Source organism: Ochotona curzoniae, unplaced genomic scaffold, assembly GCF_017591425.1.
Source record: "Ochotona curzoniae isolate NIBS_2020 unplaced genomic scaffold, NIBS_Ocur_1.0 scaffold_2476, whole genome shotgun sequence".
Taxonomy (NCBI): domain Eukaryota; kingdom Metazoa; phylum Chordata; class Mammalia; order Lagomorpha; family Ochotonidae; genus Ochotona; species Ochotona curzoniae.
The window spans coordinates 4,610,564-4,682,652 of record NW_024467095.1 but is presented as its reverse complement, the minus strand read 5'-3'; the positions used below and the strand labels follow the sequence as shown (position 1 = coordinate 4,682,652).

The window sequence follows — 72,089 nt, the reverse complement described above, 5'->3', positions numbered from 1 at the left end:
GGATTTTACTACATTACACAAGTGTATAACCATCATGACAATGTAACTTTAGAACAATTTCCTCACCCCAAGGAAGAAATACAGCAGTCACTCTGCCCATCCTGCCCATCTTGTGTCTTCTAAAACACTGATCTGTCCTTAAAGATTTGCTTGTTCCAGATGTTTCGTATAAATCAACTCATACACTCCATGGTCTTTGGGAGCTAGCATCTTTCACTTAGCATTACGATATTTTAATCTACAACTTCAGTTCAGAATTAAATTGACTAACACAGGAAAGACACCAATACATTTTTGATAAAATGAAAAAGAAAGTAAGGCACTTTGGTGTTTCTGGGAGTTAGAAATTGTGCTCAAAATAGAGCTTATCTCCAAGGCTTTGTGAAAACATTATGCTAGAAATAGCACCATTGTGTCCTGAAACTTCTTTAGAATATAATGCCTATTGCGCCCTGAAGACTGAAGTACTCTTCCTAATGGGAGATGGGGCCTCAATGGGCAAGCTTAGGGAGCTGTTAACACCAGATGAGGGGTCCCAAGCTCGCAGTTCATGCAACAATACAAGGAGGCACCATCCCTCTGTATCTTGGCAGGTGCAAATGATCTTGCCCTCCTGTCTTTATCATAACAGTAAAGGGTTTGGAGAAGTGATGCTCAGTTCTGAGCAAATAAGCACATCTCTTGCTTATGTCTCAAACTCACATCTCAAGTCACACAAAAGCAATCAAGTACTAAGAGAGGGTAAATGAAGATACCTTTTGCTGTGGAATTTCAGGTGTTAGCTAGGCAGAAATGAAGCTGTCGGGGGGGGAAAGCTTATGCCAGAGATTATGCCCTTCCCATCCCAAGAATAGAGGAGCCAGGAGAAAATAGAGGGATAGCCCAATTCAGACATGTCATCTATGGACCCTGAAGTGTGTGGGAGGATGCCCGAGCAGGCCCTGTCCTTCCAGCATGCAAAGCAACAGGGCATGGCCTCTGATAGGAAGAAACACTCCTCTAAGCTTTATCTACTATACTATTGCAGATGCAATATTAATGCAGCATTTAAAAATCATTTCATGTCATAAATCTCCTTTTAATTTTACGTATAATAAGTGCTTACAGATGCAAATCATGTTTAACTAGAAGGACATAATGGTTAAAAGAAGTATGGCCCATATTGTAGTAATTTTGTGAACAGCTGTTTCAAGTTAACGTGTGTGTATTCTCAGTCTTGTGTATATGAGATACAAGTCAATGTCAACAGTACATTAACAATGCAACTGCATTTAATTACGGAGCTGAAAGTGCGTTGGGTGGAGAGATCACATTTTCGCCACGAAGCCCAGGTAGGGAGACATGTGTTTCTGATGAGTTTCAAATAGGCACTTGCAACTTTAACACTCATCAATTCTGCCGTTGTTTTTGCAAGAGTGGATCAATGAAAACATAGCATATCTTTCACAGAACAAGAGGGCTGATACACTTTTCAGAAATTTAATTTTGTGAGTGGCATTAGAGATGCTAATTATATGGGACTCACAAAGAGGATGGCAAGATGAAGATGAGAGCCACACTTTTGCACAAAACTGTGTCTGCCACTGAAAGCAAAAGGTTAGCTTCCTTGCTTGGCTTTCAGTGACCCCACCCCCGCTGTGCCCACGAGTCTTTATTTTATTGGATTCTACCGTTGGAAATCCTTTCAATTAGCAAAATCACTTAAATTAACCTCCCATGTCTCTTAATATGCGAACATCTTTGGGAATGTTGACATAATTAGACATTCGAATCGAGAATCAATTTAATCATGCTGTTCTTGTCCTAATTGCTGACTAAATCCAGTGCCCTCAGAAAACAAGAGATTTTGCTGCATTGGGAAGAAGATTCCTCTGGAGTGTAGAGAGACAAAAAGGACACTGACCACCAGTAAGCCACGGTGCTTGGGGCAAACTGTGCCACCTTCAGCTCTGGATGCTGAGTCATAAAATCACTAACTCTTGAACAATGGACCTGTCCAATAACTGACGTAGTAAAGGCTCAGAGTTGAGTGGTGGAGCTGCTCTCACTACTCATTGTTGTGGATTTGTCACCTCGGCACAGCCAGACACCTGTTAGGCAACAACCCACTATCTCCATTTGCTGCTCTTCACCACCACGTAAAGCAACACAAGCCACTGTTATTACACTGCAGTTTCTGTCTTTCTTTCTTCTTCTTCTTGTTTTAAATTTGTTTATCTTTATTGGAAAGGCAGAATTACAGAGAGGACAGACAGAAAGATTTATCCACTGGTTCAGTCCCCAAATGGCTGCGAAGGTGGGAGCCATGCTGATCCAAAACCAGGAGCTTCATCTGGGTCTCTTGCACAGGTACAGGGTATCAAGGTTTCAGGGCAGTCTTCTGCTGCTTTCCCAGGCCATATGCAGGGAGCTGGATGGGAAGTGGCAAGGCAAGGACACAAACCAGCACCCATATGGATCCCAGAATTTGCAGGGGGAGGATTAGCCAATTTAACCATTGCACTAACCACTATTACACTGCACTTTCACGTTCACAGTATCTTAAAGCAGACCTCTGAGAGGACTGACAAGGATGTGAAACATGGTAAACACAAAGATTATCAATGGGAAGACAGGTTCATATTTACCCTGTGCTGCTGCTCCAAGGACTGGAATATCAGTGTGACCTGACTAAGTCACCAACTAGATGATCTTCAGAGTCACTGTGGCTGCTCCAGGAAGCAAAGTAGCTCCGATTTCCCTTCTCTTTGAGTCCCTTGCAGGTAGCTTTTGACAAATAAAAAATAATTATTCAATCTTGTATGTAACAGCCATGCTCATCTCCCTGAACCTCTACAACAAACTATTATGGATTATTTATACAGCAACATCTGCTACACAAGTTTTTAAGACATGGATGTCTAGGTGTAAATAGTGACAACGGCTTTATGGTAAAGGATGTACTTGTGACATTCTATCTTCTAAGGATATTTAAATTGTCACTAGAGGTGCCCATTGTCTTTAGGTTCCAAAGAAGGCGACAGCTCAGTGAGAGAAAGATAAACTGCATTTCTGTCCTTCAGTCCCTCTCAGGCAAGTAAGAATACATAGCTTCGGGCCTAGCGGCTAAAGAATACAAGAATACGTAACTTTGAGCCAGTGTTACGGTACAATGGGTTAAGCCACTGCCTGTGATACCAGCATGCATTATGACACTGTTTTAATGCCCAGTTCTTCCACTTTTAATCCAACTCCCTGCTAATATACCTAGGCAAGCAACAGAAGATGGCCCCAAGTGCTTGGGTCCCTGCCTCCATGTAGGAGACCCAGCTCCTGTCTTCAGCCTGGTTAATTAAGGTTTGGCCGTTGTGAACATTTAGGAAGTGAACAAGTGAACTTAAGGCATCTCTCTCTCTTATTCTCTCTTTATCCTCTCTAATGTTTTTCAAATAAATAAATACTGCCCTAAGCAAAAAAAAAAAGCAAAAACAATTATGGAAATAGAATCTGTCCTCACTTTGTCTGTCAGGTCTATTTCTATGTCACAGTAAGATTACTGCTGCCAAACATTTTCTTGGAGACTAAAATTCAGACACTGAATGTGCCAACTTCTATGGTTGCAGGAGGATGTTTTCTATTTTTGTTGGTTTAGAGCACCAGAAATGATGTTTAGCCAGTATTGCCCATCAGGCTGCAGGAAGTGAAAGGAGGGAGGGAAAAGGAAGCCAGAGAATGAGAACTATAAAAGGAGAAGATAAGAGCAAGAAGAATTAAAGAGGAGAAAAACGAGATTGGGGTCTGGTATTGTGGTGTAGCAGATAAAGCCATTACTGCCTGTGACACGTGTAGTGCCGGCAGCCCAAGTGGACACCAGTTCACGCCACAGCTGCTCCACTTTGATCCAGCTCCCTGCTAATGACCTGGGGAAAAAAACTGGGGGTGTTCCAATGGTTTGGGCCCCTGTCACCCACGTGAGAATCCTCGATAGAGCTCTGCACTCCGAGCTTCAGCCTGATCCTGCCCCAGCCTCTGCCGCCAACTGGAGCAAAGAACCAGTAAATGAAAGAGCTCTATCTCTCCTTTTCTCTCTCTCTTCCTTGCTCTCTGCAGCTCTTTCAAATAAATGTATGTATTCTTTTAAAATCAGCCACAGTAGTCTAGCATTTAACCATGCACCCAGCAAGTGGATCTCAGAGGCTATGCCACAAACTGGCCTCACAACCTCCAACCTAACATTTACAATTGTCTTCTGAGATGAAGATGATGCAAGATGCTGCACAACTAATCTCCTACATGGTGTCAGACTGAATGATTACCATGTAGCTGTGGGAAAGTGCAAAATTGCAGGTGGTGGATGAGTACCCCTAGGTAGACTGGGTGGTGTTTGAAGGACTTTGGACAAGGGAAGCTTAAATAAGGGAAGCAGTATCCCAGCAAGAGTTAAGAAAAATTCTATGAAGTATTTACTACTAAACAACGATGGCATGTTTTGTGAACCAAGGCATCATCATATAGAATATTGACATAACTGAATGAGATGGTTTACCACATATCTAGGCTGTATGAATAATCTAACAAGTTCACAGAAAATAGAACTAAAATATGTTTATTTGGCTGCAAAACAATTTTGAAATCTGTACATAGTTTTCTCATAATATACATTATTCATAAACTTCTTCAACAACTCCCATGTACATGAATTTCATTTTTTTGCCCCAAAATAAATGTATGTTTTAATTCCGTAGTCCACAATCTTTTTTAAATTCCCACATGCTGCTGTATGTGCAGTCCACCATTTCCATCGTTGCTAAGCACATGACTACATAAACTTGCCAAAGAAATGTGCATGATCAAACAAAAAAACTGTATTTGTTGGATTCTTGCTGAAGGCTAAATCCTTTTAGTGGAGAGATGATAGGAGGTTTACAAGAATAGTTCAGTTCAAAATGTTTAGATCAAGGACTTCCAAAATATTGTACCCATCTGTTCATGTAGCCACAAAATCGAATGAAATAATCAACAGAAAACAGTTGTTTTGATATTTTGAATGAAAAAAATGTAAATTATCAAAGCAGTATGTATAACTTGAAATTTTTGTGGGTCCAACATAGTGGCAAAGCTAGTGGTGCTGTGGACTTTGATGCCAGTACACTATTTGGGCACCAATTCTTGCCCCGGGTGCTACCCTTCTGCTCCAGCTCCCTGCTAATGGTCTGGGAAAGCAGCTGAAGACGGTCCACACATCAGAGATCTGCATGAGATTCCTGGCTCCCAGCTTCGGCCTGATCCAGCACCTGCTGTTGTGGCTTTCTGGGATCTGGGAGTGAATCATCAAATAGAGAAGTCTCTCTTCTCTCTCTCTTTCAATTTCTCTCTGTCTCTCTTTCCTGCTCTCTCTCTTCATAATTTTTTCAAAATTAAAAAAAATAATAAAGCTTTTTAAAATTTTTGGAATAAAGTAAACACATTCAAAGACAGAAATCAGGAGAATGTACACTAAAACTTAAAAGCTCTTTCGGTCATGAAAACACATGTAATTTTTCTACTTGCCTATTTGAGTCATATAAACTGTATCCTAAATGTGTATTGATATGACTAAAATTATAAGAATAATCAATACACTTTTAGCCATCAGAATTGATAGTAAATCGATGTAAATTAAAATGCTTAATAGAAAACTAAGACATGACCCAAGATTTCCTGACACTGACTGAGCCTTGCCAATAACTAGGGTAAGTCTAATACATATGTTTTTATTATGGAATTTCTGGTTAGACATAGAAGAATACACATAAATATTCACTTTGGCTCTTTTTGAAAAGTCCATTATGCCTATATTAAATTGAGTTTTTAACAGGATATACACAAAAGACCAAGAACGGTGAAAGAAAGGAAGTTATACATGTGGAAAACAGCACAGCAGATGCCTCACTCGTGTGTGAATTATCAGATGAGAACATGTGGGATCCTGGGCCTTTAGAGAAGGCCAAAGGCAATCTGCTTGACATCAGAGAATTTCCAAAAGTCTCAGGGACTGGGATCCCACTACTCCCGGAAGTTAAAAGAAGGGCTGCAAACAAGAGTCAGCCGACAGACTGGAAAACATTTATCCCCTAGGTTACTTTCCCTGCTGAAGAGAAGCTCTTCAATGCCAGTAGACTCTACAAAAAGACAACAGATATTTTTTTTTTATGAAAATAAGATTCAGGGTGTTTGAGGAATGACATGGGGAAAATGAGGACGCAATTATCATAGCAATGAAAACTTTCAGCTCGCGAATACTCAGACTTCTCAAGCCCGCATCGCCTACTGAAATGAACATTAGCCAACATCATCAAAATTGAAGACTGGAATATTCTCTGCAGAAACTAACCAGACTGAGAGACAAAAACATAAATATGATGACACTGAAGATTTGCCAATAAAATAACCATCAAGATCGTCCTAAAATAAAAGCCAGAGTCAACAAGCTCCACCCACATACTCAGAGTGTCTGACTGACTTGTAAGTGCTTTATTCGTAATCATAATCAAGGATTAACCAGACACCCCAGGCAAGTTTCTAAAACAGTAGATGGAAAACAAACAAAAAAGAATTGGAAGAAGCAGGGGAAAGAAAATGTCAAAAAATATCTTTAATATAGTATACTGGAATGGCACAGTCATTCTCCCCAGTAAAATCTCATCCTTACTGTTCTCCTTGCTTCCTCCATAACAGCATTCACAAAAAGATAGTTAGAAATAGTAAGAATGGATTGTTCTGGCATTATGGGAACCAGCAGTCTAAATCAAGATGCTGGCAGGACTGCATTGTTCTGGAGTCATAGGGGAGGTTATTTTCTGGCCACCTCCAGTCTTCAAGGATCCCAGATGTTGCTGTGGTGTCACTCCAGTTCTGGCCTTAGTCTTACCATGCCCTTGTCCTCCATCTCTGTGTCTGTCTTATCCTCTATGCTCTCCAAAAAGATATTTCACTTTGGTTGAGGGCTCTCCTCGATAGTCCAGTCTGATTGCATTAGAAGGTTCTTAGGTTATTGCCATCTGCAAAAACCTTCTTTCCAAATAAGACGACATTCATAGATTCTGGATATTAGGATGTCAATCAATCTTTCAGAGGGTTACACTCCCCAGACAAGGTTTCTTGGGGACTCTCCAATTATACCATTGTTAAGTTCAAAGCCCAGACTCATGGAAAAATCACAAGATATTTGGTCCAACTTTTGAGGAAAAATATCAGAGTGGGCCTGCTCAGTTACTGTTGCCTGTGCAATAGAGAACAAATCCATGTATACATAAAAGACATAAGAGCCAGCTCATCTAAGCCAGCAGGAGATGTCAAGAACCTCATCCAAAAATGGAAAGCAGAACAGATTAAACAACTCTCTGGATCAGTCTTTGCAGCAAATGTCCAGGTCCTTCGATACACTGAAGCAGACCTGGTCAACCAAGAGACTTCAAAAATATTTTATCATCTGTAGTAGTGCATCGAAACTCATAACATCTCAAAACTGTCAAGTAGCATACCTGGAACATTCTTTCCCACATCAGCATCTCTAAGGTGATGTGAAATAACCATCTCTATCACTGGGTGCTGGTGTGGTTTGACAGCACAGAGCAGGTCCTCCTTTCCCCTTACCCTGTGGACACAGGAGGAAGCAGAAAACAAGATCTGACACATTTATCTCACTCACCTTCCTTGACATCTCAACAAGCCTGCCCAAATCAGAGCCAACATAAGCATATCTCTCTCAACTACGTAACAATAGTAAAAATTTTTTTAAAGGAACTGGAAGAGAGCAGAAGAGCTCTTACAAGTCAGATGTGCATATACGCCCATGCATAGCCATATGCTTATCCAAATGTGCATGAATATTAGCAAAGTAAAAAGCTTATTAGATACAAGTAACAATACAAATGCAACTTAAGGAAAATATATACAAAACAAAGTGTAAAATACTTATAAAATCTAGAGAATCAGAATGTTGGGGCAACATTCATAAGCTAGGAGATCTAGAAAGAAGAAAGAAAGGGAGTAGATTCAACAGGATGACCTGCTAGTATGAGTGAGTAGCCAAGAAAATATACCCACATCCTGCCACATTATCATGAAATGCCCAAACATAACAAAGAAAGAGAAGAAAGAGAGGATTCAAAAAGATACCACATGTAACAGGTCTGGAATTAAGTGGCTTTTCAGAAGTTCCTGTAGTAACATGGAAAGCTTGAAAACAACATAAAAATGTCCTTTATACATTTTGAAATAAACTATCTAACAAATAATCCAGTATCAAGGCAAACTAAATGAAAGCTAATTTTGATTTTTTTTAATTTATGAATTATATATCTGAGAAGCAGAGAGAAACAGAGAGTGCTCATCAGCTGATTCATCCCCTCAAACACCCACAGTTGCTGTGGACGAGCCAGGTCAAAGCTGAGAGCAGGAAGTTCAGATCGGGGTCTCACACAGGTGGCAGAAATTTCAACACTTGAGCTGTCTCCTGCTGGTTCTCACCTTAGCAGGAAGCTGCACTAGAGAGCACAGCCTGGCCTCAAACCCATGTGCTGTGATATGAATTGCAGAAACCCAACCAACGTCTTAACTGCTGTGCCAAATAGCCACCCCAGACAAACCTAAAGTTTATAATAATGTCCATTTCAATATTATTGGGAGTAAATATCAAATTGTCTCAGCACTAAACAATGGTAAGTATTTGTATTGTGTAAATCAATATGCTTTAATCATTCTGCATTGTGTATATCTAAATAATTTTTATGAATCTAATAGCATTACTTGGATACTCCAAAGGTCTAGAACTAGAAACTATTCATTTATAGTAAAAGAAAAGAAGCAAGTAGGGATAAGTCAAGTGAGAAAAAGAAGAACGATAGTACATGATACCCCTTAGCACGAGTAGCATTGTGCGTCGTAATAACAGCAGAACTCACTGCTGCTAAGTGGACATTCGACGCACCCGTATGTGAGGAGAAAGGATGAGAATGTGTACATTGCTCAACCGAGGCTGGTGAAAGGTACAGGTAATGCCTAGAATGCTTAAATCAAGGAATAATGGTATGTGCATCTTATTTAACAAATCAAGGGAGAGATACCAAAAACATTAGTGAAAAAGGGCTGAAAGTTCTCACTTCTCGGGAGGGGAAGGAGGTAAAACAGCAGTGGGAAAGTCAGAAACTGCTGTTTTTCATTCTAAGAATTGTATAATGAGGGTGAGCTTTCGGTGTAGCGCTTCAGACTGCACTCGGGATGCCTGCATCCCACATCAAAGTGCCTGGGTTCCACATCAGGATCTGTTTTCAATTCCAGCTTCCTACTAATGCACATCCCGGAAGGTAACAGGTGATGGCTCAAGCACTTGGCTCCGTGCCATCCACGTGGGAGGCCTGGGTGGAGGTCCAGGATTCTGACTTCAGCTTGGCCTACTGCAAGCTCTTCAAGCATTGGCAGAGTGAACCAATGCAGAAGAGATCTCTCTCTTCTTTTAAATACATAAAAGTGGTTTAGAAAACAGCATTATTTGTTTAGCAATAAAAAAGAAACAATCTTGAAGGAGCTTAACCCTTCTACATAGTTTTTTTTCCCAGCTGTAAAATAAATCTATGAATCTCAATCTCATTCGTTCACTCATGTTTTAATTCCAAACAAGATACACTTTTAAGGCAAGCAATTACCAAAAACAGCCCTCCTTTATGTGTGTTATCAAGTGACTTTAGCTATCCTGAAAAAAAAGTAGGTTCCTCCTGCTTTAACATGTTTTGTCTAGCCTGAAATCTACCGTCAAATAATTATGAATACGAAATTAATCAAACCATTTCTTCAGTGTTTCCACGAACATTTACATACATAAATATTCTATTTGTCAAAATTAGTCTTCTGACTTTAAGCTCCCAGTTGACTATTCTAGCCTGTGATTTCACATCTCTTAATTTTCCAATTTCATACTGATTAGGCGATATCTACTAAGTCTCTGTGCCACTTCCTGGGATGACATTGTGAGAGGACAGTGATTTAGTTTAATGTTATCAAAAGCAAATGCAAGCAGAAAAAACTAAATAAGGATTTCCCAAGGTTTGAACAGTAGAGGAGGGCATTCTTTACAAGTATGATGAGTTGTGGTCAGATCACAGTCCGCTCTTCTGAGTTAACCTGTAGAGTGTGAGGGGTGGTTGACGAGAAGGTCTCAGCATGTCCACCAGTGGAAGTGGCTAGCGCACCAGTGCGCATCGACGGGCCACATACAATCCGCTACTTACACTGTTGTAATGATCATTGCACAACGTTCCTTTTGTCAGAATACAAAAAAATTCATTTGCATCATCAGGGCTCCTGCCCAAAGCTTTCACGAAGGTTGTTGTATTGCCTCCTGCCCATTTATTATGATGGCTTGCAACACTACATTATTAATAGGTAGCAAAACTGGCTAGCTTGCTCTCTCTGCTCAAGAAAGTGAGGAGTGCCTTTGACAACTCTGGACTATTCTTTCTTCCTGCTGTGGTGATGAATCTGTACGCTATTTCACTCCTCATTGATCATCCCTATGGAGAAAAAGTCCATCGGTTTTTACCAACCGTGGCTGCCTCACAAGCAGGGTGGTGCCACACTGTGTCTTCATAGACCATAGCGGCTAAAGGTAGAGGAAGCTCACCTCTCCACTTCTTGCCTCACCCTCCTTTCTTTACTCAGAATTGAACCTAAGATCATTGCAGGAGCTGCTGTTTGATCTTTGACGTTCAGCTTCTCAAGCTGAGACTGGGTGGCCAGCCTTGCTGTCTTCAGTTCAAGGAACAGGAAACTGCACTTTGCATAATCTAGCAAGACCGGGAAGGCTTAAAAGTTAATAAAGCCGATACTTTGCCCAAACTGGTTCATTTCTCTCGGTGCATGCTTTATTCATCCCAACCCCTGGGGCAGACGGGGTGGAGTATGAAGGGTAAGATTCCAGCGCTGAACCCCACCCTGGACTGCCAACAATTACTGTAAGATTAAGATATGCTCAAAGCCAAATCAGTTCCTGAAGGAAAACTCCTTCCAGCCAAAGTCTGTCCTAACTCAGTTAACCTATAAGGCAAATATTAGTTCTCTCCCCAAAACAGCATTAAAAAATGGCTCCACAGCATTTGTCTGCTGCTTGTTTCATGAGTGTGCCTTGGGGATTTCAGACAATACGCTGGTGCTAAAGTAGCAACTGGAATCTTTTACTCAGCCGGCTGGACTCAGACTCTGTTCTGGCATCTGGCCCAGTATATCAAAATTGTGGTTTTCAGCCCATTTGGGAAGCTGCCTCACTCAGCCATGTGACAACCCCAAAAGTCGGTCTGGCACCAGAAGACTTCATCAGATTGCGAACTTGAGAGCCCTCACGTTGATTGTTTTTGTATTGATGCCCCCGTTCCCGTAATCATTAACAGAAGGTGAGAGGGCTGCAGTTGGAACACACCTCACACCTATTACACAGTTTGTGTTGATGTCTCTGAACCCTCGTAAATCTCCTGGGCTCCAAGCACTTGCCTACGCAAATAAATGCACTCTCTGGGGAAAACTCCTCTAGGAGTTGGAGTTATTAACCTCGCTCAACAAACTTACCTGGAAGCAGCCCATGGCATAGCTACAGATTTGTCAGAAAGATTTAAGAGGATCCGTTTATTTACTGATTTTAGCACTAGCAGAAACTGAAGCTGTGAATACTCTAGACACAGCCATCTGGTGGTCCCCTTGGAGCCTGTGCAAATCATGTAGCACATACTAATGAAATGTAATAGGTACAAGACATGGCAAATTTCCAATTGGAAAGTGGCAAGTTAGTAGATTATGTCAATGTTGACAGCTCTCAGCTTAATGCTTCATTGATTCCCCTGTTCTTGTGAGAGATTCCTTGTCTGTTAAAATCATAATCACACAGCCATTACTGAATGCCTACAATACGCTCAGTCCTGCAATAAGCAATGGACATTGAAAAAGAATTACTTATACTCCTTAATTTAAGGATGTTTTCAGGATAATTGATGAATGACAATTAAGGCACATTAGATTATTACAAAGCGAAAGTAAACAAAGCAAAAAATTGTGCAGTAAGGACCCAGTACATGAGGATTATATACTGCGTTTATACTGTGTAGGGATTATATACTGTAGTTATAGGGATTAGATAGAGAGGGGTACAACTATGCTAACTTCTGGGATGTTACAAACTAGAGGATGGGGAAATTGGTTTGCTTGAGTCAATAATTTGAAACATAAATATACAGGCTCTGCTTAACAGAAAATGGAAAAGGAAATTTGACTGACCAGAGAAAATGAATGTAAGGAAATAGAGCAATTTTTTTTTAATTGATTGTGGAGGCTGCCATTGGCTGCAGAAGGTTAAGCCAATACAAACATCCCATGAGTGCTGGTTCACTTTCTGACTTTTCTGTGTCAATACATCTCCTTGCTAATACACCTGGGAAAGCAGCAGCAGATGGCCCAAGCACTAGGGCCCTTGCCATTCATTTGGGAGACCCAGCGGGAGATTCAGAATCCTGGCTTCCCATGCGGGCATTCGGGGAGTGAACCAGTCGATGGAAGATCTTGAAGACACCTCTCTCCCTTTTTCTGTCATTGTGCCTTTCAAATAAATAAAAAACTGTTAAAAATTCTGAGTGAAAGATTTCCAAAGGGACATCAGACCGATGGCAGGATGGTGAGGACATGACCCTTGGGTAGAATGCCTACACATCACGTCAGCAGGCTTGGGTTCGAGTCCTGGATGCACTTCTTCCAGATTCCTGCTAGTGCTCCCATGTGGATACAGCAGATGATGGTTTAAGTAAATGGGTCCCTACCATCCATCTGGGAAGTCCAAACTGAGTTCTAGTCCTTTGGCTGTGACCTTGCCTGACTGGATATTGGGGCAGAGAACAAGTTGTATGCACAATCTCTTTTTTCTTTTCTCTCTCTTTACCTTCAAGTAAAATTAAAATAGATAAGCATTTATAAAAGCGATATGTTAGAAATTTTAAAAACTGATGTAGGAATAAATAAGAAGTCACTAAAGGTTTCTGCCACAAAAAATCAAACTATTTAGGTTAACCTTAAATGCAATAAATAAAAGAATGAAGTTCTACCATTTTCAACAAAATGATCCCAACTGGAGACCATCATGTTCAGTGAATCAGGCCAATTTCCAAAGGACCGATATCACATGTCCCCTCTGATATAAGGCAACCTTCGTGTAAACTACACAACCAACGGGTACATAAGTGTGCAAGTACATACATATACTCTCATAGATGATGGAGACCAGCATACCGGGAAGTGAAGATACATTGCAGAACACATCTCTACTACCAAACAGAAGGACGACTCCCACTGAAACAGTCAAATACTAAGCTGAAAAGAATAGATACTACACTTGATCTTGCCAAAAGGTGGAGAAGCAATACAACTGCTAAATATACCTTGACAATACAAAACTACACTTTTTATCTTTGTCTTTACCCACAGTGCCAAGCAAGATGCACTTAAATAGCAGAATATTAAACTTGTAATGTTACTAAAGAACGATATTATTGTAATAATATGAAGGAAAATAGTGGGAGGGGAATATGAAGGGAGAGAAGAAAGGAAAGGGAGAGAACCCCCAAACCTATGCAATTGTATCATGGAAAATAATGGAAAAATAACATAAAAGATAAATAAATACCTGTAATTGACCTCCATGTAAAGATTGATATATGAGTAAATGCCAAATACTATTTGTTGTTTAACCAACCTTGGGAAACTTCACATTAACTTGCACTTCACTGGTAATGTGGACAGTGACCAAAAGTTACACATGTGCACAACCATATTGAGTACCAAAGCAGTGCCAGCAATTGCTGCTCTGGATGGGCATTTGTTGCCAGAAGGACATTTGTGGCATGATGATGCTAAGTGTAATCACGTAGACCAGTCACTAGAAAAGGGCAGCCACAATCGATCCAAAAGGATCGATTTCCTCTCGGAGTTGTGATTTTCTATTGGAGGCAGTCAGTCCAACAGTCACTCCACAAACATGACTCTCAAAAAGTAAGTGCTGGGTTTTTAAAAGCAGTTTTCTTGATAGCTAAGTTGCTTTATTTTGAAAAATCCAACAGAATTTGTTTGAAAGGATCTATTAAAAACTCATCCCTCTCAATTTATTTCAATTTTTCGTATTTTTCTCTGATCTCTGGGCAGCAGTTACCTAACTTCTTGGTTGTCCAGAGAGCTGTTGGGTTCAAACTGTCACCATGAAAATAGTGTATAATGCATGATTATGCTGCCAGAGACCTTCTTTCTTCAAGGTGCTTATTTTTTTAAAGAAAAAAAATTATCTTAAATTTTTTTAAGAGTTGGGTGGGTAGGGATTGGAGAGACATGGTCAAGAGGCAAGGTACTCTCTTCCAATCCTTTATGAGATTTCTTAAGCTTCCATTTCTAGCATAAGTAAACAAAAACATAATCTTTAACTTTCATAGTCACAGAAAAGCAAACAGCAAAGCGTCACCATCGCTTTCCAATCCTTGCCCTCTCTCCTGGGATAATCATTGGTGTCTTCCCTGCTCCTCCGAATATCTCATGGCTGAAGGATTTTCAGGCCAGCAAAGGACAGCAGGGCATCCAGAATGCCATTCTCCAACCTGTCCTGGGAGCCAGGGGTCACAAGCTGTGCCCTGTTCCACACTTGTAGCATCCAGGTGGAATTTAAAATAGAATGGATGGGGACCCAGTTATGCAAGAAGTCACCTCTGCTCTTCTGTTCCATCGCAGGAGTTAAGACCAGCTGGGGTGTCTGTGGTGTCAGTTTCCAGTGCATAAGTCTCTGTGATCTGCAGCAGAAATTCTTACAACAGGGCCCTTAGAAGTCTCGTCCTCTGATGGGCTGCCAGAGGCAGAGTCCAAGGCATATCTGTGCGGCCTGACTTTTTTTTTTTTTTTTTTGCTGTTTCCCAGGGACTGAGAGAAAACTACCAAAGGGAACAGGCTGCCTGGGTTCTACCAAGAGTTATCTACAACTGTCTTGTCTGGAAGATGGGATTTTTTTCTTTTTGCTAGCCAGCATATCTGCTCCAGTTGGCTCAGTGGGTCAGAAGCAACCACAGTTGCAGACTCAGTCTCTTAGGAGAGCTGGTTTGAGTTCAGTGTATCTGCTTGAAATCTGGTTCTTCTCCTCCTAAGTCCCCTTCCAAGAATAGAGCTCAGAACACCTCACCCCCTGCTAGGAAAACAAGTTGAAGTATACACCCTCTTTGTAGGATCAAGTAACTGGATGTTTTGGTTAATCAATGCAAACTTGAAGTTGCAAGATGCTATTTTCTGGGGTTTTTTTTCTACTTTTAAAAACATTTACTTATTTGAAAGTCAGAGTTGAGAAAGAGAGAGGGCGAGAGAGAGAGAGAGAGAGAGAGAGAGAGAGAGAGAGAGAGAGAGAGACTTTCATCTGTAGATTCACTCCCCAGAAGGCTGAAAAGGCCAGAACTAGACCAGGAGTTTCTCAGGCCTCCCACATGGGTGGCAAGGTCAAAAACACTTAGTCATTTCTACTGCGTTTGTCAGGCCATTCATTAGCAGAGAACTGATTGCAAGCAGAGCAGTGGCTCATGAATCAGGACTATATAGGATTCTGGGGTCTCAGTAAGCAGCTATATCCGCTATGCCACAATTCTGGCCCCACACAGTGTTATTCTTAACATCACTAACCAACTTTTAGCCTGGGCTCAGATCATAATATTTGTTCCCATTTCCTGGGGAAACAATACTTTGATCTTTACAACATTTTACAGATATGGGTACCAGAAGCTTAGAAAGCTTGCATAGCACTAGGCATATTTTATTGGTTAGTTAACTTTTTATTCTCTCCTTCAAATTATAAAACCAAGAATCATAAAAAAGCAAATGATGAGCCTGCTTGCTGCTAAAGAAACTATTTGAAGTATGTAGTTAAGTACATGATTGAATTTAATCCTTTTTTTCCCCTCTATGCCTTGAATCTAAATAGAACCCTTTAGCACGCATTAATGACAAAACTGAACTACTTTATATTAACAAACACAAAACAGATTGTGCACTCATCATTTTTTTTATTCCAGGATAAATAAAATATCTGGAATTTCCTCTTTAAAAAGAGTTTCACTTGAAGAGATTATTGCCTGTCTTAAAACTTAATTTGGAAAGATTTCTACAGGAGTGGGTTATGGGACAGCAGACTTGGGAAACCTGCTAAGTATATCATAGCAAAATACCCGGGACCCAGTCCTACCTCTCCTTGTGATCCAGCTGCTTTCTAACACACTTAACAGGTGACAGATGACGACCCAAGTACTTGGGCTGCTACTTAGAAGACTGGGCTGTAGTTCTGGCTACTGGCTTTGTTAGCCTCACTGTGGCTATTGTCAGCATTTGGACACTGAATCAGCAGACGGAAGATCTTTCTCATTCCTGTCTCTCCTTCTGTCTCCATAACTTTCCTTTCAAATAAATAAAAGTTTAAAACAAAACAAAAAAAACTTTTAAAATAAGAGAATACTACAAATATAAATGCTTCATGTTCCACAATATCCAAAATAAAATCATGGCACAATAGACAAGATGTGGACCAAAATCCCAGCCTGTGATCTCTCTTGGGGACACATGGACTCATCTTTCAGGTCAACAAGTTCAATGGCAAAGGCTGTTTCTTTCTAAAATCTGTGGAAAAATGCAGTTCTCAGGGGCTTGCAACATGATGTAGTAAGCTGTGTCTCTGCCTTTAGTGCAAGTATCCCATAAAAGCATTGGTTCGAATCCCGGCTGTTCCACTTCCCATCCAATTCCCTGCTTCTAAGGAAGATAGTTTTGTTTGTTTGTTTGTTTGTTTGTTTGTTTGTTTGTTTTGTAGAAGACAGCTCAAGTCCTCGGACCCTTGCACCCACATGGGAGACCCAGAACAAACTCTTGGTTCCTGGCTTCTGATGGGCTCAGCTCTTCCAATTGAGGAGTGAACCAACGGATAGACAACCTTTTTCTCTCCTTCTCTTTGTAAAATTTGCCTTTTAAATATGAATAAATAAATATTTTTTTAAAATAAAAGAAAATGGAGTGTGTGCTTGCTCTCTCTCTTTCTCTCTTTCTCTCTTCCTCTCCCTCCTTCTCTCTCTCTCCCTCTCTCACATACACACACACATACACCTGTCTCTTTCTTCTAGTCCTAGGAAATATCCAGAAACTGACTCAAACCAGAAAGAGAGTTTTCCATAACTCTGTAGGTTAGCATAGCAGGGCTCCAGGTTGAGTGAGTTGCTACTCAATAGAATCACCATTAACTAGCTCCCTCGTTGCCCAATCACACCAGTGCTCCTTCTGTCGCTCTTTGTTGCTCAAAAAACCCACAGACAGCAAAGAAAAAGCACTCAGAAAGGCAGGCCTTCAGTCTGCCACCCACCCAGAGGGACCTGCTTCCTGAGGCCTCCTTGGGCCACTTACCAGGGAATGCTTTGTTTATGTTCAGAGAACAGAGCAGCTTTCACATGGGACACTCCGGGAAGTGTGATGTAAGGAACTACAGCAAAGAAGTGAGAAATGTAGACCCCAAGGTGCAGTGTTTTGGTATGTGGTCAGGAAAAACTTAAGTAATGATTTTGAACTAGGTTATGCACCAGTACGTGGTGATGGAAAGAAGAGATATCCAAAAACAAGACTTGTTTTCTAATTCTACTTCCCACTAGCTGAGTGAGTGACCTTGGAGTAAACTTCCTAATTTCTCCAAATCACTCTTCTTATCTGCAAAATCTGTATCAGCGGTTGAGGTGCTGATATTCTGTGTATGTGGAGTGAGAGGGGATGGGATGACCCCTAAGGTCATAGACCACACCAAAGACTGCTCACTGAATCCTGTCTTGGATGTACAAGTACTTGTCTCAGGGTTCTTAAACTCTAAGAATGGCCATTCTCTGCATGCTTCCTTACAGCCCGGTTCTGTCTGCCTGGACCGTGACGTGCCCAAAGGATTGATGCAATGACACGCGCATGGCTCCTCCATCAGCCCTCATGTAACTCTCACGGTATACACTGTACTGAGATGCCTGCTCATTTTTCTGCTATGTCAAGTAGACTGTGAACGCCGCAGTCTTTAGATTCAGTGCTAACCCCACTTTTTAATTTGGAACAGATTTTAATCCATGTATTTGAATGAGGGGTTAAAAAACCCCCTTTTCTTAAAACATCTAGCACTGTTAGCCTTCAAGCCACCTTCAAGTGTTGCTGTTCTGCAGCTCTCTTCCTTATCCCAAGAATTCCACACCCATCTCCTCCCCCGCCAGCAGCAATTCCCCTCCAAAGGAATTAACTGCTTCAGTAGCAGTATTTAGACCACTAGATGTCTGTGAAGGATGCTCTTCATGCTCTTATTCTACTTTGTCAATTGTGTTCAAAACCAGGAACTGCTGTGCTAGGTCCGGTAGGGGTGCAGCAATGGACATGCCGTGGTTCTGCTCGGAGACGTTCATAAAACAGCTTCGATGAAGGCTCTGATTGGCAGAGAGATCACTAGCCATTAGCCAAAATATTTCTGGATGAGTAACTATACCCTATCATCAACTTGACTCAAAAAAATTATAATGTGGCTTTGGGACCTGGTACATTGTGTGCACGCAATACATATTTGTTGGACAAAGGAATGAATAGAAGAGGATAAGAATTTCAATGAGCTTTTATTGCTGGGATGACAAAGATGGACAACAAAAGATATCAAAGCTTTTATTTAAGTCAGTCGATTAACCCACTGACTGTTATGCCTACTTGGAGAATTGATTAACTTTTCGGTTCTTTTGAGGAGCTTCTCACATTTCTTATATCTAACCAGGAGAGGCAGGGCTTTCTGACAGTCTAGCTAAGCCTGTTCCTGGACCTTCAGAACTCTCCAGGAGACCATCTGATTAACAAGCCTTCCTGACCAACCATCTGTCCCAAGATCTCCTGCTTGGAAACTGTCAAGTCCCGCAGCCCTTGGGGACAAATGGATGCGGAAAACACTTTTGCTTAAATGTCATCTTCGTGGAGAAGATCTGTCCAAGGTCTCTTGGAAAGCCAATAGGTGGGACAGGAAGGAAGGGACATAAAAGCACTGAACAATTCCAGGGGAGGCAACGAGCTCTCACGTGATCTGCGCTCCACGGTCTGCTGAGGACTGCGTGGCTCAGGCCTGCAGAGTCACAAAGGCAAGGAACCGGAAATCAGGGACACAATTTAAAGAGGATGGATTTAGCACTAGGCTAAAACATAAACGAGTACGTTGATGACAAGTAACAAAATCCAAACAGTGTCTCACTCATCCTTTTAAATTCTGGGGCAACTAAGACTTCAAACAATTGTTTAGGACCAAAAAAAATGTGATTCTCCCATTAGGTGCAAAACAGAAGGAAAAGACAGCCAAGAAATGTCTGCCATTCCATCCAGATGTGCCTGAGGAGGCTGGGACTCCAACGTCTCCCAGCAAAACCACGCTTCCCACTCCCACCACTCCCCGCCCCCATACCCGGAGAACCTGAAGGCAGGGCCATCCCCTTCCTTCTCGGCGTGAAATCCGTTCCACACCCACCCGCTCCCTAGAGACTGTGATAGGCGGAAAGGTCATGGCACACCCATAGGTCGGGACCGACCGTCTGGGAGGCGCGAGCCCGCGGCGCCCCCTGAAAAACTCGGTCACAGCCAATGGGAGCCTGAGGTCCCGGCACAATAAGATTCGGGACTTCCATTGGGCCAATCAGGGGCCAGGCACGGCCAGGGGGAGGAGATGGGAGGAGAGGCCAGGGGCGATGGAGACAGCTGTACAAGTTTCCCACCTTGGAGTGCTAGGGACGCTGGCGCATCTCCGGCAACTCCCAACTCCAAGCAGCAAGTAGGCTCGCAAGCTCCTTGCTCCCTTCTCCACTCTTAGACGCTTCCCGGCAAACCAGAGGGAGGTTGCTGAGGGACCCTTGTCATAGCTTCTTTTTATGCTGTATGCAAGGAGAAGCAGGGCGAGGGACAATTTGGTGCTCTAGGACTGACCACCAGCTGTGTCCAAAGGAGTGGCTGGTGCTGGGGGACTCCATGCGGGGACCATGGACCGAGCGATGCTCCTGGGACTGCCCCGCCTGTGCGCGCTGTGGGCAGCCCTGCTTACACTGTTTCCCTGTGGAGCTCAAGGAAGCTGGATGTGAGTATCTGGGCTTAGGCACGACGCGCGGTATAAGGGGTGACCCCCAGCTCGAAGCAACTTTCAACTAAGGCTGGGGGGTAGGGGAGGAGGAGCGACGCGGACACTTAGGGCGGGGGACCCGATTTTCATGAAAGCCTCTGAGATTGAGGAAGAGCAAGGAGCGGCTTACGCTGGAGGAGGCTGTGTCTCTCACAGGTGGTTGGGCATCGCCTCCTTTGGCGTCCCGGAGAAGCTGGGCTGCGCCAACTTGCCGCTGAGCAGCCGCCAGAAGGAGCTGTGCAAGAGGAAACCGTACCTGCTGCCGAGCATCCGCGAGGGCGCGCGCCTGGGCATCCAGGAGTGCAGGAGCCAGTTCCGCCACGAGCGCTGGAACTGCAGGGTCGCCGCCCCGGCCGCTGCGCCGCTCGACCAGGGCCCCCTCTTCGGCTACGAGCTGAGCAGTGGTGAGTCCTCTGACCTTCTGGGTCCGCGGGGTTGGAAAGCGAACAAGCCTCCGCCCAAAAAGGTAGCGCCGGGGAGGCCCCCAGCTGAAACTCCTAAAGAGGCTTTTGCGAGCGGGGGAAACCCGGGGGCCCTCGGCCAGACGCTGGGGCGCAGGTGCGGTCTGGAGGCGGGGTGGAGAGAGATGGCTCCCCAGGTTTGGAACAGGACGGAAGGAGACTGTGGTTCTTCCTCCTTCCCCCGGCGCCTGGCCCCGACGACCCCCTCGAACCCCGGAGCGCCCCCCTATGTGAGTGACCAGCTGGAGAAACATGAAGCAGGCCGAGAGGAATGCTGCAGCCGCATCTGCTTTGATTTAGCCGGTTCCGCTGCGCACTGAGCCCTGGACCAGGGGCCCCTGGCAGCCGAGCTCCACGTGCACTGGCTGCTCTGAGCACCGGGTTCGCGAGATCGGGGTGGCTTTCAAGGCACTGTCCCGGAGAACCCATTGCCGCGTAGGGCGAGCGCGGCTCCTGGAAATTCCATCCCTTCCTCCTGGTCCGAGCCTCGGACATGCCGCGGTGCGCGAGCTGCAGTCAAACTAAGTTCTGCCTCCACGTGCGTGGTAGCCAGGTCGGGACAAAAGGTTGCAGGGAACCACCGTCGATCCAATGAAATCGGCAGGTCCGGAGTACTCGCTTTGCACTCCACGCACTGTGAGCTCCTATTCCACTTGGCTTTCCTCTCTCCCCTGCCTCTGATCCTGCCCCGCTTAGTTCCCAACCCACTGAGCTGCCTTAGCAGAATCTGACCGCGCAGGCTCCCCAAGGATCCCTGGCTCCCAAAGCGAAAAAGAAAAAGGAGAAAGAAAGTGTTGCTTGTCGCAGTTGCTGAAACGCAGAAGCATCAGCTGTCGAAGGGTTTATTGGGCAACGGGCGTCACGTTGTTTCTATTCCAATCTAAACATCAGCAAATGGAAAAAAAGCTGCCTGCGGAGTCCCTTCTAGTCCACTGCATTCATGTTTCCCTGGAACCTTCAGTCGTAAAGACCTCAGCGCAAACGCTACTGCAGGTGTGGCCAATCCATCTGTTTCGATATTAGACACTTTCTTGGTAATGACATTTGAGTCGTATTATCTTTCATTGCCTTTAAGGCTCTTAGAGGATTAGCTAGTACTGTATAAAGTATTTAACTCTCACACAATGCCAGTGGTTGTTATTCACGGTGCTCTTTTAAAAATAATTACTCATTAATGTGAAAGTAAACTAACGGTTATTAGCTAACTGCTCTAGTCGATGCTTAATTTTAATTTACCTTCTGATCCGTATTGTTTATGTACGCATACACCAAATCGTAAGCTGTCCGGCTGTGTGTTGCGGGGGTACATGTTACATCTAACAGGGATGGCAGCCGGCTTTGCTTTGGATGCTGTACTGCCATTCATTATTCGTCCATGCAAAGGATTTTAAAGTCGTCCTGTTTTGTTGACTTGGGGCTGCCTGTTAAGCTCTGCCTAGGTGCCGACATTTCACACTTAGAGAGCACACCGATAATTTTAAAGTATGAAGACAACATAAGACATACGACTTCTGGCCAAGCTCTCAGGCAGGATACTGTAATTAGTGTTGCTTTCCTAAAGGCTGGAGCAGTAGGAACTGTTTTCTTCTAAACATGCACTTGTTAAAGCATCTCCTGTCAGAGAATGAAAAATTGCTTGCCCGGTAAGAGGATGAACAGGGGTCTTTGTTTTGAAGTACATGGACAGTGTCAGCGCCCTAATTAACAACCTGTGTTTTATTCTAGGCACCAAGGAGACAGCGTTTATTTACGCCGTGATGGCTGCGGGCCTGGTGCACGCCGTGACCAGGTCCTGCAGCGCAGGCAACATGACAGAGTGCTCCTGCGACAGCACCTTGCAGAACGGAGGGTCGGCAAGTGAGGGCTGGCACTGGGGGGGCTGCTCGGATGATGTGCAGTATGGCATGTGGTTCAGCAGGAGGTTCCTGGACTTCCCCATCGGAAACACCACGTCAAAGGACGACAAGGTCCTCCTTGCCATGAACCTGCACAACAACGAAGCCGGGAGGCAGGTATGTGTGAGCAAACAGAAACCAAATCTAGTCTGTAGGTAAATAACACTCAAATTATGTTCTGCATCGATCTGTCAAAAGTTGAGCACTGGCAGCCTGTCTCTCAAACACACTCACACACACACACGCACGGCTGCTTCAAAAAGTTTGTGGAAAAAATAATTAAAAGACATTTATTTTGTATCAAAAAGGAAATCCATGCAATACAAGAAGTACTCAAAAATAAAAAGGCAGATTACAAAAAAGCATAAATTCCACTTATGGAAATAAGGTAAAATTGTCTTCTCATTTTGAAAGAATATTTTGAAGTCCAACGTCTATCAGTGGATATGCGTCTCTTCATGAGCACGTGCAGAACACATGGCTTTAGTTCAGAGTCTCCACCTGGGGCAGGGTGCATCACATCATAAAATACGCATATGCTGTGGCTCTTGTATGTGAATTCTAGCACAGTTGATACGCAAGTGCCTGTTGGATTGCTTGGTTCTGCTCTCTTAGCTAGTTAGTGGAAAAAAACAGACAAAAGCCACAATATGTGACATTCCAGTGAATCTTCGTTAAATTTTTATTTATCCAAATCTGGATTTTGATTCTGTGGTCATAGTGGGCAAAGGCCCCTGTCAGTTTTTCTTTACTTGCTCCAACAACTATTTTTCAGGAAAATACAATCTTTAACTAATATTTTGTAAAACAATGTTTTTTAAAAGAGGAAAATTATTATTCTGTTATAAAGCAAATATAAGTTAATGTTAAAATTCATAAATTACAGATAAGTATAACTGTACACATACTAAATAAATGGGAATTATAAATAACAACATTTTAAAGATTAAGTAGAGGTGAATTTGAAGAACCACCCATAATTAATCTCTTTTATGAATTCCAATTTTTTACACTGCCTTTTGAAAATAAGTGTATATATTACTCTATTTAATTTTTCCATATTTACATTAATGAACACTGACTTAGTTGAATATGCATTCTACAACATAGCTCGATTTTTCAGTAATCCACGGTAACTTTCCTAAAACAGTAGAAACTTTTGATGAATATATACTTTCTATGTTGTCATAAAATTACGGGATAATCATTTCAGCACATCTGATATATTGTTGTTAATAGCCATAAACCAGAAATATCCCAATATGGTAACTGAAATTTGCCACACTCTTCTGCACTAAAGTAAAATAAGGTGCCATATGTCTTAGGAATATTTAAAATGTATGTCGCCTTTGACTTATATTTTTACAAAGTACATACATGGAACTCAATGAGAAAAATTGCAAGTTTTAGCCAGTTTTCTTTCCTTAACTATCTTGGTTTAAGCAAATAAAATAAAGTAAAATAAATAAAATAAAATAACCTCTGTAAGTACATCACTGTAGGCCATTCAAGCTGAATTTTTAGTTCTTTTGAATGTTCAATTCAGAATAGCAAAATGACACAGGAACTCAGTTAAATACTTGTATAACTTTTTTGTATTTTTGTTTGGAAATATCAAAAATTTCTTTTATCTCACTAAAATAAGTCTTGCCTAACACACAGTTATATCTATGTCTCTTCTTGTTAAAAATTTTACATTAAAAATGAATGAATAAACCAGGTGTTGCCTCAATTATCATTTATCCAATTAATGAACTTTTATTATTTATATTATTATTTATGTTATGATATTATTATTTATGATATATTAAAATAAGAGGCAAACTGCAACTAATATGTGTTCTTTAAAATAAACCAAAGGAAAGCCATCAGGTCAAATTTCTACATTAAAGAAAAACAAATAAATCCACTCTTTTTATTAGCATAGATCTGAAATCTTCTTTAGGCATCCTTTAAAAAATTATTTGAGATTAAAAAATAAGAGAGAATCAAAACTTAAAATTTCAGATTATTTCTCTTCAACGAAGTGATCACTAAAGTTATGGGAAGTCCTGAAGCATTTTAAATATATTTCTGTAAGTAGCATCAGAGTTTTTAGCTTTTTAGATTAGGCAGTGACGTTTGTCCATCGTTGTTAATGTTCATCTCTTTTTTTTATAGTCCAAGTGTGTTTAAAAAAATATACAGCTCTTCAGCAACAACTTTAATTCGCTTATTGTTTGGGGAGAAAGAAAAAGAACAATTTCTTCACATTACCCAGATTCCTACTGTAATCCTAATTAGGCAGAAAATAATTCACATCATGAATAATACAACTTTTCCATCAAGTTCAGCTTGCTGCACTGAATTTTTTTCCCCACATTGTTCTAAATGGAATTTTAAAATATTGCAAAATATTTACCTGGTTATTTTGGGAGCAACACTACCCTGGTATTTTTGTTGGTCTTTTTCATGCAGTATTATAATTCAAAACATTTTTGTACTTTTTTTCCTCTTTGGTGGGCAAAAAAAAAAAATAAACCCCAGATTTCTAAGTTATCATCTGACAACGAACAGCAATCTACTTCATTCTTAACATTGACAATTGGAACCTTGATTGGCATATTCTTGTAAGTAAAGTTCAAGAGCTGCGTTCAATTGAGTTGATTCTCCTGGTCTCAAAATCCCAAATGCAAAATGCAGGAACGCAGTCAGAGAAGTGTGGGTACTGGCGCTTAGTGGTGCTGGGAGTAGAGCCTATGACTTTCTAACCGCTGACCTTAAATACTCCGATTCCCACTTGGTTTCTGACACCATTCCTTAAGTTATGACTCCAAGAATAATGTTGCCGGTTGGTGATTGGCTAACAGAATGATGTGATGTCTTCCAGGGGCAGAACTTCTGGGAATAATGTGACTTGGAATATTTATGGGTATTTCTTTTGGTGTGCTTAAAATATTTCCATTCTTACCAGGTCCACCTCATAAACTTTTAAGTTTTCCTACCCCATAATTTGTTTTATGATGAGTAACTCAACAAAGTAGGAAAGGCTGACCCAAAATTTTCATTGACCTGTTGGAAGAATATTTATAAATAGTTGTTCAACACATACGTGTCTTGCTTTGCAGCAGGTTCAAATATATTTTTTTGGACAGAATGGGACAAAATAGGCCAGGGGAATAGGAACCCTACATATACACAGCCAAGCTTATGTCACAATTTTCATGAAAACTTAAATCGTTTGATCGTTGGCAAAATGAAATGTTAGTCACAAAATATTCCACAACAATTTTCTGTCTATTTCTGCAAAGTTTGGATAAAGCCATATACTGGAAAATAATCACTGCCTGCTGTATTACCTCCGAGTCCGAACGGTAAGATTAACCAGTTCTTAAACCACTGCTTAAGCAGTTTCTCTTTTTACATCAAGTATTAGTAATACATCTTTCCTATTGCGTTTCATTAGAAATGTATCAAACCAAAACTTACACACAAAGCCCAGTACATTAAATACTACCCTCCTAATTGCTCTCGCCTAGTTCAGAAATATTCTACCAAAATGCGCACATCTGTTTGCAATAGTTAACAAAACATTCCTCTGTTAATATCGTTATAAACCTTAACTCAACTAGAGTAGAGAAAGGAATTTTCTCATAACCACACACGATTTATATGGTTGCTATTCTCTTACTTTTCTATGAGTGGAGGGTGCATCCCTGCATCTCGTAACGGCTTTTTAACTTCGATTAGCAACCCTGGCAGAAAAGCTCGGGCTGCGGGAGGACCAGTCCTCCTCTGCCTTTCTTCTTGAGTGTTCATGCAATTTCCTTAAATATACTTGCATTTTCCACTTTCATTTTTCCCTGTTCTGCTAAAATTACCCTGCTGTATGTAAAGATCTTATATCATATATCACCCACTTTCCTATGTAAGACAAGTGTCTTAACCACACTGTTTATTTTTCTGTAAAATTGGAATCTTAAGTAAGTTCTTGTTCACTATGTACTATGTACATGGCATTTCTTCCTAAACGTTAAACTGCATAAAACAACTGCGAAAATTTGCTCAGAGATGTACTAAATTTTATATAACTTAAAGTGAGGGGAGGGAATGGGAGAGAGAGAACTGCCCTTGAACTTTGTTTTTCGTGAACTTATCTTAAGGGTGATTACATGGGCGATCATTTTATTTCCTAATTGTTCATTCTCTTTCCCTTGGAGAATTCTGGGGACGTAATATAAATGGTGAAACTGTGTGTCAAGAATCTGAATTCTTTTCCTTGAAGTTCGTTATTTTTCCTTTCCGGTCTAAATCAAAATTATATCTATAATACGTAATATTATTGCTGTGTGTGTTGGTTAGGGCCACTTATAATTTATAGACCTAGAATAAGCCTTCAAAAATATCGTCATTGGTAAATTCTGAATGCTATGTATTTTTTTTAAAGGGTTGTTTTTTCCAGACTTAGTGAAATCTTCCCACAGTTCTGGTACAAATTCAGTAGGCAGTACAATTGCACTTGAAAATCAGCTCTCTCCCCTTTAAGCCTGTGAAGCTGTGTGTCACTTTTGTGGACTGCATTGCTGAGTCTGGGCTGAGGCGGTGGAATGCACGCACTTCTGGCTGCCGCAGGGTCTCCCAGCGCATTGACCCTCTGTCAGTCACTTTTTAAAAGGTGATTTTTACCACTTCTTCTCGATCGAGTGACCAACAAAGACTGAGTTAAAACCGTTAGGGTGAATTGGACTAATTATTGAATAAACACTCCTTCAGCATCTACTCTGTCCTCCAGGCTTGGCAAATAGGCAACACATGAGTGATGTCCAAACTAGGAAAGAAGAAGTCGGCTTCTCAGTCATGATCCAGAAAAACAGGCGACTTTAAATCACTAATTGGTGACAGAAAGATCTTTGACACATTTAAACACATTAAATTTAAACATGAGCAAGCAATCCTTTATTTCGGCTTTTTATAAGCTTTTTTTTAGACTATCTTACTTATTATCGTCTGATTGTGCCATCTTTGTTTTGTTCTTTAGGAAACTTAAAATCTGAACAAAACTAGGCAGGTTGCGTAGTGTGAATATTTATTTGCCCAGAACCATTCTGAAGAATTGAGTGACTATCAAATGCAGTAAATGCAACCAACCAGCCTTTATGCCTTGCTTTGTGAATTGTTCTGTGGTCCTTGGCTGGTACCGTTTGCCTTGAATTAACGAGAAATAGATACATGAATTAGCTTCTCAGCTTTGTGAATTTAGAAAGAGCCTGTGTGCCGTAATTTATAAAGGACAAGGTTTTGATATCCTGTTTATTATTTTAAACATCACTAAGAAGTAACAGACATTGCCTGACTCAATACCCTCTGCTCTCATTTAAGACTACAAATATTATCAATTGTTCGAGGTATTCCATCTCAATAGAAATTTCATACAATTTTGTGAATTCATTAGAAATGTAATATGTGGCAAGCATGTCAATGTCCGGATCGGTAAGAAGTTGAATAGGTTCTTGTCACTTTACAGCTTTGATAAGAATTGTAAGTGGAATTCAAGCTGGAAGCTTTCCCTTTCTTTGGTGAGATTACACACATAATTTCCAAGTTATTGAATGCATGGATCCATTTTTCATTTTCCCCAGCATGTTGACAGAATGTCAGCTCTCCGGCTAGCCCTGACGATTGATGAATCGCCTCTTCCCGAGCGGGGGCTTGAAGGAAGCCATGCTGGCTAGCCTAGCATGTAAGAGATTAAGCCTGAAGCTTTTCACATCTCGGTGTGGTTTCTGGGCTGTTTGCTCCCTTGGAAATCTTTTAGCCCGTACAATATGTTCGCCTTCAGACAAAGAGGGTATTTTAGACCTTCCTAGGTGCTAGATATCTGACTATTACAAATGTATGTAATCTCATTTAATTCCTCAGTCCGTAAAAACTAAATTCAGCACTTATCCTCTGTGTTAGAATAGTGCCACTGATGAATCCAAAACAGGGCATATGTTTTGAATTCATTTTCCAGAAGAGGGGAAGATTTTTCTGACAGCAACCACAATCTCCAGCTCTCTCTCCTTTTGACTAACTTTCCTTGATTGGTGAGGGTTTCTCATTTGCCCAAACTCCATCAATCAAATTGATTTTTCTCGTCATCAAACTTGCCAGCTTTCTGTCAGATCAGCAAGTGTCTTTCTTGGATGCCATTAGACTCATCTGAGTGTTTTGGTGAAAGTCACCATTGCCTAGACCCCATCCCAGCCAATCAAGGCCAATCTCAGGGCTTGGGATCTCGTGTATCTGTTAAGTTCCACGGATGCTCCCACATACTAAGAGAGACAAAACGAGCTGTTCTTTGAGTGCTTCTCAAATTGTCAGGTGTGTAAATGTCACACTGAGGTCTGAATGATGCTATTGAAGATGCATGCCTGTGATGGGGTTTCCGTGTCTATATTTCTCACAAGGTACACCAGTGTTGCTAGTTAATGAACCCTATGTTGAGTGGCAAGGTGTGTCTCAGGAAGACACAGGAACCCAGGAGCATCCATCTACATCCAAAAGGAAATGAGGAATCAGAAAAATAATTCTTGTTAACACAAACCATCTCTGATTAACAGTTTGCCAAACATATTACATTAAATGCAGCCCAGAGAAAGTTTCATCTGCAGGGTTTTGATGTGTGAAGAGAACATTTGGGACAAAGCCAAAGCACAACAGCTAAACACAACACCATCCCCTAAATCCTTTGTGTCCATTGGAGGAAACACACCCAGGAAGTTGAGTGGTTAGGTTAACTGTGTCCATCACTGAATCAAATACGTGGTGAATGATATTTGAACCCAATTACTGTTGGTTTCAGGCTGTTGCCAAGTTGATGTCAGTAGACTGCCGCTGCCACGGAGTTTCTGGCTCCTGCGCTGTGAAAACATGCTGGAAAACCATGTCTTCTTTTGAAAAGATTGGTCATTTGTTGAAGGATAAATATGAAAACAGCATCCAGATCTCAGAGAAAATAAAGAAGAAAATGCGCCGGAGAGAAAAAGATCAGAGGAAAATACCGACTCACAAGGAAGATCTACTCTACATCAATAAGTCTCCCAACTACTGTGTGGAGGACAAGAAGCTGGGCATCCCAGGAACTCAAGGCAGAGAATGCAACCGCACCTCGGAGGGTGCAGATGGCTGCAAGCTCTTATGCTGTGGCCGAGGCTACAACACCCATGTGGTTAGACACGTGGAGAGGTGTGAGTGTAAGTTTATCTGGTGCTGCTACGTCCGCTGCAGGAGGTGCGAAAGCATGACTGATGTCCACACTTGTAAGTAACCTTCCTTTCATCCTTGGGCAGAACTCAGCCACATTAGATGGACTGCAAACCAGTGAGTACCTCGCACTGGGCAGGGCTGCCGGAGTGGACGCGTGCATTGGAATCCCCTCGCCCTTGACGGATCAACATCTAATCACACATCGATCATGTGAATTTCTTGGGATTCTAAAGTTGAAAAGATTTGTGTCCATCTTTTGATGGTTTGGGAGTAGGTTCTGACGTGCAAGCCAAAACCCTTGGGTTGATGCTTCAGTCCATTTCCAGCCCAAGAGCCACAACTGTGGAATTCAGGGGATGGAACTTACTAACGATGGGTATACAGTAGTCATGCGATAAAGACACTTCTAGCAGAAAATGAAACTCATTTATTCTCTCAGTATTTTAATTAAAGAACTCGTGCTTGTTTGTGCATAGATAGAAGATATTGAAGAGTGTCTCCTTATGTATACGTGTGCAGACGCTCTCCCTAAATGACACAATGTCCCTCAAAAGTGTGTTGGAGGTGTTTTATGGCACACCAAAAGGATCAAAATGTAAAGTGTACATTATTAAGTGCCTTTAGCTCAGAGAATTTGTCTAGAAAAATCTGCATAAGTTGTACAGCCATTTTTGCTCTTCGAAATAGTTTATTGTTGACCAGCTTTGACTGTTAAGAACTCAGCTTTGAGATGCTGGGGGAAGCCGAGATCCTGCACACAGGGGAAAAGCCGAGAGGAGAATACAAAGGACTCCCATTCGTTGTAAAGAAAAGCACCATTTAAATGTGTAAAGACAGTATTTTGTATAGAGTTTTGGCTAAAAGAAATTATATTTTATAAGTATTATATTTAAGTTATAGGATATATATTAAAATTCAGACACTTACTACCAAAGCCCCAAAGCTAAAACTGTAAGATTATTTTGGAAATTAGATTAGCTTCCGTTTCTTTCATCACATTCTTTCTTAACTTTGTAATAGAAGGCAATTGGACACCTAGTCAGAGGAATGTGTATTTCTTGCCAAACGACTGCTTTACATAAGCTAAAATATGCTGCAAAACATTGAGAATTAAAGTCACATTAGTTCTACTTAACTCCTAAGGTTTCTATAATAAGTTATATAGAAAAGGTCTTACCTGGAAAATGAGTGGAAATCAGAATAATGATCAATTTGTGACTTTGATATCCTGGATATTTATTGTTTATAAAGCTACATTTCCATTTAAATGTTTGATGATCTTTCTAATTTTAATAGTCATGCATGCATATTCATTATTTGTACAAATGTCCTGGTGAAAATGTCAGGGCTGTATTTAAGGTAAATGTTTATGACTTTAGGAACTGTTAAATTTTTCACTATTATGTAGAAAAATAGATTTTCCAAATTCAAAACAGACAAAGAAAGATTCTTTCTCTAGCTAAGATAGAAGTGGTGCCCTGACTCCAGGTTTCCTATCTGCTTTTAATTTTATTTATGGAAACAGAATGATAATTTGCAAAAAAAAAAAAAAAAAAAAGAACAAAATTGTAGAAAACTTCTCAGATCTAACATTAAAATCCAGACAGCATTTAATTGTGGCCCTTTCATTTGTCTATTTACTACAGGACTCAAAAATGGAAATATATCAAGCATAGTGCTTCTTTCAAGAGAAGTTTTTCCCATTCTTTAACCTGGAAACACTATACTCACGTCTCCTTTGCTAAGTAAATCGACGCTCTCTTAATTGAAAACAAGCACCTGTATTTAAAAAGTGGAAGACTGCACCTTTCCTGAAGGGCTGGTGTCTTCTTTAACTAGCAGACTTTCAATCACCTTATGAACTGGTTGTAAGACCCCTGTAACCTTAAATTCCCGGATACCTGGGCACCACTGAACTCCTGCGGTAGAACAGGGATGCTCATTGAGGCCGTCTTTGGAATGCCTGAACAAGAACCAATGGGTACCATGGTTGGCTTGTTCTTCTCGCCACTACTGTCCCTTGCTATCCCTTGCTTTCTCCTCTACCTGTCTGGTGGCAGACACCTGGCTTTGAGTCAGTGCTGTTGCACTTGTGGGCATGGGATAGCACTATGTGGAGCCATTTCATCTACCTTTGAGGGCTGCGGATGCAAGAAGCACCGTGAGCCTCAACCTAGACTGAAACATGAAAGGAAACGTGTTGGCTCAATAACTGACCTCTCCAGAGCCATGGATGCAGCTTCTCCCACGAACTAGCAACGAAGCTGCATCCATGGCTCTCTCCGCGTCCCTTTGTCTCACGCTTCTCTGTCTTTTCGGGCCGTCTGCCAGCACTGTCTCCCCTCAGAATCCACAGAGGGCTATGCTCCACAAATGTCACGCTGGGTGCATCTCACTTTCTGCTAGCAGCCTCATACGAAAAGCAAACGGTTCTCTCTGGTTGCTCCAGAAGAGGGAGGACAATGTTTCATTCCCAGAAGGCCCAGCAAAGGGCATGTGAGTCTCATTGGATCTGATTGGTGCAATGTGCCTGCCTCTGAACCAATCACGATGACGGAGAGTTGAGGGTGGCACACCGATGGCCAGCCATACCTTGAGGTCTCAGTAGACCAGGGAAGTGGAGATGGTGCTGGCTAAAAGCACCGTTGGCAGACAGGAAGAGAATAGGTCCGCAGAGAAGAACCAGGGTATGATGTTACTGATGAAGGGTACCTGGTCAGCAAAGCCATCAGCTGTCTGAGTCCCTAGTGATTATTTAGGAGCCACAAGCTCAGCAATGCACGGACCATCATGGAGTGAGTACAAAGCACCTTCATGGAAACAGTGCCCTTTGTAGTGTTGAAAGGATAAGTGAGGTGCCCTAACATGTTGCTAGTTTTAAATTGTGACCCGAGTTTACGATCATACTCGTTTGAAAATAATAGGAGCAATGATAAAGAGACAGTGATGCATTTGGAAACATCTTTAACTTCTGGATCAATCACTTGACTAATTAAAGCAGCCCTGATGTTATGACATTCCTAGCACATTCTTTTGACTATAAACAACAGCCTTAGTTTCTTATTCACAAAATGGGTGACAACTGTTAGGTTTGTGTTTCAGGATACTATGACGGCTACACTGAGGATAACAATGGAATTTGAACCCTTCATGCTTACATGCCATATGGTCAATGTATTTGCAGCTTTGGTACTACGTGATAGCCACAGTGAATGTTCTAGAAGCACTTTAACTTGAGTACCAAGAGGATTTTTTTTTTTGATTCAGTTTGAAATAGAGAAGCAGAAAAGCTTCTCATCAGAATATTTATTTACAAGCAATTGGGCGAGTTGCTGATACTTTTTTGCATCACTGCCCAAAAAGTCATCAAAGACCAAGAAATAAAACCAAACACTTGGAGCCTTCCGTTATCCAGACAGACCACAGAGATCCATTTGGCTGACTTCAGGGAAGAAAAAAAATCAAATCAAATCCCATCTCCAAGAACCATAAATAGTTCCCAAAGCAGGCCCTTCTCAAGGAAAGTTAGCTAAGATGGATGGATTTTCTCTCTTGCTGTTTCAGTTTTAATGTAGAGGATAAGTGGCCAGTCCATAACATTTCCTAGCAGAAATGTTCTTTGAAAGAGAAAATATTATTAGCAAACACTTCAGTGTTTATTATGCCAGGAAGTGTTCTGGGAAATCTTATTGTATGCACGTATGCATGTCTATGATGTATGCGCATCTGAGCTATACACATATACGTGTCTGAATACTTGATCCTTAGAACAACCCAAAGCAGCTTCCATAATTGTGGCCATCACATTACGGATGAGGAAACTGAAACAGAAGAACGGAGTAATTGCCCAAGAATGTCACACAGGAGGGAGTGGCTTCAGCAACTGTGCCCTCAACCACATTGTCATTGCGCCTCTCACAGTATCAGAACTGTCAGGAGACTGTTTACAAGATGCCATTTAAACAGTTTGGGGGATTTACAAGTACAGCCAAAATGACAGGATGTGCCTTCCGCATCTGGTTATATCGGTTGAGAAGTAGGAGCTGAAGGGATGAGAGAACTTGGATCTCACTATTTTGCCATGAAATATCATTACAATTCTCTCTGATTTCTAAGCTCAACATGATTTAAGTTGACTTCTATTTTAGGTTCTAGTGGGGCTTACAGTGGGACTATGCCAGGATTTACCAATGATTCGTGTCTAAGGGTCAAGATCAACCTAACTTGGTGCGACAGAAAATAAATACTTACATCCTTTTCGTCGTTGTGCTTGTAGCCAGTTGTTATATAAGCATTTTTTTAATGGAGAAATATAATTTACCATTTGTACTGGTTTAGACTCACATCCAAAGGAAAGAAAATGCCCTGGAGGTGATTTGTCCCACAGGAAATCCTTCTGAAATGTCCCTGCTAGGAAGTGCAGCCTCTGCTGCGTGGCGGTGAACACAAAGTCCCACCACCCTGGGCCAGGACAACACAGACTCAAGCTGTAATCTGCAGAATGTGCGTGAAAACCCCTGATCGTCATGAAAAGTGGGAAAGCAAGGAGGGTGGTTGATGCAAGGTTTTCTAGGGCCCGGCTGTCCAAGCCCCAAGGGTGACACTCCCACAGAAGCCCCCTAGCACTCCCTCTGCGCTTGGTGGGAACCAATTGCCACTAGGCTCACACCCACAAGGCCCTGTTTAGCCAAAAAGCAGAGTGTGGTTGCTGTCTCTAATTTCTCTTTGATGAGAGAGGAATATTATGAAATTTAACCACTTAGATACAGTTCACTTTTTTTTAATTAACCAAGGAAAAATACAATATGTAATGCCACTCAACAATTACCTATTTATTCTTTGTGCATAAGACTTTTTATTGGTTCTATGTTACAGACTCCAAAACTCAAACTTGTCCCTTGGCTAGGGTGATCGGTTTGGCTTGGACAGGCCGTTGGTGGCTTCAGCGACCACACCCACCCACTACTTGCTACTTACTGGTTCCTGTATTTGTGTGCCTCCTGAAATTGCCTTGTAACCATAACTTGTAGGGTTAGGATATAAAAATAAGGAAAGACCAAGGAAATGGAATAGGGCTTGACTCCTGGGACAAGAGTCTAGTCAAGCCCATATGCACAAATAAATGTCCTTGCCTCTTGGAAGCCTCAAGTGCTGCTGGGTTTCTTCAGTCCCAGGGCAGTAACACTGTCCACTCCTTCATGTCAAACTTCCTGCAAGTGACTTGTCTGTGGCCTTCAGAGTGCTCCAAGTGAGAGTAACAGCCCATGGTTAAGACAAAATGGGAAAACAAGGCGAGAGTGGGAAGCGTCTGCTCCACCCCAGCCCCTCTTTGATGGACAGAACACCTGGACAGGCTGAAAGTTTTGGTCTGAAAGGAATTTTCAGGTACATACTGGGCTCTTAGCTATAACAAGACTCTCAGGGTAAGTACCACTGTCCCTGGCTTCCAGAGATGCCCCTGTGGGCCACACACCAGGTGCATCCCCAAACACCTGACGAGGAATGTACTGGGCCTGGACCGAGTGTGTTCCTTCCAGAGCAGCAGCAGTGCAGAAAGCAGGGCTGCACCTGAACACACATATCGCATTGTCTGGAAGTCAAAGGCGTACATTTCAATAAATGTTAGTGATGAAGTTTCGATCTCAGCAAAGCTGCTCTACAATTCCCCCAGAATGGCCTAGAACCTTCTCAGGCTCTCAGCCTGTGCAGCAGCCCTCTGCACTTCCTTTGCTCTTTAGGACGCTGGTGACAAGGACAGGGATCAAGGCCTGTGCTCCAGCGTGGCTACTGCCACACGAAGGAGCAAGTCCCCAGGTCCCTCCTCCCGCCCTCGGCCACCACCTTTGAAAACACACTCTCCTTTAAGGGCAGTCAGCAGACAGGACTACTCTAGGTGACCATTTGGAGACAAAAGCTGGAATTCTGCACAGGTGGGGGGATTTACTGTCAAGGTGTAAGGCTGGAGCAGTAAGCCATCACCGGAAGCAGAGCTCTGGACCCCCAAATGAGCAGCTGTACTGCATCATCTCCCCGAGTTCACTGCCCAAGGCTCGTGCCTAAGGTCTCTCTCTCTTGCATAGTAGGATGGGGGTAGACTGCTAGTAGCTGCTGGCTTCTTAACTTTCTTCTTGAGCTAAATTATTATTAGCCTGCAAGACATGGTTGGTAAAGACAGCAGTATCTGAAGTTGCATTGGACTGAGTGCTTTGTGCCAAGTGCTTCGTCAGGCACTGCAAACATACTGTTCCTGTTTGATGGTGACAGAATCGACTTTTCTTCTGAGTCCTCATATCCCTAACGGCAGAGCACAGATGCATCCCCTAAGTCGGTACTCTTGGTCAACCTGTCTCCTTACTACATTCTCTCCCTTCAGCTATTACGTGAAACAGGTATGGGTTGAATATATGGGAACATTAAGGGCTTACAGGCTCATAAATTCTTCCATAAAAGAGTGACAAGTTAGCAACAATTGATTCTGGCAATATTGAATACACTCCAGTGATTAGCACAGAGCACGCAAGCACTGAGCACAGCTGAGCATTGAGTTTAGCAAGTCACAGTGGGAAGACTGCCTTCCCCATGCTAAGACTGAGACTAAGCTGCCTAAAATGTCTCTTCAGCCTGAGAGCTGAGCACCTGTGACAACATTAAAATGCTCAGGATGGCTGCTCTCAGTTCACCCCCTCTGCTGGACTGAAAGATGCCGATGGTGGGAGAGGTTCCCCTTTGCTGCCTGTATGACTCATGCTATATCCAGGAACAACACACTGCTGCTCCATGCCTAGTGATGCCAGTGATGCATTTCATCCCGTTGGCTTTGCCCAGCGGGACCCTCAGCCATCAGAGGACTGCTGCAGTGGTCATCTGGCACAGAGATCCACTCATGATCAAGTTCAGGCTTGGTCCTCTCTCCAGCTTCCTGGTAGTTCTCTGGCAGGGTCCTTTCCACCAGCCCAGGAGATCCTGGATGAGTCCTGGTGTCCTGGCTTTGGCTTGGCTCAGTCCTGGCTGTTACAGACATTTGCGGGGAATGAACAAGCAGATGGAAACTCTCCCTTTCTCTTACATAAAAATTTAATAAGGGGGAGGGAGATTGCAATAATTAGCAAGCAACAGATTAGAAAAAGCAAAAAGGAAGGTACGAATCTAGTCAACGTGAGGGGGCGCTGGATCTGGTGTTCACTGGTGGCGTGTCAGTCCTGGCATTCCACATCAAATGCCATTTCTGTTCCATCCCCCTGCTAAGGTGCCTGGGAAAGCAGCAGCAGATGGAGTCCCTGGCTGCGGCTCTGGCGGAACTCGGCCTCAGCTCACGTCCAGCTGGGCAGTGAATTATCAGAAAGCTTCTCTGGCCTTCCCGCTGTTCATTTGACTTTCAAAGAAATAGGTTTATAAAAAATTTAAAGGAGCTCCGAAGGGAAGGACACACGGCAATCAGAACACAAGGGCGTGACGGAAAAACCATCGTGGCCTCTTCTTGCATCGTCACTTCAATAAGCCTTCCAAACCCGTGTCTACTTTAACTCTAACTGAACACATTTCTCATTCTTCTCACTTAACACGTGGATTGACAAGCAAATAAAATAAAATACATTGTTTCTGGTCCAGCTAGTCATAACGTTTATAAACTGCAAGTTACAATATGGGCCTAGTGGACTGGGTTTTTATATTCTAAAATTATTTTTTAAAATTACCTGATTCATTTAAGAAGAAATAGAAAGAACCATGATAAATTTCACTTTAGTTAAAGTCAGGGATATGAAGACTAGATGAATTTTCTCTTTAATTTCTCAAGTGTCACTTATTTTCCTCATTTTTTGCCAATTTTAGCATTCATACTGTGATACACTTATATTGGAAAGCATAAGTAATTACAAATACAATTTATGCACCAATGAGTCCTTAAGTATCCTTTAAAATTCCAAAGTGGCAAGGTCAAATTTCTGATTTTAATAGAGAAAATTCTTAACATCAAATGAGTATTTACAATGCTGATTTTAAAGAGAACTGGAAATGAAATGCAGGAAAATTCTTGCTTCCGGAGTGGAGTTGGCATAATCTGTACAAAAGTACTGAGGGAAAAAACAAAGCAAGCGTCCAGGAGTTGCAGCATCACTGCGTCCCGCCTTCTGAGCTCTCCCACACTTACACACCATTTCACAGGCTTTATGAGCAAAGGGACATATTTAAATTCCATACATGCTAAGATAAACCCAGAAGCTATTGACTGTGTTTCATCACAGCAAAGACTGAATTTTTGGCAGGTCAAGTGGCACAATTCTTGAAAAACTTTAATATGACATTTTATATTACTTTGTCAGATAATACAAAAAAAGACAATGCAAAATGAATATTTATTGTCATTATTATAAAAAAGCACATTTATTTCACAATCCAAGAACTGTAAAATAGCTACTCTTTTAATTTACAGAAATGTGGAGATTTTTCTAAATGTCAAAATATACATGTTGGATGTGATTTCGCAATATAAGCACCAAAAATCCGGAAAATATACAAACATTATTTAAATGCATAAATAATTGCATTTATTCATGACCTACATTCACTTTGAGGAAAGAACAATACCAGATATCTCATGAACACTCAAAAACAAATCTATGAAAAGCTCCTAACTTGGTTTACAGTGAAATAACAAATACTGTGTTTAGGTTTTACCATAAGTCATCTAAAAGTCAGGCTCAAAATTTAACTACTGCCTTATGTTGCTAACGGTATTTTGATCAGTCAATTTGTTCATGTTCCAGTTTAGGAGATTTACAAACAACAGGTATTTAATGCCCTAAAAGACCGAAGAGAGAGACAATGAAAGAATAAAAGGGAAAAAAAAAAACTCATTTAGTGAACATCTAAAGTTAAAAAAGAAAAACACCACCAAAAGGATAGATCTCCTATATTTCTATGTGGAATTGGGCAGAAGGTCATTCTGGGTCAATAAAGTTATTTTTTAAATGCTATCAGTCCATTCAGTAATTAGAACTTTTCTAAATATACCACTATAGCTTAGGGCAATAACTGCTATTATGAAGTTACACAATGGAGAATTAACTTGTCAGTTATGAATCAAAACTATTGTGCTACTAAAAAATGCCTCTTTGCATGTCCCAAATCTAACCGATCTCCATTTGGTAAATGCTGACAACTGAATCATGAAAACCCATGCCAGCACGGCTCTGCAGAGGTCCCGGCCCAAGTGTGCCCCCGCCACCTGAGGCTGGGCAGGTGCTGTGGCTCAGGCGCCCTGTGCCACCTCAGCGCTGCCAGCTTACATACAGGGCACTTCAAAAACAGGGGAAACTACAACCAAAGGTATGTTTATTTCGATGCCAAAAAAAAAAAAAAAAAAAAGAAATCCACGTACTTTTTCATAAGAGTTTTCCACAAACGTTCTGAAGATCCCATGCATGCACGCTGTGCTTTACATCTAGCTAAACCCTATATTTTAATTACACTTCCCATGAATTCTTGAGGTGCTCCTGCATAGAATCAAGTTATTCATATTGAGAAGTGAATGCCAGTTTACATTTATATATTTACTTTTGAACGAATATATTTTAAAAAGATTCATTGTGCTTTTCACGTTTCTGATGTAAGTTTTCATATCAAATGTGTTACTCCCTTATTGGGAAGGAAGAAAAACAACAAACAAAAAGTTACATCAGGAGGGCTGGACTGTAAAGTAACATTACACAATGAGCCAAATCTCAATTGAAAAGATATGGTCATCATAAAGGATATTCAAAAATACTTACATACATACAAACATATGATTTATATAAAAGAAAACCAAGTCTCTTCTCTAAGATCTGGTACTATCCCATGACATATTTTCACAGCAACCAGTATACATGTCAGTACAGTTTCAACAATCTGGCTTTCTGTCCGCCTGTTTCCAGAGTTACAACGTATTGCCCCCTTAGCAGTCTGCACACTCTTCTCGCAGGGAGACCCACTCAGGAACCAGCGACCCGCTTGCTGGGGTTGACTATTTACAAAGATATCCATTTACGTTAGTAATAAATACTCCTGATAGCAAAAGAAAGAATGCTCATGCGGACACCAAGACTGTGGCATGCTCCTAAAATATTTACACGTGGTTTCTCCTTTCGAGCTCAGCCAACAGCGGTCAAAGTGGCTGCCTTCCGGGTCCCATGCTTCCTCTTTAGTCCTGCTTCTGCGGGATGCAGCCTTCCATCTCCACAACTTCAGGCCATCCCTCGTATTTGTTGGTATCCTTGTTGTTCTTTATGTGCTGTGGAAACATGGAGTAGTGCACGTTAAAACACCTTTGGGGACTGCTGACTGATCAGTACCACGCCTGACCTACTTTGATTTCAGGAGCGCTCGTGGTCAAGGACAAGTTCATATACATCACTGCTCAAGCCACTGAACAAGTAACCCTTAGGACCTAACACAACATGGCAGATCTCCAAGTAGCAGCTGAAAGAAAATTCCATCTTGTTCTTAACAGGTCATTTGTTAGTCAACAAGCAGAATTCATGCTCCAAGTCCCTAAGCAGCTCCAACCCTGATTATGAGTGAAAACCATTAAAGTCCTTAGTAGCTTAATGCTGCCCCAAAAGGCATGAGATAAAAGCAATTTCCACGCAGAATTATTAAGTTTTGCATTTTAAAAGGTGTCATGATTATTTCAGATACCTAGAGTACCAAGAGTTTATGAGTAATACATGAACACATGAAGACGCTTCAAAAGTTCACAGAAAAATGGAACTCATTCTGTTTAAAAAAGTGGTAGTATCTTGCAGGGTTTTTTTTCCCCCGTAACATGCCTTTTTATGGGCTTTTAAAACATATCCTTGTATTACGTTTTATTTAATATTCAACTGACTAAAATGGGAACAAGTACTCAAAGGTTCTGCTCAATTTGCTGCTGTCGATAAGAATCTGAGCTACTAACCTGTTCGAAAGGGCTTTTTGTCTTAATGCCCTTCCCACCACAGAAGACCCAGTTGTCTCTGAAGCCCAAATTAGTGATCGAAGAACTGCCCAGCTCTGCAATGAGCCGCCGTGCCTCCTCATTGAGTCTACAGGACGGAAAGAAAAGGCCACCACAATCAACGCAGGCCAGTACGTGATCCCACACACACCAGTTCTCCCAGGACATTTGTGTCCCGGGACAGGAAATGAGAACCTGGGAGCTTAAACAAGGGAACATAAAATAATCAGAGCAAGTTTTTTTAGACTAACATTCCCACTGTTAGAATTCTTTAGTAACATATAAACATACATGGTTTCAGCAAATATCATTTAGATGACTTTACTTATCTTCACCAATGATTTCAGTATGTCCATCAAATGAATAAGGGACACCATGCAGATTTTGCATAGCCAGTATCTTTGTAAAACTAGTGACCACTGATTCCTTTCTAAATTACAGTCCAACAGAAGAAAGTTAAATCCTGCCTGAAATTTAGCTGCATCTAACCCTATGCTTAGAACTGAAAACAGCACATTCTATTCCAGCAGTGATTGCTAAGGGGTTAATTAAAAAAAGGAAATGTTCAGCACAAAGCAGCTACACATACACTGCAGAGGGAAAGGCAGGTGAACTACCTGGCAGTGTTAACTGCAAACGCCGTGACGATCTTATGTAAGGGAGCGCATCTGACCTAGTGGCCGAGAGGCCAGCTGAGCTGTGTCCCATATTAGCGTGTCTCGGTTCAACTCCCGGCTCTCGCGCCACTTCCCAGAGGCAGCAGACAATGGCTCATCAGCAAGTGCCACTCGCGTGAGGCACCCATCTCGCATTCCAGGCTTCCAGCTCCAGCCTGGCCCATGCGTGGCTACAGTATTGTGGAGAATCAACTAGTGAAAAGGAACTCGCTGTAGTAACTTTTTCTTTAATTGTGGAGTTTATTTGAGGGACTCCTTAATATACTGCTTGGAAGGCTGGGATCCCATCTCGGAGTGTCTGGCTTCAAGTCCTGGTTCTATCTCTCATCTCCGCTCCCCAGTAACACGCACTGTGACGGCAGGAGTGAGGGCTGCAGTGTGGGGGTCCCCCCATCACAGGGGAAACCCAGATCATTTCCGGGGTCCTTGGTCCGAGCCTGGCTCAGCCAGGCAGCTGCAGACATGCGTAAACTAACAGACAGAATCTCTCTCCACCTCTGCATAGCAACTAAAGAAACAAAATGCTTCCTAAGATTTTGTGTACGTCATTTTATTTCTGTTGAGTGATTCTGTCCTCCCTCTATGTTAAAGGGAAGAAAAAATATTTAGACGCAGAAGTAAAAACTGAACAAGCTAACTAAGGGTAGTCGCGTACCCCACTGCCCCAAAGATTTCTACTCATCAGTTAGGGATTTGGTCTGCTCAAACCTGAGGCAAGTCAAGTTTTACAGGGAGTCTCTTAGGGAAGGTACCTGTCTATTCATTCCAGTGTTGTTTCAATATTGGCGACTTTAATGTATTAATGCAAGAAACAGGCCACAGAATGGCTTTCATTTAATTAATTTCAAGATAAACAAGATAATTAGTCACAAAGCTTTATACAACAGGAAAGAATTATAAATGTGACTGAACTTTCATGATTTATGTAAACCAGATGTATAGAGCAGAACTATTTTAGTCACAGTTGAACACTTGCTGGAACAAGTTCACAAAAATCAGCAGTAAAGCCACGAAGCCAGAGCCCCTGGGATGCTCAGCCTCTCTGCCACCCACCGTGTTCACGCACACCCTCCCAACAATCAAGAGTATAAAACTATGCATCATGAGGCCCGGCGCAGTGGCATAGTGGCTAAAAGTCCTTGCCTTGAATGTGCCAGGATCCTATATGTTCGCTGGTTCTAATCCCGGTGGCCCTGCTTCCCATCCAGCTCCCTGCTGGTGGCCTGGGAAAGCAGTTGAGGATGGCCCAAAGCCTTGGGACCCTGCACCCGCATGGGAGACCCGGAAGAGCTCCTGCCTCCCGGCTTTGGATCAGTGCAGTACTGGCCGTTGCGGTCTCTTGGGGAGTGAACCATCGGACGGAAGATCTTCGTCTCTGTCTCTCCTTCTCTCTGCATATCTGACTTTGCAATAAAAATAGATCTTAAAAAAAAAAACTATGCATCATAATCCAGTGACCTAAAAAGTGACACGCCTCTGGCAAAGCAGCACAGCGTCCACTCTCTGAAGCGCCTGTGCCTGCGCTCGCCGGACCTGCACGGTGTCTTTTCCCTGGTCGCCAGCGCAATGCTCACGGGAAGCAGCTGTTACTTTCCCCCTGCTTGCTCACCTGATAACTATACTAGCGGGGAGCTCTCCCAAAGCACTGCCTCGCGCTTCGTCCTTGTTTCTAAAAGGTGTTAGGATGCCGGCGACTAAAAGGCTGTCCAGTTTGACTCATGCAGTTTACCCACGTGACCTAGTTTCTGAAGACTTCTGCAGAAGCCTCCACTTGTGTCACTTGCACTGATAGCTGAAGCCGTGGGCAGTGCAGGCTCACGGGGCAGCTGAGCCGACGGCCTCCTGCAGCGGTCCTGCGATTCATTCACAGTTCCATCCCAGAAAGTCCCAGCCTGGTGCCGCAGCGGCCTTAGGTGGCTCGTACACACCTGCAGCAAGAGCTGCATTCACACACAAGGGACTGCTTCATTCACAAACTGCCAGCAGGTGTGACTCCCACCACAGCTAGCAAAATCTGATGAGAGTTTTCTATCAACCGAGAAATCAACGGGAAGTAAATGTTGACTTCTATACCATTACTTTTCCACTTTATTTCTGATGCAGAGAAGCAGAGACACAGAGAGAACTCCCTTCCACCTGCCACTTCATTCCCCAAATGTGTCCCCAACAGGCAGGGGTCTGAGCCACGAGCCAGGAACAAGCCAGAAATCCCGAGGGCGGCAAGGATCCAGTGCTGGAGGCCTCACCTGCCACGCTGGCATGCACATGCGCAAGCAGCTGGCGTGGGAGAGGCGCTGGACTTGCGTGCAGGAACTCCCATAAGGCTCTGAGTGTCCCCGCACTCCTGGCAAGGCAGGAGGGGGCTCCAGCACCCACACTCCTGGCAAGGCAGCAGGGGGCTCCAGCACCCGCACTCCTGGCAAGGCAGCAGAGGGCTCCAGCACCCACACTCCTGGCAAGGCAGCAGGGGGCTCCAGCACCCGCACTCCTGGCAAGGCAGCAGAGGGCTCCAGCACCCACACTCCTGTCCTCCACAGGTGACTTTTCGGTCCCTGGGTGTTTTCGGATCCTGACTCCAGCTCAGCCCAGCAGGGGCTGCTGTGGTCCATTTCAGGAGTGAACTAACAATTGGGAGATTTCATTCTTTTTTCTCTTTCCGTCTTTCTAATTAATTAATTAATTAATTGGGCTTTAAAAAAATCATGCTATACTCATGTGCGATCTTGTGATTTTTCAAGCTTTTTAAGCTAACTCTGCAAGAGGTGTTTTTTATTCTTGATAAAAGCATCTGGAAAAACAAACTAGTTTTTGAAAAGAAGAACATCAAAAGCCACACCAGAGCGGTATGATGAACACTTATTTTTTTAATAAAGTTATAATTGAAGCAGTATATTTTTGGAACAGAAGTAAATGGGTCAACAGAAGAGAACAGAAAAAAAGAATTGCAAAGGCAAGGCCGAATCTACATAATACCCCAGGGCTACGCAGGCCTTTGTAAGTCACAGGAAAATTACAAAGGGATTTCTAAAAAGATATGAAAACAGTGAAATCACTGGAAGAGAAAACCTACTAAGATATCCAAAGATGGAAAAATACTTTCCAAGTACAATCACAGAAGAAACTAAAGAGGAAAATCTGTAGGTCTGACTACCTAAGAATTAGTGTAACCTTCCCAAAGTCCACTGCGACCTAAATTAGTAAAATCAAGGGGCCGTTGCGGCATAGCACGTTAAGCCTCGCTGGCATCCCACATGAGCTTCTCCTTCTCTGCTTCTGCTTCAGCTTCCTGCTCATGTGCTCAGGAAGACAGTGGAAGATGACCAAGTACAGGTGTCCCTGCTACCCACGTAGCGGACCCAGATGCAGCTGTAGCCACCAGGATTTGAACTGGTGCATTCCTGACCATTGTGGTCATTTGGGGAGTGAAGCAGCAGGTGGACTAGCCATTTGAATGCCACATGCTACTGCAGAGTGCCTGGGCTCACTCCCTGCTCCACTCTTCAACTCCAGCATCCTAATAACTCACACCCTGGAAGGCAGTGGTCATTATTCCAAAGGCTGGGTCCCGTTCACCCGTGTGGGAGAGCCAGGCAGAGTTCAGGGCTCCTGGCCTTGGCATGGCTCAACCCAGGGCACGTTGCTGTAGGCAACAGAGAGTGAACCAGGAGATGCAAGAGAGTTCTCTGTCCAGAAAAGCATAAAGTGCACATGCCATGCCATGTTATTCTAATTTCACAATATATCCACGATAAATATCTGTATACAAGGATAGGTAGGAAATAAACAGGAAAAGGCTAATGCTGTTTACTAGTCTATTACGTCCATTTTACAAGCCGTCTCCAACAGAACAGACTGTTTATGGTCATAAATCACAGCCCGAAAGTGTACTTACTTGGTTGCTCCATCATCGTAGGTTCCCATCAGTACTATCGTTCCATCTTGTATGCTCTTCAGAAACTCAATAAATGGTGCCACATCTGAAGAAAAACAAGTGAGGTGCTTGCTTTAAGCAATTATTAAGTAATCACCACGATGATTTCCGAAATCAACAGAAAGGATGATTTCTCCATAGGTCTGCAATGACTAATGCACAGTAATCCAAACATCTGTCCCTTACAGACGCCAGGACCAGCCTGCAATTTTCTACTCCTGACTCATGCTGTTACTTCCGCACTGTTATGCCAGGGCTAAAGGCCAGAGGAAGGAAGCACAGCAGGTTAAAGCCGGACATCATGGAAAAGCCACAGGGAAAGATCTCTGTGAGACAGAAGGGCGGTGTGAGGAGCGGGTGCTGGCAGCCGGGAGGTCACATCAGAGCAGGAAGTCACGGAGTCCCTGAACTGACACAGTCACGGGAGCATTTCCTGGGAGGAGGAGACGCAGGCTGCAAGGAATTCTCAAATATCTGTCATTTTTTTTAACCTAAATTCTCGCCTTACAAATATAGAGGTCCTTCCACTAGTTACTAAGTGATGTAAAAATTTAGGTTAAGTCATCCCCAAGCCCCAGACTAACTATGGCAAACGCTAGATCCACAAGGACTTCAAAATAAACCTTTTCAGTGACCACAAGCTGGTGATGCCAAACAGACAGGTTAACAGCCACAGACCATTTTTTTTTATCCTGAGCTCTTTACAATGTAAGGATTCCTTTCAGCCTCAAGTCTAACACTCCGTGAAACCAGATGACTTCAGACTTGCTCAACTTCCTTCCACTACAAGGATCTTCTCTAATGGATCAGGTTCTCTATTAGTGCCATTTTCAACTCAGAAAAGTAAAACAGAGCAGTGAGCAAACGAATTCCAGCCTAAGGCAAAGAGGGCTGAGAGCTAGGAAATGCTCTAACCTCAATCTGAGTACGAGGCCCCCTACCCTAAGGGATGTTAGAGACCAGCACTGTCTGAAAGCCCTCAGCCTACCCCCAGGAAGCCGACTGCAGGGCCAGAGGGCTCAGGGAACCAGGGGAGAGGGGAGCCGGGGGCCTCGCCTCCGGGCAATGCAGGCAGCATCCTTCTCTGGGGTCAGGTCCTGCTCTGCGTGCTGGCGGCCCCTCCCACCCCAAACAGGGGAGGAGTAACAAAAAATCTATGAGTAATTATAAATCCAGGCAACTGGAGAGATTTTTTACTATTCCGTCTCTTACACATTCCTCTACACTAACAGTTAGCCAGGAGCTAAAAGACTGAACTGGAAGGGATAGAACAATTACTGTTTTTTCTAAAACCGGACAGTTTCTCCTGCATTCCTAAGTCTCCAGGTTCTGGGTCAGCACTGTGCTACAGTGGGGTAAGCCACTCCCTGTGACACTGACACCACATACGAACACAGGTTTACTTGGCCTTCATTAGCAGATGACAAGAAAACATGGCATTTATATATGCTATGGAACACTACTCGGCCATGAGAAAAAGACTGAAATCCTGTCTATGCAACAAAACAGATGCAACTGGAAACCATTACACTTAATGAAAAAAGCTAGTCCCCCCAAAATAGATACTGTATGATTTCCCTGATCTGTGGCAATTACTACAGTCTCGACAACGTAATTTATCTGAATGAAATTGACACTCTGATATCTGATTATTATTCACAGCCCTTGTCTGTACTCTTGGGGAATAGTGACTTTGTTTTGTCTCTCTGCTACTGAACTGTTTACCTAATGGAGCGTTAAGCCTGGGATTGTGAAGCAAAATGAAAGCATGCTATTACACTCAAAAAGAAAAACAGGAAATGAGGAAGGAGGAGGGAGGAGAGAATGGGAAGTGTCACCATGGCTTCTGAATCTGTATTTTGAGGCTCATGAAGTCAATGTGCTTTATATAAATAATGTTTTAAGAATCAGTTGAACCAGTTGGACTGGCTGTGCCCATCTTTCTTTTTCTAAATCTCAGGCACAACCATAAAGAAGCCTAGCAGAAAGCAGGACTCGGATCATTTTATAAAATATCACGTAGCAGTATATACAGTTTAATGCCTAAATACAGCTGGACATTTAATAAAGGGAAACAAAATGAACACGAGTGACACCGCTGCTCTGTCGTGAACAGACTGCACTGCACGGAGGTGACTAAGTGTTCTCCACGCATTCACTCACCTCCTCCCCACATGTCAAAATACTTCGTGTCTATTACTTCTCCTGTTTTTCCTGAAAGAGAGTGAATTTACACCAAATTATACAGCTGACAAACACAAGACAAATGATCCTAACCCAATGACTGATGTGGTTACTTGGAGATTAACTTAAAATGGAAATTGTGTCTAAAATGTATCTCTGAAGAATAATTTTTAGATAAGACTCATTACGCTTTTCAGCTAAAGAATAGCAAAGGGGGTTGATCGCTGGTGGCCAAGTATATTTCCTCTTCAGGTGTAACTACCCTCCCGTAAGAACTACTCAAAACTCTACACAACTTACACACACACACACACACACACACACACACACACACACCCCTTCGAACCAGATGTCACTTTCTACATTAAAATCATCTTTATAAGCATGTACACTTTCTCTTTGAAATGTATTTTTGCTGTTAGTCATATAGATATTGAACCTTTCACCTAAGACAACAAGAAAAACACAAATGCAAACTGTATTCCGCGTTGTGAAAGCTGAGACCTCCTTCCATTCTGAACTAGAGGAGACGACAGCGGCCTCTGCCCAGCACAAGGGTCACCGTGTGGCCAGGCCTCGCTCCGGGGATACAGACTTTCACATTCAGCTTTTCAAAAATCTCCAACGTGTTTACCACTTAATCGGAACAATACTGAACGTTTACAACAAAGCCCCACTCTGTTTCTCCTCCCTCCGACCCGCAATCCAGCAGCCTCCTTCCCTCCCTCCCTCCACGGTTTCCCACAGTAACACTGCAACGGATACTAGCTGAAAATCCGTAAGTCCCCAAAGCTGTGATGCTTCTGAGAACGTTCTACGAATATTTAGACACAGTCTCCACTAATAAGTGTGCGTGTCTCTATTTGGGTTGGGGAGCATTTAGAATTCAGCACCAAGGGTGGCACACTGTAGCTTGATCCTTCGAAGCTGGGGTGCACTTCACTTTGGGGACACAAGAAGACTCCTCACTCTACTCAAAGCCAAAACGATGCTTCTTACCATTTGCCAAGGCAACATTGATTCCTCTTCCAACATTATTCTTAACGCCACTCATTAAACTGAAGGGGAAAGTCAGGACATGTCAGAGTCAGACACCGCACATATGTCACAGAAATCAAGTCATGCTGAAAAACCACAGAAAGCATTGATATACACAGACACGCAGTAAACCAGTCAGTGCTACAGAGAAAATACAGTTTCTACTAAGTCAGAGATGGCGGCACAACCCTGAATGACTTTAAAGCACTGTCCTTAAGCAGTATTTTACAAATGGAAATACATCAAAAAGCTCTGGACTGAAATATTTCCTATTGCTCTACCTTAGATTATAAAATACCACCTTGGAAAATCCTTAAAACACCAGAGCACTGTGTGCATGCCCCATACCGTTTCAAGAGATTCCAATTACCTGTAACCGACAACAGCCACTCTATGAGACATCAACATGACCTGGGAGAAAGGGAGATGACGCCCAAGCCTTTTATAACCTCATGGCTAACGTGACTTCCAACGAGCAGGGGAATTTCAAGGAATTTGCTCTGCTGCTTTCACAAAAGCAAATATTAAAAAAATTCTTATCTATTGGGCAATATTATGATGTTAAAAAGGGTTACGATTAACTTCTTGAATGATAAGTGACATTTCCAAGTCGCTAGCTTTTTAAATTCCACTGCTGTACTGTATAAACTTGAGTCTACCATAAAGGAAATACAGGCAAGGAGCAGCACAGTGACACAGACTGACCACAGGAGGGCAGCAGCAGCTCGTCAACTTTAAAACTAGATCTCAACAGGAAACAAATGGAAAACCATGGCCAGCCTGATGCCAGAGCTTCATCCAGGTCTCCTGTGTGGACGGTAGGGCCCACGCACTTGGCCTTGCTTCCACTTTGTCCAGGCCATTGGCAAGGAGCTGGACTGCAACTGGCGTGGCCAGCACTCGAAACAGTCCCTAGAGGATGCCAGGGTCGTGGATGGCAGCCGTACCCACTTCGCCACAATGCCAGCCTGCTTAATCCTCATTCTCTCTCCAGCTCTTTCCCATCTCAAGGCCCTCCACGACGCTCTGCCTTCCACTGCCATGTCCTTCCCCAGTCATCTCCCTTCCTGTGCTTCAGCTCTCGGACTCCACGCTGCTGCCTAAAAGCCACTCCCCAAGCCCTTTTTGTCACACAGGACATCTCATGTCACTCCCACGGGCACTCCTCATAGGGCTGCCCTTCCCAGCTGCGACTGGAACTTGCAATGACTTAACTCGCATTTAGGATTTCACACTGTCACCTCTGCTAGCCTTTTAAGTTCCACGACGAGAGAGACTGCGCTCAACAGAAACCTGCTATGTCGGTGTATGAATCAAGGTTAGAAAATTTAGACTTTGAAAAGAAGAAAGAAACCTTTAGGCTTTCAATACAGAAACATGCTGGAAAAGGGACCGGACTGTGAACTGGTCCCCAGGGAGTCCCCACTGCGGATCACCAGCCAATTATCCTGCCCTTCTGCCAGGACCACTTACTTGCATGCCTGGAGGCCTAGCTGTAAAACCCCACCAATTCTGTCATCTCTCGTGGGAATCCTAGAATGATTCCTGAACTGAAGGCTGATAGGTGGCCTGTTTAATGGTTCAAGAAACTGTACAAATTCTACATGGCATGCCCACCATGCTAGAAGCAAATTCCTCGGCTCCAAATCCATTTTTTTTAACCAGGATCCACTGCCTACAGACGTCCCTCCATCCCCTTTTTGTCTTTTGACTTACATCATCAGTGAACAGAAATCCTGTTACTAAAGAAACGAGCCTGAAGCCATCCTCGTCGGATTGCCTGCAGCGAGGGGGCAGTCAGGTGCTCAGAAGACCATCTGTGGGCAGCTATGCTCAGAGAACTTTCGGTCACTAGATGCAAACCAGAGGCCTCTGGCCAGGCAAGATGAAAAGAGGAGACGGGGATGCGTTCCTAGAGCTCGCAGTTTTCTGAACTACAAGCTTTCTTCTTGTCAATATCAAAACAGAAAACTACTATAATGAGAAATCAGTAGATAAGACATCAACTAAGAATCATCACTAACATAAAGAAAGAAAATGAACCAGACCTTAAAGGTCATCTACTTGCTCAAATGCTGAATTCGGCAAGAGGAATATTCCACGAGGCTAGACACCCTTCCCCTAAAGAACTTCAGTGCAACGGAACCAGGACAACAGTGTAAGACCTTTCACGAGTAAAAGATGAGACCCCAACGAAGCTGTGAGAGCTGCGCAGCTTAGGACGGCCTCCTCTCTATAAAACCTTACTCCATGCCATTATTTACTGTGTTACATAAAGTTTAAATAAACTCACACATCCAGTTCCCTAAGCGACAGAAGACTGAAAGCCACCAACTAAAAGTAGAGTTTGCAACAGCAGCGGCAGGCACTTGACCCTGACATAGGTAGGACACAGACAAGCTCTGCCTAGGAGACCAGTGAGCCTGGGGCTGGACGGTGTGGGCAGCAACGGAGCTGAGGGCATCAGGCTAACGTGAGGCTGGACCGTGTCACGCTCGACGAGCAGCACTCCAACATGGAAAACGAAAGGTGGCACTTGCTAGGGCAGAGTCACTTCCGGGGGCAAGGCTGTCAGCAGGACTCTTCCACAATGGAAACACCCTGTGCTGTTGACTCTGGTGGCCAGGAGCCACATGTGGCCACTAAGCACTTGAAACGTGGAGACTGTAACACAGCAACTAAGGTTTTACCCTTAATTCCTTGGACTAACTTTCTCCTTAGCGGTAAAGATCCAGAGGCAAACAGCCGCGTGTGTCTGGTGGCTACCAAACAAACACTGCAGCTCCAGAGACCTCAGCTCCCGCCCCAGTACATGATCTGAGAACTCTGACTCACTGAAGCCGTGAGAAATAAACTGCTAATGAAAACTGAAATCAACCTTCCTTAGCAAAGGCATGCTCGACATTTTCAGCAGATCCGCTAAACTCAGCTTCAACTGACTATCATTTTTTAAAAATTGATTTCAAAGGAGTGAAAGAGACAGGGACTGACTTGCCGAGATCTCCCGCCCTCCTGCTCTCTCCCGCAACTCCTAGGGCGAGGCCAAGTGGAGGCCAGGACTCCAATCTCATCCAAGTGCCATATGGGGAAGGGCAAGAATTCCAATATTCCAACCGTCCCCTGCTTCCTCCCCAGGTGCAGCTTAGCCGGAAGGTGCAATCAGAGGGGAAGACCAGAACCTCACACTCCGCACTCACACTCTGATACAGGAAGTGGCCACCTCAGGCAGCAGCTTAAACAGTGTGACAAATGCCCACACCCTGACTACACTTGCAATCAACAAATACTTACATGTTATCTTCTAGGCAGATCTTGGGTCCCACCACATTGGCTGCTCCGCTTGCCATTTTAAAAGCAAAGTGCTTCTCAGGGCAAGCTTTTGAAATTCCACATTTATATCTAGGAGGCTTTGTAGCTTCAGGAAAGAATACATGATGTTTTGGGTTTAGTCTGGTTAGAAAGTAAGTCAACAAATTCTAGAGTTTGTTTTGTGTCTCAAGCCACAAGGCTTGTGTTAGATAATACATCAGGATAAGTATATTTTCAAATACAAGGTAAAATCTGTCTTCCGAAGGTTTCAGAGAACTACAGACAACAATATACAACAAAAAATGATCTGGAAACCAGCTACTAATGGACAGAAATGAACCAGCAGCACAGCATGAGCCTGCTTAGCGTGCTTTCATCTATTCTTGAGCCTACTTTTCAACTTCAGAATGCAGGAGGTTTGGGGTGACCTCCAGCACCCCAATGAGGAGCCACTGTCCCAATATCTGCCCCAACACTTGTCGGCTAGAAAAACTCTCTTTTCATTCCTCCATCACTTTCTGTACTTCAACACTGAAACTATAAGGCACTAATGAAACAAAACACCTGTCATGAATAAATATCAAGAATATTAGGATGCTCAATCAAAAAGCATCCTTTTACCTTGGACAATCAATTTCTAGAACAGTTTTTCCTCATACTGAACTACTGAGATTGCTTGGATGTAAGTTTTCATCTGTCTAAGTCACTTATAAAATAGTAAGTAGGAGGAAATACTTACAACGTGCAGCTGCGTCCAATGCTGATCTTGCTAAGGAAGAAAAAAGTTATCTTCATTAGAAACAATGACCCAATGGAGAACAATCAACTCTTCAACCTCTTCAGAGCTTCTAACAGGATTTAAATATAAAATCACGTGAATGTCTGCTCAATATACAATAAAACATGTATACCACACATCTAATAAATAGTGAGACAGTAACTATAAATGACACGAATCATCATACACCGTATAAACAGGAATGCCGCAGCATTGTATCAGTGCCTGGACTTTGTATTCCCACCTTCACAGTTTCTATTTTGGTTATTAAGAAAGCTAAATCCCAACAAGACTGGCAGCCTATGAATCCACCTTTTGGTGACTGGGAATACAGACTTGGTGAAAAGCATGGTGTTGCGCAGCTGCTGCTGCTCTGGGAACGGTGTTGGGTACAACGGACTTCCAAGCACCTCAGAGGTTGAGCTGGGAGACTGGCAAGAAGAAGAGGGCTACAGAAAGCTCTAATTGCTCAAAAATGCAATGTATTGGGTGTAATAAAAACAAAAAGGAGGTCATTACTAAGAGTGTTATAATTTATCAACTCAAAGAAGCCAGTAGGTCAAATCTTAACTTAAATGTAAGAGATCTCAACTGGCAATTTATCATAAGTAACACTGAGCTCTTTTACGGCACCTGCGTCTGATCCCAGCCCAAGGGACTAACTCAGACCAAAGTAATGTGGACAGCCGTTTCCTGACTTGGTTAACAGCATGCGGCATGATGAAAGTCAGCCAGCTAGCTGTCTAGCCACAAATAGTCACTCAGGTTTTAGTTCTGTAACATTTTAGATAATTATGAATTTCCTGTAAATCCAACACTCAAACCAGGGGACAGAAACTTAAAGCATGTAGTGTTTAAATGACTACAAAAAGAGCAACGATCAAGTAAGCAAAACCTGAGTAAGTCAACAGAATAGTCCAAGTACTGCACATTGTTAAAGTCACCAAGCCCACTGTGTGACCAGCAGCACCAGGGCTAGCAAGTCTCTCTGTGGTAGCAAAGGCGTCTTCCCCAGACCTGGTGTTAACTCTGGTGCAAGGCACCATCAGAACCAAAACTCTGGTCCGCCTGACCTATGGTAAGAAGCTGTGGGGAAAACAGAAGGCCCCAGCAGAGTTCACCCACTGGTTCATTCGTGTCTGCCTAGCACTCTGACAAGGACTACAGCACATATTAATAACCTTATCAGGATTGTTTTAAAGGTAAACTGGAGGCCGAGAAGCTGATCTGATTTGCTCTAGGTCATCATTAGTAACTGGCAGAACCAGATTTCAATGACGTATCTCATTCCAGCAGGCAAATTGGTTTCACCACTGCTAAAAATGGCAATGTCTGGGGTCTTGGGGTCACAGACAAAACCTGCTGCTTCTAGCAGCCGCAGGCAGCCAGGACAGGAAAGCCTGGGTTGAAGACCAGGGACAGGGAGTTCACAAGGACAGGACGCTGCGAAAGTGATCTAGGCATAAAACGTAGGAGTGCCTCCTCTCACACACACACAACAGCGTAATGAGAAAGGCAGACAGAAGCAGGCCAGCTAAGGAAGCAGCATTAGCAGGACACCAGCATGGACTGGATGTAAGGGTGACAGGAGATTCAGAGCTGCCACTCAGGGACCTGGCTGCAGAAGCATTAATTTAAACATCCACTCACATGAGTCAGTGAACAAAACATGTATGCACAAAAGATTTCTGCCATGTGGAGAGAAGACAGGGTGGGGATAAATGCTGAGTTATTTTGTTGGATCTGTTAATTTTAAGAGACTTGGGATCCAAGAGACAGACAGTTTAGGGGACAGCTATCCCTGGAATCTAGGATTGGGATAAACTGGAAAATCAGCCCAAGGATGAGGCACCCAGGGAGAGAGCATCTGGCGGACCGGGACCGGGACATCAATAATCAATAATGATCAAAGCAAAACAACAGCCAGAACCTTGACTGGTGGAGCAAAAGGAAGTAGGCATGAACCAGGGATTAGTCACTCAAACAGTTAAACTAGTTTGCTTGTCAAATTCAAGAAAGAATACACAGCAACCATTCCTCAATTTTAAACAGCATTTACTGGGCCACAGTATGGGAAAAAACCTTGCTTACTCATGAGACCACAGCCTCCACTTACAATTTATGTACAAACTTAGAAAACGGTTGAAAGTGAAAGAACTCTTGTGAAAATTTTATTTCCACTGCACTTCTTCCTAATCAGTGCATGTCAAAATTCCAAATCCTCTACCGGACCTTTAACACTGAGGATGTTACCAGCAAGCAAGCAGATAACTTCACCTTCTTAGACAGCAGGGCATTCTTCAAGCGCAGACTACAAACGCAACCTTAAAGACAAAACTCCCTTGCCATCTGCCAACGTGCACGCCCCACTCAGCCGGCAGCCTTAACTCTTAGCTTCTTTCAACATCTGCATCTCCCTCCAAGGAACGATAATCAATCTTTCTATTTTGATTTTATTAGTGAATTCTGTACTTCAGTTTGTAATAATGTTCAAATAATTTGTGTGTATACCACACACCAATAGTTCAAATCTAAAAGAGTAGAAATCGCCTAATGGAATATCAAGTACTTACAGTGACAATATGCAAAAATAATTTGGACTCTACTCAGTACATTTTCCAGCTAAGTATCTATGCTAAAACTTAACACTATGTCAGCTTACAAGCAGGCGTGGGACTGGTGGATTGCATTCGGTCAACCTCCTGGTTCTGACACTGCACAGTTAGTTTGATTCAATGTATCAGTCCGAGTAAAGGGCATGCAGGGTCTCAAGTGTTATTTCTTCAACTGCAGGGGAATCAATTATCTCAAAAGAAAATTTACTAGATAAAACCTTTTTTTTAAATCACAATTTTCTCATAACTTCAACCACTACTTACAGGTATATTCTGTATTCTGTGTTTCTAGGAATAAACTTGTTCTATTATCCTAAAATAACACCATTTGCAAATACGAATCAGTATGATCTACAGAAAACTGCCAAGCAAGTCATGAGATTAACCACCTGAAGAAAGGGAAATTCCTCACCAAAAGAAACTGTTCTATCGTAAGGACTTGTAGCACTGCCTAGAGACAGTTCCTGACGCTGGTCCAAGCGCGCTAGCCTTTGCTAAACAATGTGAGAAGCTACACAAAATGGCAAAGTAGGAAAAAAGAATTAAATCCCAAAACTTAACACTTAGTAGATTAGAATCCAATAAAGTTTCCTAGGAACAATGTACTGCTTTAGATGTGATGGCAAAATAAATCCTCTACACTAAGAATATGTGAATCTAACAGCTGCAACTCAGACGACTGACCCGGCGGGACTGGACATCACCCAACACCCAATCAGGACCTAGAAGACATCACGCTGAACGGCAGCACAGCCTGCTGCGCTCACACTTCTCTGCCGACGGCTTAGCTGTAAATGATTCCCACTCTGAAAGTCTTCCTTTTCACACAAACGTCCCAAAGCCTCAACTACCCACATTTATTCCCACCCTACCGGCATTTACTCTCCATGAGACGCAGCCCTAGAAGATGGGCAAAATATCAAGACACTGTTGTCCCCAGATTTACTCTTGGGTCAAGAGACAAATGGGGGGGGAGGAAGAAAAAAGAAGAAACTTTATAAAGAAAAATAAAAACCAATGGTGAACTGAGAGATTGAAGCAGCATACAATCAAGACAAACAGCTCAGAAAAAGGAGCACAGCACTCTTAGATCAAGAGGAGCCTCAAAACCAGTTCTCCAAAAAAAGGGGTACTTGTGCAGAGGTCTGCCAAGTGAGGACGACGGCCAGCGACAAGATGAACAAGATGTGCAGAATGGGAAATGAGCAACGGCCAAGGGGTCAAAGCAGGGGGCAGCATTCATGCACGTCGATGATGTGTCCTTGGGCACAGCCAGTGGGCCCAGAGCAGCATCCTTGTGTGCCATCCTAAGCAGCAAATCTCATTTATTCTGTGAGAACTGGGGTTGGGCCTGGCGCAATAGCCTAGTGGCTAAAGTCTTTGACTTGAATGTGCCAGGGATCCCATATGATCACAGGTTTGTTTCCTGACTGCTCCACTTCCCATCCAGCTCCCTGCTGTGGCGTGGAAAAGCAGTGGAGGATAATCCAAACCCTTGGGAACCTGTACCCGCATGGGAGACCCAGAAGAAGCTCCTGGCTCCTGGTTTTGGATAGGCACAGCTCTGGCCGTTGTGGCCACCTGGGAAGTGAATCAGCAGATGGAAGACTTCTACTCTCTCTCGCCTCCTCTCAGTAGATCTGACTTTCCAATAAAAATAAACAAATCTTTAAAAAAAAAAAGTCTCCTTTGTTTTAACAGTTCTGGCAGGGGTGAGACAAGCATGCATAGCACAGACCGCGAAGACATATCGGGATGTCACTGAGATGCTCATAAAGACAGAACAAACAAGGACAAAGTATCTGCCTACTTGGAAAGATGACAACTTGTAGTGAGAGACCGGAAGAACTTTCTACAACTTAACTTTCTGAGAGATCACCCATGCAGAAGAGAGCTCTGAGACGGCAGCAAGATCAGTGTGTTCAAACAAATTGGGAGTACCAAAGGGAGAAGCCGGTGCAACACGGAAAGGTGCTCTCCCGAGGAAAAGTCACCCGCGTGTTAGAGTTTGGGGGACCACACACGAGCTCTGGGCAAAGCCTCAACAGGTGCATAAGCGGCAGCCCCAGCTTGGCTGTCGGCAGGCTGAGTGCTGCGCTCCTCTCTGCTGACTCAGAGGTTCTGTGGAGAAGCACTCACTGAGGGAGACCTCGCATAGCTCAGGTGGAACTGAAGGGGGTCTGGAGGGCCCCTTCCAAGCACTGAGCACAAATCCAGAGCTCTCACAGTCCTCTCATCTGACTCTGCTGCATTAGAAAACCACCTGTCGGTCCCGCAGTCTCCTTTTTCACGCTGTGTAGGACATCAACAGCTTTACCACCTTCACATCATGATGCTCTAAGGCTTCCGGAAGATATGTAGAACTACTCTCGAATCTTAATTTTAAACACATATTTTCCACTTTAATAGTGTAAACGTTAAATTATATTTTTTCACTCTCATAATAGTACACCTACAGAAGAGAAATGCATTTGGCACAAAGCTGTTTGAGACTCAATTAGGTATTAAACACAACCACTTAAAATAGCATTAAACATAACTGATTCCTGCAAACACATTTAAGGATTTTGCTCAAAAACTGAATTAAAGCACTTGATCGTGACAGATTTACATTATAGAAACAGAAAATGAATGGGTAAAAACAAAAATCACAAAAGGAAAATGCTATGAACTGACACCTGACCGACCAGCTGGCGAGTGGGTACTAGATACAGTCCTGTATTCCCTAGCAGGCAACTGAAACGGGACCAGACTGAAGGGCACTGCCGCTTCTAGCAGGTACACCAAGGCGTCATGAGCCCCACGGATAAAATATACCCAAAAAGATTCATGCTTTACAGTGGATTAATTCTAAGGCCTCTTATTTTATATTTTAGAATCTTCAAATGAATCATTTACTGATACAATAATCCCTTTTCTGCACAAGTCTCAGTGACTAAAAGTTTCAAATTGATAAAAAAAAATTTGGAGAATCACATCAAAAATAACAGGCAAAAAAGGAGAAAAAAAACCCTGAAACTTACCAAATAGATTTCCTAAACTTGCATCCATTTTTATTTCAAATACTTGAGAAATCACATAAAATGTGAGTAAAAACACTGCCACCGCCACCACCAGCTTTGCAGCACCTGGATAAAGGCAGAATTCACCGTTAGTTACGAACCCACAAAACGGATACTAGGCGCTTCTATGAACGTGTACATCCGAATGTGGAATTCCTACTCCTTTTGGTATTTCTGGAGCTACAAAGGCCAGGATGTACATTAAAGAATGAGTTCTCAAGGAAACTGTACCACTTTTCCAATCCTGATGTGGTCAGGCTACTCCTCCAGGAAGAGATGTCCTCCACTCGGCCAGACAGAGCTTGGCATCTAGCACGTGTATCACATGGACTCGGCTACATGACAAGTTCCGCAAGACACACTCTGTGCTTTTCTACCTCTAACCACAACTGGATGCTTTACAAATGCACCGACAGCACTGCTTAATACCAGTCAACTCTCACTCCTTCTCGGTGCAGCTCCACAAAAAGCACAAGACCAGATGGGAAATGAGAGGTAAGAATTGTCTTTCTCTTGCTCAAGCACTTCAGCGACATCTTGTTAGTTCACAGATGAGCAGCATTAATCTTGCCTCTACAGTCTCTGTCCCTCTCCTCCCTCGCCAATGGTGTCACGTGCTTTCACGACCTTCTCATCGTCCTTACAGAACACAGGAACTGGTGAAGAATATAGGTAAACTGGAGGCAGGGCAAGGCCCAGGACTCTGCCTAGCACTCCATCCTCAAACCCAAGGACCACATTCCTCTGACAAATCACCAAGCTCAACTTACTTGTACAGAAACTGGAAACACACACAGGCTAATCCTAAGTTTTAAAATGTAAAAAGCTAAGGAGGCAGAGGCAGCAGCCTGAGAACTAACTTGCTTCTACTTGGAAACAACATCAACGGCTATGCTGGGGGGCGGGGGAAGGGGGGTTATGGAAAACCTGCTCCCTTCCTCAACATTTTACTGTGAATGAGAAACTGCTTCCAAATGAAAATCTCTGTGTAATGCAGAATACAGAAATGATGTGGCAGTGAGGAAGTTAAACTAAGAGGATGATCACTCTCAGCCTCCATCTATTTACCATCTTCTCTCCAAACTCTGCTTCCGGTTTTCAAAAGCCACTGCAAGGTGGCTGAAATCAGAGACATTCAAGCAGGCCAGTAAACCCTGCTCCTTGGATCTAGCTGTACGTTTTACCTGTATTAAAACTCTCAACAACCGTTTGCTAAATGGATGACAAAGGGCGACACAGCCTTCCTTGATCATTTAAGAGCACAGCAAAGGACGTAAGGATTATGACATGATGTCTCGCCATCTTACTTTATCATAACCACTGGCACCTGCAGCCTGAAATGGACAGCAGCTACGAGAGTACTTCGCAAACTCATGCGAAAATGCAATTCAAAGATGATTACTTGAGTAAGAAAAACTTTGAAATCTAGGCACGGCTTTTCAAAAATAGACATGTACCAAGAACTTTCTGAAAATCCCTTGTATATTCAGTGTTGAAATAATCAGAATGATTAAAAGAAACAAGTTTGTAACATGAAAGTTCTAGACTAAATTCTGTACCAAGGTGAACCTGAGCCTATAAGAAACATGCTGGTTACATACGAGCATTCCGCAGGCAGGAAAAAGGCCTCGGCTCATCCAATGCGGGCGCTAGAGAGCTCCACGTCATCAAGGCCATGCATGGAAGCGCAGCTCTTCAACTGCCTCAGTATGCTGCTAGAGGGCCAACTGACGTCCTGAGCTCAGGAGGGCAGACTGACAAACAGTGAGCAAAAACACATTCTTACGGAGCAAACCAGCAAACAGGAACTTTCTGGTCCTGTCTCTTTCAAATACATTTTTTAATAAAAAATGTTTTTAAAAGAATATAAACACTAAAAGTTAAAAATATTTAGCATAAGGTTTGTCCAAAAGAAATGATCATTAAATGCACAATTTGTGATTTGCTGACAGCTCAAAGAATCAGAATCTAAGTAAGTATTTTATGTGCAATATTTCAGCTTTGTATTCTATTCAGAATTATTAACCCCCCGTCTTTTGTCATTGCTAAACAAACAGGTCACACAGACAGGAAAATTAATTCCACCCAATTCAATGTCTTCTTACCTGCTACCCTCATGTTTGGTTTTTCAATGTATGGCACTTTTCATTAAACAAGCTCCTAAAAATCAAAAGAAAAGGCAAACATTATTAAGTCTAGAACAAACACTGCTGCTTAGACTGAGTTTGATGTGGAGTATATATATTAAACCAATTAAATAAATGCCATGACATTTCTAAGTGTTCCACCAATATTGACATTTAATGAAAAAACCTGCTGTGCAGGTCTTCTTCAATGAACCATAACACTTTCAGGAGGGTCAGTGTCTGATACTGCTGAATCAAGGAAATGGGGCCAAGCCTGCCAGCAAAGGGCTGGCCCTGGGCCGGTGTCTGGCTCCTGACCCCAAGCTCCTGCCACCATGCACCCTCAGAGACAGGTGACGGCTGAAAATGGCTGGGTTCCTGTCATCCATGTAAGTGACTGTTGAGCCTCGCACAGCCCCAGCTGCTGTGCGCACTTGGAAGTAACCAATGGATGGAAATTTTTGTCTATTAGTTATTTAAGAAAAAAAAAATTTGCCATCAATGGTGTAATTCTCGTCGTAACTACGCATGTGCGAGGAGCTTCCAGCACTGCTTCCAAACCCTGCAGCCTGCGGTGAGACGGGCGGCTAGGCTGCTCAGCCAGAGACTGAGCAACCTGCATCAAACGGGCGCATTCAGGCTCATTTCTGCACCCCTCAGGACTCAGTCCTCTCATTCCAACCCCATAGCCCTGCTCCTTCTTTGATTTTGAATTTACATTTGTTCAACAGTATGTTCACAGTACAGAAGTGCATTTCCAAATATTCTGCTCATTTTCATTTTTCAGAGTAATGCTATCCATCCAAAGAAGCAGCTGTTCTTTGGAATTAGCATGAAATCAACAAGAAACAGACTCTGGGGAAAAAAAAAAACACTATATGTGTGTGTGTATATTTCTTTCCTGAGAAATAATTCAAAGTTGGTGAAATTTTTAAAATAAGAGGAAATCAGTTTGCTAGGAAACCCATGTTCAAATTTAGCTAGTTTCAACAGGCAAGTGATACTATAAAGAAACTGAACTCAAAGGCAGTTTTAATTAGCAATGCAAATGACCCAGGAGCGTGCCCTGTATTTTGCTACTCAGGGGTCAGTGTGGAGAGAATGACCAGAGCTTCCCATGACGATGGAACCTTGGATTTTTTTTAACTTTCTTAAAAAACAAAAAAAATACGAAACTCAATCTTGGGTTATGGGACAAAAAACCCTTCAGCAAGTTAGTTTGTCAATCCCTGATAACGGGGAATAAAAATAAATATATAAACCTTTCAGTAAAGGAATTAAAAACCTTCCTGATCTTAACAGCCTGTCTGAGCGGGGGGAGGGGTGTGTGTGTGTGTGTGTGTGTGTGTGTGTGTGTGTGTGTTTGCAAATACTTAAGTCCCATATGGTTTCTATCAGCCGCCTTAGAAGTATTACTTCAGAAGTAGAGCAGATCAAACGACCCTAAGCCCTGCACGGGGTCAGACATTTTCATAATCAACCGTTCTCCCAGGAAACAACAGGATCCTCTTTAAAAGGAAGGATGAAGCCGTTCACCCGCGGCCCAGGCGAGGCCAGTCCACACCGGGAGGGCTCCCACCCAGGACCAGGGATGACCAACCAACGCACAAAAGCCACTGCAGAAACAGACGGCTATCAAGCACCCTAGCTCCCCCAAAAGCTCCTGTACACACATCTTCACAGGTTAGATAATTTCTGAAAGAAAATTAACATTCAAATACTATGAAACCTGTACTACTGCCATTGTTATAAATGTTTAATAGAATTTGGTGTTTTTCACACTGAATGCTTAAAAGCAAAATAATAATTTTGGAAAACATTCAATGCTAAACATAACCATATTAAATCCTACAAAAATAAACTTTTTAAAAAGATCTACAGTCAGTCATAAAGCTCTTAAGAGTATAACCTATGACAACTATTTAACAATTAAAGATACACCAAGGTTGTAAAGGACCACCATGTGGGGGTAGGGCGAGACCTCAGCACAGCCCGTTGTTCAGCTGACCCCTGTGGGAAACAACACAAATGTGCTGACTGTACAGAGAGGCCCCAAAAAGGTGAAGCTGTGAAACTTCCGAACTACAGATGCACAGAACCAAACATCTTTTATAATTTGCATTTAATGTTCTCTTAAACCCCTAGGAAGCAGGGATATGGATGATCCACAGGCCAGGGTTCCTAAGTTACCTGAATCAACATCATAGGGGCTAACTGTCTCAGGTAACAGCATCATGAAAGCACATTCCTAAGAGGGCGATCCCTCAGTGTAGCTAAGAAACGGTAGCAGAATTAAAGGTACAAGATGGAAAAACACAAATAATCCGCAAGGTGTCTCTAACTTTCCCCCAGAATGTTAACCGTTTCTAGAAGTGAAACAAACTAGGCTCACGGGGGGGGGGGGAGCCGGCTTTCCACCGCCATGCGCCACACAGCGCCGTCTCGCACCTTCCTGAGGCTTTCCTGACAATCAGCGGAGAAGGCAACGCTGCAGAATGTTCTAGCTGATCTTCAGCAGCTTAAATGAAACCCCATTCTTTGAGGAACCAAAACTGATAAAACTCAATACCTACTTGTCCTTCCAGTTAAAAACAACGTGGTGATGATGCCTGCTCCATCTTAAAGACTGCCCTTCCCCCAGCCAGACCCACTTCGCCCCAATCGCTAAGAGGAAGAGAAGCAGCCAAGCCTGACACAGCCACAGCAATATTTTCAACATGACTCACCTCAGTGTTAGGAGTTTCAAATACAAATCATTCAACCAGTGTGAATGAATTAGCACTTAAGAGAGCCAGAGCTATTCTTTTCCTCTGCAAAAATTTGAGCTTTCAGATTTCGGAAAAACTATGACACACCAAGCAAAAGCGATGAGAAACTAGGTGGGCCTGTGCTCCACTCCATCTCCCCAGATCTAAGACGGCTAAGCAACTTTCTCCGCCAGGGAAAGGAGTTCCACAAACCCGCAGTGGGGGAAAGATCTGTTCCATCCCACAGCTAGCCTCACTTAGTACCCAGCACACCACCCCAGCATTTTGCCCAGGTGGGAGGGCGGAGTTAAGCTTACCGCCACACAGCTGGTAGCTACCGGACCACCACCACCACATCCTGAATATACTCACTACAGGATGGTCCATGGCTGCGACGTATGGGGAGGACGGGGAGCTGGCAGACAAAGGCTGCATACAAAAGAAGTCAGATGACCATGCTGTATCTGATGTCCATGTTAAGTGGAATAAATATTTCAGTAGACTATAATTACAAAACACTATAAGGTGCAAGGAAGCTAGAAGCAAGACTTCTGAACTAAGCCACCAACGTGGAAATGGAACAGAGAGAATGCATGGGTAATCTAGGGCATATCACACTGTGCTTCCCAAGCTGAACCTGCCAATACACAGGTTCTATTTACCTAAGATGTATACTGGGGGGCCGGGATGGTAGCTCAACAGGTAATTCGTGACCTACAAATACTAGCCTCCCATAGGGTACTGGTTTGTATCCTAGCTGTTTCACTTCTGATCTAGCTCTCTTTGTGGCCTGTGAAAGCAGGGGAGGATGGTCCAAAGCCTGGGACTGAAGAAACCCCTGGCTCCTGATTGGATCACCTTGGGCCTCTGCAAGCCATCTGAGGAGTGAATCAATGGATGGAAGATCTTTCTGTCTCTCCTCTCTATAAATCTGCCTTCCACTCCCACTCCCCCGCCCAAAAAAAGGATGTATATTGCTTCCTCCTTGTAATCCATGTCCATGTGGTATAAGGTTTCAAGCAGATTTCTAAAAGCATATAAAATAATTGTATATCCTGCAAACTACCAATACAGATTCTGTAAGGTTGTATCTTAAAAAGCCAGCCAGCATGGAGAACTGAATTACTAGCGTGCTTCTTAACATACAAATTCCTGAGTAAACTATACACCTGGAGGATCCAAATCCCCAAAAGTGGAGACAAAAACTCTACTCATTTCACAGCTTGTTCACACTGGGATATCAGAGCCTCAGATCCAAGGTGGAGTGAGGCCAGAGAACAAAAAACACCGACCAACAAGCCAACCATCCCGGAGGTGAGAATTCCCCTTCTTCCCTATCAAGGAAACCAGCCCGACCCCAGGCCCGGTCTCCTGTGGGGTAAAAAACGAAAAGGCAGGCGGTGAACCAGAGTAGGGAAAACGTGATAAGGAACGGGGAAGAAGGAACTTGTGTTTGCAATGGTTAAAATTGCGCCCTAGATCTAAAATTACCCCTGTGTTTACTTGCAGTTTTTCTCAATCACCAGGGCAGAATTTTTGCTTTGAAAGCTGTAATCCAGATGAAGAAATGACATGGTGATTAGATTTCTGTAACCCAGAGCACAAACACATCCAAAATAGAATATAGAACCCTACAAAATAACAACCAGTATTGCCTGGTCCCTTAGAGTTCTCCACCTGTTTCAAAAGCTATAATCTGAACTGCCCAAATTCTACACTGTTAACACGCGGGGAGAGATGGAGAGACAGAGAATGAGACACAGAGATACTAACAGGAAGAATGACAGAGGAGGAGGTGGTGTTCGGCTCATGAATTACTAGAAAAATAAGACACGCAGGCACAGATCCATACCAAGGGAAACCGCTACCTTTCTCTCACCTGTTTTAAATTATACCAGATGAGAAGTTGCAGCTTCCCACTCTGAACCAACATGTAACGGTTCCCCTACAACAGGCAGCCCTGAACCTGGCAGAAGTTGCCTGCATCCTGGGTTTGATTCCAGGTCTAACTCTGGACTCCAGCTTCCAGCCAGTGAAGATCCTGGCAGGCAGCAAGGGATGGGTGCAGTAACCAACTTTCTGCAACTCTCGTGGGACACCTGCACTGTGATCTTGGCCCCAGGCCGGCCAGGCCATGCCTCTGCAGGCTACTGAGCAGTAAACCAGCTGATGGACGCTCTCTCTTGCTCTGCCTCTCAAATGAACAGACGGATGATTTCTCTACATTTCCATTCTACTTCCGGTCTTCAAGTAAACATGTCAACCATGAAGGAACTAGATGAAACAATAGTCAGAATTTTGTCAAAGAGGCCTAAGTGAGGAAGAGAAAAGCAAGGACTCCATCTGCAGAGAGGGAAGGGAGGGAACCTACTAGCACACTATTTCTACTATAAAACCAGCAGCGAGCCAGAAGCTTCTCGGATCTTACGCGGTAGCAGAATCCCAAATACTTAGTCTAGCTTCCGTTGCCTTCTCAGGAGCATCAGCAGGTACCTAGCTCGGAAGTCCAGAAACCAGGACCAGGCTGGCACCTATGCGGGTTGTAGGCACATCAATCTGCTGTCCCACTAGCCTCCAAAATGTTCTGAATGACCAAATAAAAGCTCCCATTTTTATGTTGACAAAAACTCCTTCAATACTCACTGACCACATAACTACGGAAATGCAACATACCCTGTCAGGTGGCATGCCTGAACTATGGTACCACCTCAGCAAGTTTTGTGGCATCCATAATGAAATTCAATTTAAGCTCTGCCCTCTTACTCACTGGAAGTGCTTGTATGACTTTATAGCACACAGGAAGTCACCAGGGTTCATCAAGGGATGCGGCATGTTGGAGAGGATGGAATATAAACTGGGACATTATTCAGCCATAAAAAAGGAAGGATGTGTTGCAACTTGCTGCAAGCATCCCTAAAACACTAGGCTTAGAGAAACCACACCTACAAGAACATGCACAACACAATTCCATTCTTATGAAATATCCAGAAGGTTTAATTAAACCCATGAGGCCGAACGCAGGATGGTGGTGGCCAAAGGCTATGGAGAGAACAAGGGGCAGGTGAGGGAGGGGAGTGGTTCCTTCTCGGGGTGACATTAAAAATTAATTTACATCTCCTGGATGGTACATTTTAAAATGGTAAATTCCCATGTTGCATGAATTAAGCTGAATTGAAAAACCGCAATTTGGAAAAGCAAAAACTTATTAAAGTGAAGTCAGAAAAATTATGAATAAAAAAAGAGGCTAGGGAAAAAAATTCTAAGAACTCTAACAAGTGTTCCCAACCATCCTAACAGGCCGAAGAGGAAGAGAATGAGGCACTAACTGGGCACACTGTGGAGTCTTATTACAACACTCACGCTTCTCATGAGAATCAGCTGATTTGATTTCAGTGTGTTTTAAAAAAAGAAAAATGAACCACAAAAACTGTAAGAGTGAAGAACTTGGAAGACCATGTGGCCCCATGTCCCCTGGTACTACAACGGAGCAACCCCGCCAGTGCCATCCAGGAAGTAACTAAATACCCAGACCTGCTTAAGATCTAAGCTATTAAGCTATCTGATTGCCACCACAGGACTCTGGACTAAGCTCAAAACAACCACTTGCTGTTGTACAAAGCTCTGAGTCAGCTGGAGTTTTATGTCTTCACACTTTTTTTTTTTTTGCGGGGAAGGACAGGGGGGAAAAATAAAATAATCTGTGATGCCACAGGTTGTTGTCTCATTCACAGGTTCCATGTCATCTTTAATTGCTGTGTAATACAGGAAGGTGCCTAAACTTTGTACTTTAAAGACTGTGAAATAATAATAGTACTAGTAATAATAAGGTTGACAATTTAAGACACTAAATACTGAAAAATGTAAGACTACTTTTTTTGCTGTTGAGCCAATTTTTTTTATACTCTTTGATTATCCCCTCCAAGGACATTTTTCTTCGCAATGCCTTCATGAATTATGAAGGATGAAATAGCCAGCAAGGCTTACGGGACCCACATGTAAACGTACACCTGGAATACAGCGGGGGGCTGCAGGGACCCTGTCTCCGTGCATCAAGTTCGCAGGTCCCCAAAGGTCCACTTCTGTCTTCCTATATAGCAACGCTGGCCTTTAGTGAGCTTAGATAATACTGCACGAACCTATCAAGCCAAGCTGGCCAAACCTATATAGAAAACAGGAAAAGAAAAAAGTGCAGCCACTTGGTAAATGAGCTCTGGTGCTGGTCTCTAGGAAGTGGACAGCCAGGTCAACGACCAGGGCAAAGTCAGATGCTGAACTTCGACTCCGCCAACTCCTTCTTGAACGGCATTCATTACTATCTGCCGCTTCCTAACCTAACCAGGCAATCTGTACTCCACATGGCACTGGCTGGACATCAGCATATTGCCCCAAACGTGGCCCTCTAGGTCCAAGGTGTCTGGGAACCCGCTCTCAGCATGAGTCCCATCTTGTCATCTGAAAACCCGGGACAGACAGACTAAACCTTCAACGTGTCAGGCCTCCTCTGTAGACCTAAGGAAGCTCCTGGGCCACACGTGGTGCAGAACCGCGATGCTGAGAGCCAAGGGAGAAAGCGCAGAGAGAGCACTTTCATCAGTGACAGCAGGCGCCAAGGGGGGGGAACTCTGCAAAACACAAAAGTACCTCCGACTGGGCAGACACCAAACTTTACAAGTGGAGTCGACAGGAGTCCCACCCCGGCAGAGTTCAGCGCCCACAGTCGGGCTCCATCCTCCGGGCTTTCGGCCCACCCCACGCCGACAGGCGCGCTCCGGAGGCCGCCTGGGACCGGGTCCCTCCCGGGGCGCCAGGTGAGGACGCCGCCCCATCCCGCGCCAGCCCCGGGGGCGCCCGGCCAGCAGCCGATGCCCAGGGCCGGGGCTCGGCCCACGGCGCCCAGGGCCCTGCCCGGCCCCTCGGGCCACGCCGGGCCGCCCCACGCCCCACGCCGGCCGGCCGGGACCCCCGCGGGCGCCCGGAGCAGGAAGGCGCAGGGGTGTCCGGCGGCCCCGGTCCTCCATCCATCCCGCCCTCCGTGCCCGGCTCACCGAGCCTCCCGCCCGCCCGTCTCCGGCGGGCCTGCCCGCGGTCAGTTGAGCCGGAGGCCGACGAACACGGGCCGGCCGCCTCCAGCTCGCGCCGCCGCCGCTCCGATCGGCTCCGTCGGGCTCCGTCGGGCTCCGTGGGCTCCCTCGGCCTGCCCTCACCCCGCGAGCGGCCAGGAGGAAGCCAGCGCGCCTCCGGGGCCTCCGCCCACGCTTCCCTCGCCGCCACCAATGAGCCCCGGCCGCCGCGAGGCCGCGCCTGCCCCCTGGCGGTGGAGGACCGAGCGGGCGCCCGGCCTGCCCGGGGACGGGGCGGGAGCCGAGGGGCGGGCTCTGCGTGTCCGCCCCGCTGGACCCTGCCCGGAGCCGGCTGGACCTGCCACGTGGGGCCTGCCCGACCGCTGCCTGCAGCGGGGCAGCACCCCCAGCTGGTGGGCGGGTGGGGAGGAGGGGAGAAGGTGTGATGCACAGCGCAATCGCAGCCATAAACACAGACATTTTTAAATGCCCAGGCTCGTCCTTGAGACCATTGGGTGTGTGACACAGAGGTGGCAAGCTCGGATTTTTGTGACCTGAAGAGGAAAGCGAAACTTGCATGTTGTGCTTCGTTTTTGTTTAAATTATTACCAACGAGGTAAAAATTGTGTTTCTCCTCTATTGGGAGGTTTTTTTTTTTTCATTCCGTGTTCCTACGCAGAAGACTAAAACATACTTTACATACCAGACCTGAAAACACAAAATCAAAATGATAACATGCTTCAGATGGTTAGTAGCTTTTATGAACTGTATTAGGCAGATGGTCCCAGCATCCTATCTTGCATTAAATGGTGGGGTTTGATGATGGCAGATATCTCATCAAATCTTACCTAGGATATTCTTAAGACACACCGCCTGGTGACCGCGATGGAGTCTGGAATGTGCAATCCCTGGTTAGAGAGAGGAAGCAAGAGACGCGTTCCGAGTGTCTTCCATAAGTCAAACCCATGCCTGGGCCTTCATGGACGTATCCTCACTGGATACTCAGGATTCAGAGCAGATGTTAGCTGCATACAACTGACCAATCAAGAGACCAAGACACCAAAACAGAGTTGAGACCGTTTGTTCAGAATTAGGAGGTAGTAAAGTACAGCCTACGTCACATCTGACTGCAAAATAAGCAGATACCTTTATCATGGTACCCAAACAAAACGCCATATCGGGTACCCATGCCTGCCTTCCGCCTCCGTGTGCAACTGCGATGGTTTTTGCAGCCTCTGAGTTGACGCCAGTCTGTGTTTGCCAAAGAACTTTCAGCTCTGTGAGTGAGTATACATAACACACATCATGTTCTCCAAGCAGCAGTGTGCCTGAAGCAGCTCCCGTGCAGAAATCTAGTGTGTTGATATCCGATCTCTGTGCTTGTGTGTGCTGTGTTCTGTTGTAAGCCATACTTATTCATATGGGTTGCATGACTTTCAAGTTGGGAAATCACTTTAGACTTCATTAGCCAGTTGTTCTACCAGTGAAAGCATGAGGATACTTCCTCCTCGGGCTTGGCAGGGACTCAGAAAGCAGAAATAGTCATGGAGATTAATGATTAGGTTTTGTAAGAATACAGACATTTGCAGTTCCAGAAAGTGTAAACCAATGGTTGCTACTGGGTCAGAAAATAGGCTAATGTTTGTTGCGTAGGTGCTATCTGGCTGTGACTTTGTCAGCATTTTAAATGTACTTAACCCTTACAATCCTGCAAATTCAGGCGAGAGAAACGAAGGACCGCCCACCTTAGGACCTAACAGAGCCAAGATCCAGTCCCATGAGCTTCACTTCAAAGCCTCGCTTTTGCTTACATTAAAATAATATTTATTTCCTGGCCAACTGGTGCAGAATGTCTTACAGAACTATAGTCTGCATTGTTCCCCCACATAAGGAAGACATAATCCTGCCAAACGTGAAATCTGTGAAAAGCCTTAGAATTTTCATTGGACCCACTGTGAAGCACACAAGTTCATTGATTTCATTTGTGTATATGCAGTATTGGGTTATACAGAAACATGGCCACTAACAATTCCTCCCCTTGCTGTGAGTTTCTGCCACCTTGGGAATCATGAGGTAGTATCTGTACTCTTGATTCTTTGCTGACCCTGGCATGCCTTCTGACCCATAGAGTGCTGCTGTTTAGCATCTAAGCCTAGCTGTCAAGCTATCTTGTAAACCTCATCATCGTAAGAATCAGCGCCATGCAAAGAAACTTGGAGTAGGCTACTGGATAATAGGAAACTGTGCAGAGGACCAGGGGCCTGCCTGTCTCCCAGCCATGCTTGCCACTCCAGCTGAGGCTCCAAACATGCAAACACAACCATGCAGCATGGGCCAGCTCCCGCTAAGCTCCCAGCTGAAGAGATCACGAGAGTGATTTCAGACAACGTCACGTGGTGCAGACCTGCACAGCTGAGACCAACCAGCCCACAGAAGCTTGAGAAATGGCAAGTGTTTCGTTTGGTTGGTTTGGGTTCTTCTTAAGTTATAAGTATTATGGGAAGTATGTCAGATAGCAGTTAGTAACTGAATGACGGAGGGAAAGATGTATGGGGTTTAGGGAAAGGGAGGGAGAAGCTGCCCAGCTCCAGAAGCAGGAATACTGTAAGTAATTAAAACATGGTTATATTGGATAATAAACCCAAACCTGCAGCAAGATGGCTGCCACTAGCTCAACTCTTACAAAGTAGCAGGGGGAAAAAAGAAAGAGATGGAATAATAAACACAAAGTACAGGCATCAAATTTTACATGTAGATCGGGTCATTTCACATCTGTATTGGGCTTTAAAGTTGTTCAGAATCATCAACATGCGCGCTCAGACCTCTCAAGCGTTATGCTTGCCTGTAAAAGAAAACCCATGCAGGCAAAGCAGGCAAAGCTTCCCCACACTTCCCAGCACGTCTGATCCACGAGTAAGTGGATCAGATGTTCTCCTGGCAGGGCAGGTACAAACACTGCCTGAAATGTCAGCATCCCAAATACATGCAGGATCGTGCGTCGGCTGCATCGCTTCACATCCAGCTCCCAGTGGCCTGGGAGAAGCAGCATAAGATGACGCAAGCACTTGGCACCCTGCCACCCACCTGGGGATCCTGCAGGAAGTTTCTGGCTTCTGGCTTCGGCCTGGCCCAGCCCCAGCCGTTACTGTCAATGGGAGATTGAACCAATGCATGGAAGATCTTTGTCTCTGTCTCTCTCTCTCTGTAAGCTTGACTTTCAAATAAATGAATAAATCTTTTTTAAATAAGTAGTTTAATGTACTATGAAACATATACAAGATAAATGTATAACAAGTGTATTATGTTTTATAAGTGTATAACATGTTAATATCTGCATTTTCTGGAAAAATGCCTAACTCAGCTTTATAGTCTAAAAGTATCTTTTTAAACATTCCATAATTGATTGTTAAACCGTGAACAAGCATTCATACAGGTGTACGTGTGTCCCTGCACAGACACATTGCTTACACACAATACACACTTAGCCCCCTAGCTGGGTTACAGCTTGTGTTTTAGCAGACCTTGGGAGAAGCTGCTGTGTTTTTCATGGCCACAGAGCAAATGGGAAAATCTAATTCCACTCCTGACATGCATACAATTCCTAGTACAGTGAGTAAATTTCAAAGTCTTTTAAAAACCATTCTGTCTACACTCATTTGAAAAGGAAAAAGTCACCCAATGAACACGATGAAAACATTGGAATCCTAGATAATCTTCCAAAAGTACAGCAGTATTTAATGGGTAACCATGTCTCTCCTTGTTATGCTAATGACCCAGATACAGAGCTGAAATGAA

The 72,089-nt window shown here is 43.5% G+C and overlaps 2 protein-coding genes and 1 pseudogene across 2 annotated transcripts; 1 reads left to right on the top strand and 2 right to left on the bottom strand.

The window, feature by feature from the left end:
- Window positions 1–13,236: 13,236 nt before the first annotated feature.
- Window positions 13,237–13,413, bottom strand: LOC121171031 (annotated as a pseudogene).
- A 6,628-nt stretch (window positions 13,414–20,041) lies between these two features.
- WNT16 (Wnt family member 16) lies at window positions 20,042–29,961 on the top strand. The gene is made up of 4 exons (XM_041002375.1): window positions 20,042–20,167; window positions 20,366–20,613; window positions 22,396–22,682; window positions 29,389–29,961. Exons 1-4 carry the CDS (start codon window positions 20,073–20,075, stop codon window positions 29,851–29,853), a joined length of 1,095 nt encoding a protein of 364 aa, XP_040858309.1. The 5' UTR covers window positions 20,042–20,072; the 3' UTR covers window positions 29,854–29,961.
- Window positions 29,962–38,152: 8,191 nt separating this feature from the next.
- Window positions 38,153–68,428, bottom strand: FAM3C (FAM3 metabolism regulating signaling molecule C). The gene is made up of 10 exons (XM_041002027.1): window positions 68,280–68,428; window positions 60,467–60,521; window positions 58,323–58,427; window positions 52,646–52,675; window positions 51,889–52,012; window positions 48,559–48,617; window positions 47,539–47,589; window positions 45,337–45,421; window positions 40,729–40,855; window positions 38,153–40,062 (listed from the first exon to the last, which is right to left on the bottom strand). The coding sequence occupies exons 2-10, from the start codon at window positions 60,477–60,479 to the stop codon at window positions 39,973–39,975; spliced, it is 684 nt and encodes a 227-aa protein (XP_040857961.1). The 5' UTR covers window positions 60,480–60,521; window positions 68,280–68,428; the 3' UTR covers window positions 38,153–39,972.
- Between the last annotated feature and the right edge of the window lie 3,661 nt (window positions 68,429–72,089).

Coding starts and splice junctions, on each gene's coding strand:
- WNT16 (XM_041002375.1), top strand. CDS start 20,073: ATGGACCGAGCGATGCTCCTGGGACTGCCCCGCCTGTGCGCGCTGTGG. Junction 20,168..20,365: donor GGAGCTCAAGGAAGCTGGAT/GTGAGTATCTGG, acceptor TGTCTCTCACAG/GTGGTTGGGCATCGCCTCCT. Junction 20,614..22,395: donor CGGCTACGAGCTGAGCAGTG/GTGAGTCCTCTG, acceptor GTTTTATTCTAG/GCACCAAGGAGACAGCGTTT.
- FAM3C (XM_041002027.1), bottom strand. Junction 52,013..52,645: donor ATTGGACGCAGCTGCACGTT/GTAAGTATTTCC, acceptor TCTTTCCTGAAG/CTACAAAGCCTCCTAGATAT. Junction 40,856..45,336: donor TACGATGATGGAGCAACCAA/GTAAGTACACTT, acceptor TCCGTCCTGTAG/ACTCAATGAGGAGGCACGGC.